Below are 55,350 nucleotides of genomic sequence, written 5' to 3' on the forward strand. Positions count from 1 at the left end.
GATATTAAATTGTTTCGGGACGCCTTCCGGTGGTCCATTATCGAGAAAGATCTAAGGGAGTATTGGAGAGATAATCCAATTCACAGAACTCAGATTTCATGTGATTTTCAAAGGATTTGCTCATATCCAAATAATGGGGTGTTAATAGTGGTCAATTATTAAAAGTGATTATCCGAGGAAACTAGGGTGATTCGAGGGGATAATCGAGAATTGAGGGCAATTGCGGATGCCTAGACTACTAGAATTCCTAAAGTGAAAATTGAGATACTTAAGGAGCGAGGAAGACAAAGGCTCCTCGTGAGAAGCTTTAAACAGCTAAGAATCGACTTGTTAGGGTAGTGTCCGAAATTAAAGACAGGATGGATAAGTCGATGGCTGGGTGTGTAACCTTGGTTGAATAAATAGAGAATGACAAGATATTAGATAAGGGACATGAGATCTAAAACTCCTAGTGCTGGAAATGAAAATGATCCTACGGAGGTAGTGAAGACTTTTGGCCTGCCAATCACTAAGTTAGTGATTTAAACTATTTTAATAGTTCTGCCAAAGATAGACGGGGTGACGCTCGCTTAAAAGGCCATTGCATCTTGTATCTTGTTTCACTATGTTTTGAGGCAATTAAACGTTACTCATGACATGCTTGACTTTACTGCTTTATGTATTCAAATCCATGATTGGGTTGTACACGTTTGCAATAATTTCGGTGTCTTCTCTTTTACTCTTGTATTTGTTTGACGTGATAAAGGTGTCACTTTTCAAACTCTGTTTATGTGCACTCACTTTATGCCATGCCTTTAAACATGTTATATTTATGGGTGGCCAAAAGAGTGAAAAAAAGATCGTGGGCGAGAGGTTAAGCAATTCCAAACCCAAGGGGGCAATTATAGAGCTACTGCTAGACTGAACCAAAACCCTAGAAATGAAGGAAAAGAATCACGTGGTTATTGCTATTAACTAGATGATTGATGCCCTAGCACGATTAGTGGAGCACTAAAGCTCTAAACCAATCAACCACTCTGGGGACCAAGAGAGATGTGGAAATGGAATGATTCTTGATGTCCGCCTATCCAGGTTTTACGGAGAACCTAATCTCGAAATAATAAGATTGATTTGAAAGGATGCAATAAGGAACTAATGAGACTAAGAGATTATGATCTCTTCTCGAACAACTTCATAGACAAGTATTGGAGAGTGAAGTAAGACATGAAAACTCTATATCAAGGAATAGAGTCCCCGTATCTAGTTGTATTCGTGAATAATGGTAGTAATTTGATGGAGACTTAAGAGCTCACCCATATTTAGCAGAGAATAGCTAAGATTTATATTTCGAAACGACCTCTAAGCGAAAGAATGAAAGAGTAATATGACTCGAATTTCCATTATGAATAACTACACATTTTGATCCTTTGATTTGCCTGGTAGGCTAGCATCTGAGTTAAGCCAACTGGTGAGATGACAACTTTGGAAGAAATGCGTAAGGAAATGGATATTTTTCGAAATGAGATAGAATTTCAAAAGAAATTGGCTGACTACTGGGAAGGACGGTGGAAACCAGAATACGCAGAGAAAACTGAGCTGCTACGTAAAAATATAGAACTGGAGAATGAATACAAGGAAAATTCTCAGACTGGTCAAACCGTCACTTCTCACACAAAATGTGGATACTGTGGCAAGATGAACCACACTGAGGACAAGTGCTGGTTAAAGTAAGGAAAGTGTCTGTGGTGCGGTAGTATCAAGTATAAGATTTTGAATTGCCCCAGCGCATCTAAAATGAGGAAATACTCAGTGGTTAGTTAGATTCGTCACAAAGTAATCAAGTGTCAGAAAAGGTGTCTAAGTGCTGGAAGTTTCGAGTGGGGATAGATAACTCCACTCGAGGGATAGAGATTGTAGCGTTACCCTAAACTAGACTAGCACTTTTGGGGATTTAATATTTTGTATAAAGGAAAGTCTTTTGTTATTTTGTATCTTGGCAACTTGACACGTTTTGGTACAATCTTATTGTTTTCCTTTTCCTTTTGAATTGATTTAATAAACCTATCTCGAATTGATACAACTATTACGATTTTTCCATGACATATGGAGATGTACCTTGTTTTTAATTAATCTCATGGTTTATATATATATAGTTACATTTTGCCCTACACCTTTAGACTGCTAATAAGACATGAACAGTAGTAGACGTGATCGAGATTGTAAATAAGAGGGTAGGCAAACTTGAGATCTTGGAGATGACCAGGGACCGTGACCAAATTGAGAACTTGGTGTTGAAGTTGAAACCCAATGTTTGATTGTCAATTTAATATATTAATACTACGAGACTTGAGTTAGTGAAAAGAAATCCTTGGTAGATTTGATGAGCATAATGATTGAGGGATCGGATATCATATTTGGAATGAAAGTTTGAGACTATATATATATATATATATATTTATATATAGGTTAATCGAGATTTGAACGATGTGACCATTAAGAACAAATACTCCATTGTTTCACATAGCCAGGAATTTTGACCAATGGTAAGGAGCCGTGATATTATTCAAGTTGAATCTAAAGTCGAACTATTGCCGGTTGAGGATCCTAAAAACTGATGTGTTTAAAATCACTTCCAATTCAAGATAGGGACACTTTGAACCTTCAATTATGCCGTTGGGTTGACCAATGCACTAGCAACAACTATGACCTGAAAGCATCGGGGTTTAAATCGTAATTGGATTAACCTATGGTGGCATTTATTGATGATATATCGGTATACTCTAAAGTTTGAGGAGATCATGAAAGATACTTGGTGATGCTTTACAAACCTCAAGAATGCACCAACTTTCGTTAAGTTCGACAAATATGAGTTCTATTGAAAAGAAATAGCCTTTCTAGATTATACAATATCTAAAGAAGGAATTGTTGTTGATTCAACTACAGTGGAAGTTGTTTAAGAGGAAATGACTAGAAAATCCTACCGAAATTTGGAGTTTTTGGTGGTAGTCGAACCTTTCCTTTGGTTTGATCAAGGAATTTTCTAAGAGTGTAAGACTTGACAAGTTATTTGGGATTTTAAATGTGAGAAAGAATTTTAAAAGTGAAAAGTGTTTAATTGATGCACTTGTGTTAGCCCTACCGAGCGGAGGAGGTAAAGTTATAATTTATCCAGATGTTTTAAAGGGTAGATTAGAATGTATACTAACGATATAGGATGAAACGATTGTGTATGTCTCTAGAAAGTTAATGTATCACGAGAGGAAGTAGCCAACTCATGATTTGAAATTAGTGGCGGTAATAGTAACATTAAGAGTGAAGGCGTTACCTATGTGAGATATACATAAGGCCGATTATATTATCCTATGACTTGAAAATTAAAATATCTAATGAGAAAAAATTAAGGTTTGATTGCTAGTTGAATGAATAGAAATTGTGCAGCATGAGTTGGGAAATGTAAGTTAGTGATTGATCTGGTTGATTTAACCACTACGAGAATGATATTGCCTTAAGTGTGAATTTCGAGGACGAAATTCCTTTTAAGGAGGGGAGGATGCGAGGCCCAAAAAAATTCTTATTTATCGAATATTACAAGTTTACTTAAATATTTATTTACTCATTTTCTCCGAATTATTTATTTCGACCATTTTAAATCCATTTAGATGGAACAACGTCTCTTTTATAGTTTTAAAGCGTTTTGTTGGAAAATCTACTTTTGAAAATTCCTTTAGTTTGGAATAACAGTGCACGTTTTCGAGGCTACACTTGAATCGGGAGTGTATCAACATTGGAGAATTAAGAATGATCAATAGTAGATCAAGAAAGATTAATTGAGAAATTAATACTAGACTCATGTGAGGACTCGTAAAATTCTTATTTTTAAAAATCCTATTTTTGGCTCATTTAATTATTTATTTGGATATTAGCCCCGAATATTATTTTCTATTCTTATTAGACCTAAATACATGGAATTATAGGTTCATTATATTTTTAAACTGACTTGTTTCAAAAATTAATTTTTGGAAGCTCGTTTAATAAAAATAGTGAAAACATGTTTGAAAATTTTAACCGATTGAGAATACAATAAGTTTGAAAAATTAAAGACTTATACAATGGTTCTAAAATAGGTAATTTTAGGTTTAAGCACTCAATCGATAGTTAGTGGTACGATCGTTACAAGAATTTCTCGAAAGTTTCACTCTATCGCGCCTAAATTGGAAATACGCGTTTGCACGCGCGCGATTAATTGAGGGACTTTAGACCATTATTTTGGGACAATTAAGGGTGAATAATATTTATATGAATATAAGTGTATTGGAGATTTAGTGCACTAGTGAAATAAACTCGAGAGGAATCGAACCCAAAATACGCGCGTATACGCGCGGAGGAGAGTTGAATTTTGCACCAACTTGGTCCACACCTTAAAACTTCCTAAGGAAGCTACATTTTTTATCAACTATCTCTCTCTTCCTCACAAGAACAGCCGGCCAACAAGCTGCAAAAACAACTCAAAGTTTCTCAAAATTTCATCTCCAAATCTTGCACAAACCTTCACCAAATTCAACCAAAATTGAAGACCACTTAGCTCAACACTTGGAGTGTTCATTTAGTTACAAAAAAGAGGAGCTTTCCACGTTTTTTCTGAGCTGAGAAAAGGGCCAAAATTCTGCTAGGTTCATCAACCAAAGTAGGTAATGATCCACTCTCAAATTCTTGTCCTATGGAAGTTAATTTACACTTATGAGCTTGAATATTCATGTGGGTGGCTTGTATTGTTGGAAAATTTTGAAAGTGGGCTCTATGAACTCCCACCCTTGGATTGATGGCTGATGAGATCCTTGATGATGGATTTAATGTTAGTTTAGTGTTCAAATTGGTAGATTAATGGTGTATTATTGTATAAACTTCAAGGAGTGCATGGGGTAAAAAGTTTCGATTCTGCCCCTACTTTGAATGTACCTATTTCTGTGGAATTTTGGCGATTTAATGGCTGGTATATGATGTTTATATGTTGTATAGATGGTGTATAAAGTTTCATCGAAAAATATTGAGGTTTGGTTGGTCAAATGGATTAATTTCGTGAAGCTAGTAAATCTAAAAAACTGTTCCCGTAATGCTCAGATAGCTCGCTTGTTGCGTCCATAACTTTGTACTCTGAAGTCAAAATCGAGTGCCATTGGTGGCATTTGAAACTAAACATTCCCAGCTTTCCAATGGTATAAAATGCAGCCCCTAATTCCATCCGAGTATTCCGTACCAACCGTTTTATGATGACTGTCCTGTTTCTCTATTTTCTTGGAACGAAGTATAGAGACTGCAACTTGAGACTCGAATTTTAGCTAGTTGGGTGCCGAATTTCAAAACAATTTCTTCTGTGAAATTTTATTTTTATGAATTTATTTTCCAACGCCACCAACCATGCTTAATTCCGAGTTAAATTGAGTGATTTGTGATCAAAATACGAAACCTGCCCTGTTCTTGAAAACCCTAAATTCTGGGCAGATTTGATATTTGACTTGGTGTGAACTTATCAATTGAATTTATTGGAGATAAATACTTACCAAATGTACCATGAATGTTCCTTAGGTTTTTCCTACACAAACGAACCAAGATTGAAGGATTTTCTGGGCCAAATGTTGGAAATAAAGAACGAAAAATTCAAGGCAGTTCTGCCTTAGGATTTTCAAAACTTTGATTGTTTGGTTGACTACCTTCCCGAAGGTATTTTTCTATGAAATTTGATAGAGGGATACCCTTTATATAGGAGTGTTATACTGCCAAAGTTAGTACCAATGCAAGTCCGTTTCGATACCTAACCAAAGTCCCAAAGTTGGAAGCTCAAATCTGGAAATTTGTTCACCAGTTTTGAATTTTTCCCAAACTTTGAGCTACCGTATCTCGGTGTTCGAAACTCCGATTCTTGATCCACTTGTTCTGTTATAAACCTTACTTACAACTCTAATTGATTTACAAATTTCAGAGGTTAGCTCGTAACGTGTGAATTTTGCCGAATTTCCAAAGTTAGCGAAAAACCAACACCAACACAACCTTAAGTACTTTGAAATAGTAACTTTGAGCCCATTTTTTATTATCTTTCATTTAGAATCATGAAAAAGTGTCTTCTGAGAACTTTTAGTACTTTTAAAGAGGTTTCTAACGGTACCAAGTTTTCCAATTTTTGACATGTAGAATGTGAGATACGATTTTTCAAAATATTGTATCAAAAATTGAAAATTTTTCAAATTCCAAAGGAAGGGAGTTTTTAAGCACTCCTTATTTCTTCGATATTACTTGAACGTTTTATACTTGATTTTCCAAAATGAAAACTTGATTGCTCTTGTACTTTAAGAAACTCTAATTGAATCTCGATTTACGAGTAATTGAGGTTCATTTTTATGAAATTTCCTTAAATTGTACTAACACGCAATCTTCCTTGATAATTGGGGCACGTGAATGATAATACATTATTATTTGCTCAGGCGCACACGAGAACTTTCAAGAGGATCCTATAGTAAACACTTGAATTTTCAGAAAATATTTTATCTTGATTTGTTCGGTGAGTGTCAAGTGTATGGCTATTTGAACTCTATGGACTTGATTCATACTTGACTTACCTGATTACATGCTTAGCCTACTTGGTTTTGTAAAATGGAATCGAGTGTGTACTTTATCGCACTCATTCTCGTTTGAAACAAATGACTCATGTTTAACATGATTTGTCTGGTTTACATAACCTGAAATACATGCTTAAGCCTGTCAAATGTTTGAATACATGATATGGTATGCTATGGTTGCATACGTCATTGGAGTGCATCTCCTCGACACTTACATGATAATGGGGGGCGCCCAAACTCATAGGCCGACCTTGGGACTCGAGCCGGCATGGACTTGATCGGGAACCTTGGTGAGTCATGAGAATTACATGATAAATTTGATCTATTTGAGAGATCTTGCTTGGCATACTCATGGAGTATAGCCTTCTAAATGTCGTGCGGGCCCGGAACGGTGTATGGTGGACGGATGAGAAATAAGTGGTGATCTACGGATTAGAAATATCAACCCGGTTGACGGAGAGTCATCGCGGAGAGATATACGAATGACATCGGCAAAACAAGTGGAACTTAGCTCCTGAGAGCTACCATATCCTTGAATTGTTTCTGTTTACATTTTGTTGGCATTGTTAATTACTTACAAGTTATCACTTGAACTGTTATTTGGGCTTGTTACCTGAACTATGTGTCTGCATGTGTGTTCTTGGCCTCACGAGCGTTTTGCTCACCCTGTAGATTTGTTTTCCTTAACAGAATTGAACTCGGAGATGTATTGGAGAAACCCTCCTGATGTACTTTTGTTTAGGATTTCTATTTTATTTTGGCTATGCCCTTGGTTTTGGGGTGTACTTTTGGAATTGAAATGTAACTTTTGGGGCGTGATGTATATTTGAGATTTATGATGTATTTTGAACACCCGACGTGCGGGTTGGATAATGGATGACTATTGTTAAACTTGAACGCTTCCGCATTTACTATATTGAAGTTATTTACTTGTGTTGTGTAGACTGGTAATAAGCTTGAATAGAATTGCTTGAGTCCTGGCGAGAGTTGGGCAGGCGTCTCGCGGATACCCTTTGGTTCGCTTTAGGGAGAAGTGGGGCCGTCACATTTGACATACTTGTTGATTTCCACTATTTTTTTTCAAAAGCATTTTCCTAGACCTTGTTGAACAAAAATCCCCTTTACTCTTCTTTTACCAAAGAGTACAACTTGCATACACTTCAAATTTTGTTTATTGGATATTTCTACTGATCGATTTGATCTTAATAGTTTTTACCAGAATCCAACCAAACTTTGATACCAAATTTTAGGATCTTGAAGCAGAAAATAACAAATGAAAAATAAAAAAACAAAAATTTAATGAAAACAATCCAAAGCCACAAGCACTCAATTAAATAAACTTATGTCCATGGAAAGAAACTCATTTTTTATTATGAGATAAAAATTCCATAAAAATAGATTGTGAAAATGATTATTGGAACACTCTAGAATCCTTTTTGTGCTATGAAATAGCAAAATGGATAGTCATTGTTCAAAAATTTTGCTATGAGTAAATGATATTTTGTTTCTCGATTTAGTAGTTTAGTTTCCTATACTCATAAGCTTCTATGAAAACAAGTTTATTGTTTATTGTGCTACAAGACAAGTTTCACATAGGAATTGATATACCTTAAATGAATCAATTTTTTAAGATGCCTTCTTCCATTTATGTTCTTCATGTTGTGTATCTACATCTTTGGAAAAACATGATTGCAAATTTTGCACACAATTATGACATTTCAAAAGTTGAAACAAATACAATATCATATTTATTCAAATGGATCTACAGATCAGATCCATGGACTATGAGTTGCAAGTGTTTAAATTGCACAACTTGCACAATTTGTTCAAACTTTCACACCTTATCATGACAAATTGAAGGGACGTTTTTAATTCCCAAGTCCAACTCTTGTATAATTTATCTTGCCTACCAACAACACTCTCTTGTGTTACTCCTTGTGTGATCCACATATTTATGGTGTATGTTACGTGGCCACTATTCAAATAATAAAAAGATATAATTTAGATTAAAACATAAATCCATACAAATAGAAATAATCTTGGCTATTACTCCAAGTAAAAAGAAATAATTATGAAACTAGTTACTTCTTGCATAAAAGGAAAGAACTTTTCAAATAAAACTTTTCAACAAATATGTCTAAGCAGCAAATGAATTTCAGCTGCAACAAAGCACAAATATAATGCATAAATGAGTAATTATCTAAACTACTACAAAAAACAATAACTTCATTTCAGCAACAGAGATTGCTAACTTGTATTCTTTGTTTTTTTATTTATTATCTAATGATGTTTGGAAAAAGAAAATGCTAACTTAATGTTGAGAAAGAGAAAATGAAATATATCTAGCTCCCTTAAGTTCAAGTCAATATGCAAACAGCAAACATGATTTCATAAGTAAAGAATCCAATGGTATAAACAACATGGAAAAGATTTTCTACTCGATGCTTTAGCAAAAACTATAAGTTCCATGATTAATTAAAATTCTATAAAATTATCAAATTACTCTAATATGAGCATTATACATATTGAAATTAGTTAAAAGTAGCACTCGCATATATTGCTTATATAAAACGCATTGGTGTTTTTATATAGTTATAATTTTTTCAGTTAGTTATTAGAGATTCAATCAATATAAACAAAATAAAAGTAAAAGTAATAACTTAATTGTCACTACCCAAACTATGTTTAATTCTATACTATATAGAATAGATTGTTTAATATGATTTAAAAGCACTAATAAAATCATTGACAATATAAGCATGTGACAGCCCCGCTTTCCCTTAAGGCGAACCAAAGGGTTCGGCGGACCGCCTGCCCAACTCTTGCCAGGACTACGGAGTCAAATCACATAAAACCCCGCGATAGAACCCAAAGAAAACAAACAATTTGGAACCACAAAGCCATAACATGATTACTAAACCATACGGTGAAATGGGACTTCAATTAAACACTCTAACGAAAATGAAAACGAAATGAAAAACGGAACGAAACGTGGCCACGTCACAATCTGGCCAAGATTTGGCTGGATAGCTGGCCGGATTCAAGGCAGTAGCCATCTCCAATTTTTCAATTTGCCCTATCAATCCGGCCACCTATTCGACCAAGAACTGGCCGGATATACGGCCGGATTCCCTTGAATAGTTTCCAACCAATTTTTTTTTCTCGATCAAATCCCACTCTCACTCGAATCCCCACCAGATACAAGTAAAGTTCATATAAACCCATTGAACATACATTCACCAACAAATACACGAAGGAAACATGAACAAACACTTTTATACATATATTAAAACTTTACAAGTCAAAGTGTGATACTTGATCAAAATACAATTAGGGTTTTCTCATACAGAGGAGCTATACAAAAGAATAGCTACAGCTCACTCTACTCCTTTCTTCAAAATCATGGTTCAAAAGTGTTGTTCCCTAAAAGGAAAACAAAAGGTAACGAAAAGGGGGTGAACTTACGCTCAATGAGGTACCAAAAATACTAGTAGTCACGAATCATGGCATTTCACTTTTAAGGCACATATACACACATATAAGGAAATGAACAAATATCTCAACTGAAAAGGATACAGGTGGCTCTCAGGAGCCAAAATTCCCATTGCGGTACTTGATCCAAACCTGTTGATTCTCCATCAACGTATATAGAACAAACATGTCCGTAGACCCCACTTTACGCCAAATTCCATCCACTAAACATATCCCTTACCGGGCTCGAACACCTCAACAGAAATAGAAGTGGAAATACTCGAGTATATCGGAAACCAGAGTCTCTAATACCCAAAGATTTCCTAGAAACAGACTATCGTGACTCGTTTTCTAATCGACCAGACCCTTGCTGGCTCGACTTGAGTAACTAGTCATAGAATTTGAGCTCAGAGGTCATAAAAGGGTCGTTGGATACAAGCCTCCAAACGACGTCAGAACAGACATAGATAATAGATTCAGATTTTTTTTTCACAGTAAATAGGCATACAGACAGACAAGAGAACAAGTGTGATAAAGTATACTCTCGTCTCATTCAGAATAAATAGATAGTACAGATATTCTATTCATAGATTGCAATTACAGATAACCAAGTTAAGCAACAAATGAGTACACTCACCAATTCGAGCAAAGATAACTTCAAAAGTTTCTTCCCAAGTATGCTTTAATCACCAAAAAACCCTAAAATGAGCAAGAGAAAACAATTATGATTTCCATATCCACAAACCCAGTGAACAGATTACACAATTTAGGCTCGACTACAAGTCGTGTGCCTAACCAAGTTAACTACTAATACAAGGACACAAAATGTGATTTTTGAGCAAAAGGATAACAGTTAACTCAAGAGATATGAACAACCCCAAAACCCTCCATTTCTACCAAAATGCAATTCAAACTTAAAGGAAGCAAATGGCCTAGAAAATTGGACAGCATTTCCTCTAAATCTCCTTACTTTTTCATCCTACAATCAACACCAAACTCATCTCGAATCAACCACAATTTCACATACAAATCATAGGCTATAAAACACGCCTTTCGGCATGATAATCACAACTGAAGCTACAATTATCAGATTGAGACGAATCTTATGGTGTTTCGAAGTCAAGACATATACCTACATTTTTTATGAAGACCTCCAAAGCCAAATCATGCATTTTCATGGTCAAAAATCGAAATTTCAGAGAGAATAGAAAACTGTCCGTGAAACAAGACTTGTGGACAGTCAAGGGTATTTTAGTCATTTCATAAGCTACAGTACTCTGATTGAGTTGAAATTTTACCAGTAGCTAGGTAACTCAAATACCTACAACTTTCATGTTTTGAGCAAGGGCTGATTCGGTCTCTCTCAAGGACGAACATATAGTGCAAAAACAGGGCAGATTACTACCAAATGGAAACCTTAAGCTGGAATTTGTGCACATAAGCTGGAAATTTTCTTTAGGCAAAGTATTCTAGCCCACAAAACCTCAATAATTCATATAAAAACATAAACAACCCTCAAGCATCACATGAGATCAGAATTTTCACCATAAAACTGAAATTTATCATAAAACTACTTCAAACCATAAAATATTCTTACAATGTTACCTATGTAACATCTATAATCCACTACTTTACACATATATGAAGGAAAAGAAAGTTTCTTGTCCAAAGTACCTTGTATCCTCAATAAAGATGGTAACTTAGAGTTTGTCCCTCCAAAATCACTCCACTCAATCCTTTAATCCCCCTTAGTAAACAACTTTAATGGAGGGTTTTGCAAAAGTGATGGTTGGAATTCAAGATTGGGCAAGAAATTGAAGAACAAATGAAGTTTCTCTCTTGGTTTCTTTCTCTCAAATGGCCGGCCAAGGAAGACAAAGAAATGAAGGTAGTTTGGTCAAAATTAGAGTTTTAGGAAAGTAAAATACCTTGGTCAAAGTCCAACTTTCAATGGGGTGGTTACACTTGGCACCTAAGGGTTTCAATCTCATCCTTTAGTCTACCAATAGATAATCTCTCTAGTTAACCTCCAATTATCTCCTAGCACCTTGTACAGTAATATCCCTTTATACGAAACTTCAACTAATCATCAAAAATTTTTCACACTTAGCACACTAGTGGGTCCCACGTCCATAATACGCTTCAAACTTAATATGAACTAACTTAAACTAGGAAAAATGGTTTAAAACTCTACTCACTTATAAAATATCTGAAAAAAATCAATATAATAGGGTATAGTGAAAAAAATGCATGAGAGAAAATAAAATAATATAATATAAAATAAGAAAAATTTACGGGTCCTCACAAAGTACTTATTCAGTAAAGGAGTATAACACATAGGATTGGGTATCAATATTGATGATATCAGTTTTTAGTATTTAGGAGACCTCTATGATAATGATTCTATCAATTTCATTCACATACCTATGGATTTTGTGAACAATTACCAAATTGGGCATTTTCACAATGATTCTGCCTAAAAGTAGAGCTGTAAACGAACCGAAACGAACCGAGTATCTCATGTTTGAGCTCTGTTCGTTAAGCGATTCGAACTCCGTTCGTGTTCGTTCGTTAACTTTCGAACTCTAAATCTGTGTTCGTGTTCGGCTCGTTAAGTAAAGTTCATGTTCGTGTTCGTGTTCATGTTCGACTCGTTTAACATAAACGAGCCGTTCGCGAACACGCTCGAAAATTTCGAATCCAGATTATTCTAGGCCTTAAATATGCCACACAAATCATTAATCATCCTAAAAAATAATTAAAATACTAAATGACTAAATTCCATTATTCAATAACTGCATAACCAACATTAATATAAAAACAACAAATAAAACAAAGTAATTTGTCCTTCAAATATAAAAATTCAGCCATAAGACAAGTAAAAATTTTCAGCAGCGGCCAATGGGGAAGGAAAACAAAAGTAAGGTTGGAATTTAGAATTTCTTATGAGTAACCCTAAAATTTATCAAATGACAATTATGTCCTTGTTCGCGAACGCTCGTTAAAATTCGCGAACATGTTCGTGTTCGCTCGATTATTAAACGAACACAAAAATTCGTTCGTGTTCGTTCGTTTAAGGCTTTCGAACGAGCCTTTAACGAACACGAACGAGCCGAAACGAACCGAGCTAACGAACAGCTCGGTTCGTTTAACAGCTCTACCTAAAAGTGAAGAGGAAAAAAGCAAAAAAAAAAAAGAAAAAAGGTAGAGATCGATAATTTTGTACACCTTCCTCCTCTTACTCCATCTTTCTTTTTATAGTCTTTCCTTGTCATTTTCTCTGAGATCTTACAATTGTTCTCTTTCTTAGAAATCTTCTTTTTTATCTCAAATCTTTGAGATCTTTTACGTCATGCTTCTTTTGATCGTATTTTTTTTATGCTTAATGCTTACAATTGGAGTTGATCTTGATGTCAATTCTCTGTAGATTTTAGTTTGCAAGATGAGAAGACCGCTGAGATTTGAAAATTTTAGAGTTTAATCTTTATTCTAGTTGAAAAGTCTGGTGCCATTATAGTTGGTGGTCATGTTGGCCTTTCTTTATCAGATTTTATCAATTTTGACAAAATAATGAGATAAGCACTCAATTGGGATAGGACGATTGGTAGTTTGCCAAAATTAATCATCATTTAAGGTGATTATAGTTAAGGCTGTCACTCGAGTCACGTGAATAGGGGCTTTTGTAAGCTCAAACTCAACTTACAAAAGAAATAAGATTTTCTTTTGAGTTTTAGACTTATTATATTAAGTTCATACTTGACTCATATATATATTGGAGATTTAGGACTAGTTCGGGCTCAATCCAATTTCATAATTAAAATATAATTGTATATAATTTCTATTAATTTATATTAAATATTTATATTTTGTTGTATAATCATATATGAGTTATCAATTTTTTACATTTTAATACATTAATTATTATTATGTACATTATTGTAGATATACTATAAATGCCAATATATAAAATTAGTCAAGCTGTCTTTACTAGAGCCGAACTTGATGAAATTTGAGCTCGACTCACGATTAAATTGGGTCTTATATTTAGGCCCAAACTCTATTTAGTGTAATTAAACCTAAGATTTGACCGGAAAATTTGTCAGTTAATCAAGCAATCTTGAATTGACTCAATCCTATTAACAATCCTAGTTACGGTGGTGTTGAAGGTGGCAAAAAATTAGCATTAGTAGGGAAAGAAGAAGAAAAGGAAAGGAAAAGAAAAGAAAAGAAATGGAAGAAGAAAAAATTAGAAAAATGAAAAGCTTTACTCATTCTTGAATTTCTATATATCAAAACCTCTATGAGAACAAAAATCCATTATCATTAACTAGCTAATCATACTCACAATAATTGTGATTGAGAAACTTTAACCAAACGCCTACTAAGTTCGCAGAAGACTACATGATGTAGTTTATAAGCAATAATTTGGTTATTAGTAATGGAGGTTAGTAATCGTACAACCATTCATAAGATTGGCTCATATAATTAATAGTGAAACTTTCAAAACCATTTTTTTTTAAATATGACTCAAAAAGTCAAAAGTCTAAAAGATATAGTTTTAGTATAATTGCTCCTTAAGTTAAGGATATAAGTTCATTATTCACATTGTATTGTGCTTTAAGTTATAAAAACAATTTCTATGTGAAAATATATATCATCCATGTAATATCTTACGATAGCTTCACGGTTACTTTAATGATTACTTTCAAAATTTCATTGCTTTTTTTATATGAAAGTTGAAAAATATAACAACCTTTATATATATCTATTGTTTAATTATACTAATGAATAATGAATAAAAAACTGATGTAGAAAAAGTTGTATTTGAAAATTTATATACTATAAATATATTTTTAAAAAACCTTTCCATCTCCAAGTGTCAAACACAAGATTCAAACCCAAAACTTGGTTACTACGGGAGACTTTAAGAGCTCTACCCTAACCACTAGATCGACAATATATATTTATTACTTAAGTAAAGTTGATATTTATGCATACTATTTTCGAAAAGCAAAAGTGGTATGTTGGATCTATTTGGCAACTCGAGTTTTTGCGAGTTTTTAATGAATAAAGTTTTTCTTCAACTTTGTCTATAGTACCGTCTAAAAATTTCACAAAATTTTTAAAATACACACTCCAAAACCCCAAAAACACACACTTATCTCTCTTTTCTACCATTACCCTTCCACCTTAACCCAGCACTGCCGCCACTGTCTCACTGCTGCTACCACTACACTACTAGAGGTCGCAGGGGAGGGGAAGGGGCCTAGGGTAGGAGAAGAGGTGATGGGGAAAGAAGAAGGAGAAAGGGAGAGAAAAGGACAAAAGAGGAGGGGGAGGGAGGAAGGGAGAAGGGGAAAGTGGAAGGAGGAAAGAGAGGGAGAAAGAGAAAAAAAAAAGGAAGGGGAAGGCATCGCTGCAATTGGCGAATGTGCTAGCCAATGGTGGTTAGAGTGGGGGCGGTGGGAGAGAGGAAGAACAAGAAAGGAAAGAAATAAAAAAAACTAAAAGAAAGAAAAAGAAAAAGAAAAAAGTTTTTCAATTTCTTCACAAAAGTTTTTCTAAAAATTTTACGGTAAGCAACAATAAAATTTTATACAAATACTAAAAAAAAAAACTCACCATCTAAATGGACTCGTCATTTGGTTTAATCAATATGAGTTAGAATTTATAGTTTAACATAAGACTCCTTAAACTCAATACTTGTAAGTTGCACCTATTTACTTAAATTTTAGTTATACAAACTGTATATGTTTATTTGTAATATATAATTTGATATTATCTAAATTTCAGATAAATGATCAAAAAAAGAATATTTTGATTCCCTGAATTCTATCTTTGATTTTTTTAACCAAAAATGCTCATCTAAAATGCATATCTTATTAAATAGTTTCTCACATCATCTTATTTGTTCTTTCTAGTAAAAAGTGAGAATATTAGGAGTTTTGGTTGAAACTTTCAAGATTCTGAATTGTAGAATTAAGTTCAAGAAAAAAGCAATCACAACAACAAATTTTCTCTTACTTTATTAACTAACTTTTCTTTTAGAAAATTAACTAAAATTCCATAGGTAGTGATTCTTCTTTTTATCTTATGTGATTACTAAATTGTAGATTTATGAAAATTCTTATTTTATGAATAATGATTATTGCAGCATGCAAGTTGTTTTTACATGAGGTGTAAATCGATGTCTTTTAATAAATACTAGATTTAAACTCAAGCATTAATTTAGGAGATTATATTTGCTTAACAAATAGATGAGGAAGTGCCTTACATATTTTTGTTTACATCCTTGAATAAAATTATATAGTATAAGTTAAAATTTAAAAAACATGCCAGATTTGTATAATTTATTCATTCATTTTGAAGAGACATAACCTTAAAAATTGGAGAAACATTCTCGCAAAATTAGATAAAGAAATAAATTTATTCAATATTAATTATCCAACTTTGTAGAGAATTATTATATGTGCCAAAAACATCAATTGGAATCTTTACTAAGTCTTTTTTATAAACAAAATAATTTCATTGCTGGCACTTATGGCAAAAATACATAAAACATGCAACATATACAATCAGATTTGGAAAACAACATACAACAAATATGAAAAATAAACAAAAACAGCATTGTCAATGTCTAAAAAATTTTTCAACATTAAATGAATCTTTGCATGTTTTCAATAGCCAAATCTAATATGAATCTATTTTAGGCCCAATGAGAAAAGTTTAGATATGACAAAATAGGTTTAAGAATTTTCAGATTTGAGAAAACAAATCTACAAAATATCAAATCTAACAAAAAAAAAAACTTTCACAAGAAAAACTAAGGAGTGAAGAAAACTGTCACTAGTTGAATCTAAGAGAGAAAAAACTCTAACTCAAGAATCTTAAGAGAGAGGAAACTATCATTATGAAAATTTAAGAGAGGCATTTATTTAAACAAACAAGAACCTTATAGAAGTCCTCCTCCAATGGAGGAAGAAGAAATAGTTCTATAAAGAAGAAATTATAGAGAAGGCAAAGGATATAACTTGAGAGTGAAAACGTGTGTTTCTTTATTTTTGCAATATTTACTAAGCTTAGTTACCTTATATGATTAAAAATCAGTAATTCAAATGAAAGAAAAAAGTTGTTGCCTTAGGATTTATGGGTTATGCATTTTTTTGTATCTAACTCTCATCAAATTATTTTTTTTATAATTTCTATCTCTTCTAACAAACTTTATCTATTTTAATGTATTTGCAGATTTTTTGTATCCATGTGGGGTAACTTTGTTTAGTGTCAGTTTGATTGTTACATCAGTAAATTCATTAATTTTGCTACAATTAATGAGTATTCATTCATTAAAAACTAGATTGCTGCATCTTTTGTTTTTAATTGAAATAAGTATGTGAAGTTGTTTAGTTTTAGGTGTATACTCATTGTAAAAATCTAATTATTATCTCTTGTTACATGTGTTTTTGTGTGTGAATTGCACTTTTTCATGAATATTATCATTTTGTAGTAATATTGATATATTAAAATTTTTTCAAACTTAACATAGTAGTAGAACATTTAAATTAACCACTTTTTATGGAATAAATATGAATAAATACTGAAGAATATTATTGATATTAATATCCATATCATTCATCTTTCACAAGTTCAACACTAACTAAAAAGACCAAAAAAAAAAAAAAATCTCGTGCTAATGCACAGTTAAATGGAAGCCTTTCGATTAGTCTTTTGGACACATATGAGTCTTCTGATGGGTCAAAGTGAAAACCCCATATTACTATACTCATAACTTGATGGGCCTCAACATAATTAGTCCATTTTAACAATCAACTAAACCTTCCAGTCTTCAACCAAAGCCCTCTGCCCTCTTCCAATTTCTAAAACTTCTGAACCCCAGTAGCCATTTGAAAGTGGCTAGCTCTCCTCACCAATTGCGGCCCTCTTCCTTTTGTGTTCTTCTCCAGGTGTTTCACTACTAACTTTCTTGTTTATTTCTCCTCTTGCTATCGTTTATTTATATTGTATTTCATCTAGTAAATTTAGTGACTTGATTCTGGGATTTTTTATCAAGAACATCCTTAAAAATTGATTATTGTCAGTGTTGAATTTTTTACTTTAATCTCCTAAGTTGCATCTTACGCAGAGAATTAGAGATGGGTTTTTGAGGGTGTCAAGGATAAAGCACCGTTAAACTGTATAGAGGTTTTTGACGTCAGGGTTTTAGGGAAAAAAAATGTCAGAAACAGCTGAATCTTCAGCTCCACTATTGAAAATGGTAGAGCTAGAAGGGAAAGGGAGGGCTCTTGTGGCTTCTGTGCCATTAAGGGCTGGTCAAGTTGTCCTCAGCGATTCCCCTATTTTACTCTACTCTGCTCTTCCTTTGCTAGTAGCACCTCACGACGCTCAGCAAAATCATAACTTTGAGTATTGTTCCCAGTGTTTCAGATTAGTTGCCAAAGAACAGCCTTCTTCGTCTTGTCGTTGCCCTAGTTGTTCTTTGTCAATCTTCTGTAGTCAAAACTGCCAATCACTTGCTTTGTCATCTTCCCATACCCCTTGGGTCTGCCAAGCCCTCAAACAATTTGGAGAGGGCTCTTCGCCACTTCTCCGGTGCCAGCCTGACATCCAGGTTCAGGCCCGTTTTCTTGTTGTGGCCTACAACTTAGCAATGTTCTGCCCTTCGAGTTTTCAGACCCTTTTATCCCTCCAAGGTGATCCATCTACATTTATGAGCTCACCTGAGGCTAAGGACTCTGTGTTCTTTCTCCATTCCCTTGTTTCGTCTCTCCCTTCAGGACCGGTTAATCTAAGTACTTTTGGTTTGTCATTCTCTGTGGAACTGACAGCTGCTCTGCTGGCCAAGGACAAGCTTAATGCATTTGGTTTGATGGAACCCTTTGCCCCTGATAAAGAAAGGTCTGTTAGGGCCTATGGTATCTACCCGAGAACGTCTTTCTTTAATCATGATTGCCTCCCAAATGCCTGCAGGTTCGATTATGTCGATGCTGCCACTGCTGATGGCAGAAACCTTGACATGACTGTTAGAGTTATTCATGATGTTCCATGTGGCCGGGAGATTTCCTTGAGTTACTTCCCTGTGAACTTGAAATACTCTGAAAGGCAAAAGAGGCTCAAGGAAGACTACGGTTTCACTTGTGATTGTGATCGGTGCAGGGTTGAGGCTAATTGGTCTGACCAAGAAGATGAGGAGTTGGATGAAGACAACCTCGGTGATAATGAGGGGGCTGCCATGGATGAGGACGACGACGACGAAGAAATGGTGGCTGAGGATGGCGGCAGTGTGGGTCAAGACGAGAGCTATTTTCCTCACGCATATTTCTTTCTGCAATATATGTGTAATAAAGACAACTGCTGGGGCACATTGGCTCCCCTGCCCCCTTCTGACTCTAGTACATCTACTGTAATGGAATGCAATGTTTGCGGAAGCTTGCATCAATCTAAAGAAGTTTTAGATGGCAATGTGGCTGAACAATGATTCTGAGTGCTGCTTTGCCATCATTCCATCTTTAGCCACTTATTGATCTTCATTCAATTCTCGTGCTGCTCTTCTCTGCTATTGTATTAGACACCACACCAAGTGGAAGTTGATGTTTCCTTGAGTGATTACTGCTTCTTCGTCTATGCCATGAGTTGTGATGTCTATTAAATATTCAATATTGTGATGGCTTCAGAATTCTGGAGGCATGCTTTGCCTTACAAATGATTTTCCCTTTGATATTTTCTTTTCATTGGTCATTTCTCAATGATGTTGTGTGTGCTTTAACATCCTCTATGAGGAAAGCTTCTTTCTTTGTCAAGTTTGAACACAGATTTGGATTCATCACTTGGAAACTTATGAGACCTTTGTGTTAGAATTTGTTTTCTCGGCAAAGATAGGATCATTTGTATGAAAGTTTTTAAAGTTAATTTTCCAATCAACAAATGTTCATATGCATCCCGCTGGCTCTGTAAAAGCTTTAGTTGGTGCAATTTTTTTGAATTTCCTTCTGTATAAGTGGTTGGAAACAAATTTGACGTTTCAAGGCTGTAACTGAGAATTTGTATTCAGGCAACTTATGTATTCAGCCTCTCGAGCTGCCATAGTAAAGAAAATACAGTTTTCTCTAGACCTAGTGGTTACTTCATGCAGTCCGTTTGCTGTCTAGATATCTGGTTTGGTTTGTAAATAGTCTTTTCTAAAGTCAGATTCCATGAGGTTCATTTGCTTGGGAAAAAGTGAGAGATGAGAGACATGTTAAAGTTTTCTAATACGTTTCCTTTTCTTCAAGGAACTTGATGCCTTACAATGTTAAACATAACCAGTTTGATTTTGTTGTTTGTTCTCTTGAGAAACTGTTTAATTGTCATGAATTTGGTTTGTCCACTTCTCGGTGTCTGTGTTTCACCTATCCACTATACATTTGTTCTTCGTTTAATCAAAGACTTGACCAATCGCAATTTCAGCTTCTTGATATTCTGCAAAGGGGTTAAGGTTAGCTCCTTGGTGATATTCTTCATATGTCGCCTGGTTCTATGCTCTTTCTGATTAAAGGACCGGAAAGCATGAAGCTTCTCCACTCTAATAAAGTTTAAAGTAGCTGTGTTACGTTCTTGATGTTGGACTATTGTGCTTGGGGTAATCTTTTTGTAGTGGCTGCCAAGTGTTTTATCACCTGAGAGAAGATTGAAGTTGCAAAGGAAAGAAATCTGAACTGCAAGAAGATCATCCGAAATTATTCTTGGCCCAAAAAGAAGGAAGAACAAATGCAAGAGGGACCTTCAAAGCGACGAACATGTTCTGAACCCACCTCCTCACCCAATGAAAAAAAAATTGCAGAAAGCTGTTATGTGTGACATAGAACATTTTGTAAGGGGGATTGAAATAAACTGAAACTGACTCCATGGATGGTAGTCGAATAAGAAAAAAAAAAAAAAAAAAAGAGGACGAAGATATAGATATTTACTTTTGTAAGCTTGAAGACCAAGGGGTGTATTTTTTGAGGGTAGAAAGTGAATGAACAAGTTACGTTTTGTTTGAAGATGTTGAAGATGGTGAAGAAATAGATATTTTGTTTGCACAATTTATACTTAAGAGTGGTTATGAATTAGCAGCATTTCGTATGCTATCTTGCAGATTAATGTAGAGCGCTCTAAGTTAATCAATGGCCAAGCTGAAAATGAACAAAGGGTAGAGGTCGACAAAATTGCAATGCTGAAAGAAGAGAAATCGCAGTAAGTATTTGTTTATTGAATCAGCGCTGGCACAAAATGCTGGATAAATTGATTCTGCTCTAATTTTGTTTGCTAGTTTTTGGCCTCAAAGAAGGACTAATGGAGAGAAATATGCATCTTAATGCAGGAAGAGCTTGCAGACATAAAGAAATCACCTAGAGAATGGTTCACGAATGCAGTCGTCGCATCGAGAGAAGTTGGTAGACTTTGCATACGCTGCTGCTAATGTGTAACAAAGTCCGTAGACTATAGATAGGGAAAATGTGGCAGAAGATGATCGAACAAGAAGGATTTCTGAAGTCATGAGCCATACGCAAAATGAAATAGACAAGAGTGGCGGCAATGGAGAAAGAGGTTCGGATGAGAAAAACAAGACTGGAGAATCGGCAGAATGAGTTGAGGAATCTATGGATGAAGAAGTTGCAGAGACAACATCCAAGTTCATGCTTCCGTATGCTGTGCATCCTGAAAAAGACCGCAAGATTGGATAAACATGAAACCAGAGAGCGTGAAGCCGATTAAAATGTGCATGATATTGTTCCTGATGATAAGAATGCTGATATAACTGGCAGGAAGAGATCAAGCAACGAAGGTGAAGTTGCTGATCATCTTGGAGAGTCAAACGAGACGGTGATCAAGGTTGGTAAGGCAATTGAGAAAGACTTGACCCTATAATGTCCTGTGATAAGCAGCATGGTCGAACAACAGGCGGGGAGAAATTGGAAAAAGAAGAAGAGGAAGGTAAACATCTTTATAGCAGTGTTGGTTCAAACAAGAATGTGATCAGCTGCAGGTATAAAATGTGGAACAAATCAGTGCAATTTCCACACAGCAAGCAATGTGGTATTTTAGCTACGGATAATATAATTGCGGGTTTTATACTTTGAGAGGCAAGTGTTCGAAAGCGATGTTTAAGGAGTAAAGTAGGATGGATTTCTTATTTCAGAAGGTAAAATGTCCAAAAATGAAGTATAAAGATTAAAGTGAAAGTGCATCTAATGTTTAAGGGTCTAAACTCCAAGGTGCAATTTAGCCTTTCTTATAGTGTATGACAATATCAATTTCTTATAGTGGAATTTGCCTAGATCGAGCTGACCTGATTTGACTTGATTCGCGTCCAATGCAGTCTACAATTACACCTATCACTATAGTGGCCTGAATCCAGTCGTAATGTTGTCCGATCAGGAACCCTATAATGTTTGTGGATTGATGAAAGCTTTACTTTGTTGTTGTGTGTGGTCTATATATATATATATATATATATATATATATTGTATTTGCACTCTCTCCAAAGTGGGGTTACTACAACTGATTTAATAATACTTTCACTGTTCAAAATTGCACAACGAAGTATACATTTTTTACTTCATTCTACACAAACTCTTTCTAGTCTCTTGCCTATTCGGATTCTATCCCATGTAAGACATATAAACCTCTCTGGTCTCCACTTCATTTATTTAGGTATGTTAGGATCTGATTTATAATTGTCTGAAAGTATATGAATGGCAATCAAAAACCAAATCTACTCTAGACCAAAGTCCATTCAAGAATAGGATTGAAAGACAAATCAAACTTTTGAATGCTGAAATCAAGTTCGACTCAGTAATAACTCATTCAAATTTGGTTCGACAGATATTCGAATGAAGCTTGAACAGCAATTTGTATTTGATTAACGTTCAAGTTTCGCTTGAGCTCGACTCGATTAGTATATAAGCAAAATTTACAAGTAAAAAAAATTCAAACTAGTTGAGCTCAATTCGAGTTCGGCTCGGTAAGAACTCATTTAAGATTGATTCGTTGCTTGGCTCGAGAAACAAAAAGGTAAAGTTTGAACAAAATTGCAAACTCGTCAAAATAATTAAACAAGTTTGACTTATTTACACCCCTATCCAAGAACTTGAGTACTAGCAAACATAGTTATTAAAGTCAACTCAACCCGATGGTTCAACCAATCAACTTAGTAAACCCACTGATTTTGTAAGGAACCTGAGTAGCATGTTATTGGGGGAAAAATTTTGAGGAGATGCTAGAATGGTGAATCAAACACTGGGCCTCATGTGTGCAAGCAAAGTGCAATCACTGCTGGACCACCAACCCATGTGTTGGTTGTTAGTCCTTCTTATATTATATATTAGACTATTTATTCTTATTTTATTTCTCCAAAACAAAATTTATTTGAAATTTTTTAATAAAATTTTATTATTCCCCAAACTGTATAATTTATGAAATGGATTTCAAAAATAACATATTGCACAATTCATTTTAAAGGCAAATATCGTTCCTATTAACCTTTTGCACTTAAAATTCGTAAATAGGGTTGCAAACAAACTGAATTGAGTCAAGTTTTCACATGTTCGAACCAAGTCTCGACTTAATTTTATCGAACTCAAGTTTAATGAGCTCTCAATGTAAAGTTCGAGTTCGATCTCAAATTTAAACTGAATCAAACTCGAGCTCAAGTTTAAAAAATAAAAATAATTATTTTATTTTTAAAAAATGAATAAAATAGTAATTTTTCTTAAAAATAGTAAAATATTAGAGATATATGTGTAATTTCACTATTAAAATAATATATATATGTATATATATAATTAAGTTGGTTCGCGAGCTTGTTTGAGTTTGATTTCAAACTTGACTTGGTCATCTAGATCTCAACTCAAACTACTTACGAGTTGCTCAACTCGTATGTAGCCCTATTCATAAATAAACTAAATAATTACACTAAATATAGATAAAATTTTATACTTGAAATTTGGTGGATTACTAATTAAATTTAGGTTTTCTTGATTCTTATAAAAATTAATGATTCTATAATGAATTAGATTAAATGAGCACTTACTATGGTATAATTTATCATAGTTTCAACCATATCAAAAATTATGAAACATAATTTTTAAATATATTTAATGGGCCATCGGTTCAACCAGAGTGGTTCAACCACTCACCCACTGATTACATCGATAACTCGTTAATTCGCCTCTTTCGCTGGTTCCTCCTCGGGCTTGATTTAATAACTGTGCTAGCAGGCCAAATCCAGTCACCTCGTTTAGGCCCATAATCCGTATGGCGAACCCTGTTAACTATAAATTAACCAACATTTCAAAATTTTAACAAACTCTCTCTGGAAGCAAACGTTAAAACTTAAAACCTAGGTAATTCTCTCTTTCTTGTAATTCTGTGTCTTAATTTATATGAAATGCTCCTAATTTTGAAGAATTTCCTGTGTTTTTCCTCTTCCTCTGTACGAATTTCCGTTCTTTATTTACCCCGAGCTTCCTTTTGATTATATGTATACTTTTTTTTTTAATAACTTCAGTTGTTTTGAATCTATTGCAATTTTTTTTTTATTCTAGCACGAAAAGAAATTGAAATTCCCAATTTGAATTCTACTTCAGATTTTGTTAACGATCATTGTAATTTCAGGTTCAGTATTTAAGATCGGAAAGTTTTATGGGTTCAGAAGCATATCACTGTCTGTAGTTCTTTAAATTGCTTAAAATGGAAAAGTGCATGATAAAGTTTTCGAGAAATTTTACATATATGTTCCCTTATGGTTTTGTATGATATAAATGTCCAAAGTTGCTTTCGATAAGTTTCGTATTGAGAGATGGGGATAGGAGGAAGGATTGGTATAGATAGATTTTGAGCAATAAGCGAGCTTCAATTTTAAGCACAAAAAATAAGCAGGCAGTATTGATCTGAAGGTGTTATATTGTTGTTACTTGTAAAAAGGACTATTTTGTATCCAAGATTTTGTATTGTTCCTAACTGGACAAAAGGTTTGATTTTGATAACATGCTGAAAGGATGATCAATTTATGTAGTCATTGCGGATAAGCATTTAATGGATTTTTTCTAGGAAAATTAGGGAACTTTATAGATGGGCTTCAGCAGGAAAGAGAGTCTTTCTAGTCATATAGACTTTGGCAATATTGTAGGAACCATGTCATCATGTGATGTAAACTGATATGGATTTTACTTTCAGAACATTTGTTATGAAAGCCAGCTGATGAAAGATTTTTTTTTTTTTTCCTTAGGCCCTTATTTATGTGTCCAGACTGTGGTAGCATGATGAAGCATGGAATTTTATTAATAACTCTGGCAATAGCTAGCTACTTAATCCTTATTTTTTTTTCCCTCTTGGAGCTATGGCAGAAATGTTTATATTGAGAAGATTTGAATATAAAGTCTACATCCAATGAAATAGGCATGGGTCAATAGTTTGTCTTGACGAGTTATACATGTTATTCCTGTTAACCACTTGGCTCTTATCTGTCTTAATGAATAGTTTACTAAATGGGTCATGTTGGATATGACCTCAAACAGAATTTGGGTTCTGATTTTCATGGAGTCAACATGGATCACTTCAAATAAATTGCATACTATGATAGTAGGTTAATTGAAATCCACTTTTTGACTTGGACCCAGTTAAAGCTTAGAATTCTTCATTTTCTGCATGCTAAACAAGTTTTCTTGAAGGTGGCTTATATATTTTGAGATGTGTATCCTCTCATGCATAAGTGCATTGCATATACTTTCAATTTCTTTGTGTGGTATTACCCAGCTTACCGTGTCAATAAATAAAGTTGCACCAAGGTTACTTTATTTTGCATAAGGAGCAAAACTGCCTTTCCACAATCCTGAAGTTTCTTAACGTTTCTATTTTTTTAATGTTTAATTTTCAAAGAACTCTAGGTCACCTTCTAAAATTTGAATAAGCTGTTTAATTGGTCTGCTATCTTGTTGGGTGATTTATTGAACGCCCCTATTATGGCTGAAGCTTGACTGACTGCTCTAACAGCAACCTGATACTCCGCTGCCCAATTTCTCCTATGTTTACTTTTAGAGAACACAATGATGAAACTCTAATCTGATGGAAATCTTGTTGTTATGTTTCAATCATCTAGGAAATCTAGGCACTCTTTATTCTTGCCATCCATGGAAGATGGAGACTTGGGATAAAAAGATAATTCTGCTTTCATTTAATTGCTCCATGCATTTCTAGTCTTTCGACCTTTTCTGGTCAAGTTTAGCTTAGTCACTAGCTTCTGTTATTTGTTCCCTATGACTAGATTAGTAGAAGTATTTGGTGAACTATGGAGATAATTTAGGTTCAACGAAGTGTATGGGTGACTGGACTTCTTCTTTTTTTTTTTTTTTTTAACCTTGAAAGCATATATTTTCTGGACATTCTGTGTTAGTAGTGACAGTTAGCAGTAAATGGTGGATTAAAGTGCATCTTTGTCTGCTTAACATTTGTTGGTTAATGACTTCTTGTTCTTTAAATATGTGTTTTCCTAGTTTTGTTGAATAATGTTCTTTCTACTGGAAGTTTTACACTGTAATTTGTTTGCAGGAGCTTTGTTTTTGCTTTCAACACAATTTTTAGCACCAGCAAGATGGCTTATGAAATCAGTGAGCAAAAGAGTAAGTTTTGATTGTTGAATACGTTTAAATTTCATCTATTCTACATCTGGCTGCTTTTCTCATTTTGAACATTTGGCAGTCTAAACTTGGTATAAGCTTTGTGATTCCAGATAAAAGTATCTCTTAGCCTGTCTATTTTCTATGGTATTTTCCTTTTTTGTCCTCCTAATTTTGTTGCAAACTACATCCTTCTCTGCCTTCACAATATCAATAGACGTTTGAGTCTTCATGTTTTGTGACTAGAAGTAGTAGCCTAATTCCTAACTGAAGAGTCTTTATCAAGCTTTTTGATTCCAGATAAAAACATTGCTTAGCCTGTCTATTTTCTATGGTATTTTCTTTTTAGTACTTACAATTTTGTTGCAAAGTACATCCTTCTCTGCCTTAACAATATCAATAGATGGAAAAGTCTTCATGTTTTGTAACTAGAAGTAGAAGACTAATTCCTAACTGGAGAGTAGCATCTTTTTTGATCCACAATTAGATGCTGGTTTACTACACTGGAATTTTATCTTTCCTTTGAGCAAATCATGTGCAGATATTTGCTAAGTCAAGTTTTCAACTTTGGGTTTATGTGTAGTGTAGTTTTATAGGATTAGGGTGTACAATTATGGCCATAAAGTGGGTATGTTTTGGACTTACTAGCTAGCAGGTTTTGAAATATTTGATGATACTCTGCAGTCCATTTAGGTAATGTACATAATCTTTCAAACAGTTATTAAACTGGTTTGGACTCTATTCTGTCAATTAGAATGAGGCTTTGAACAGGGGTATAGTTGAGGTGACTTGTTTCACAAAGAAAGCGATGTAATAGTATTTTCTTTTCTTCTTCCTTCTTTATTTTTTTTCTGGGGGTTTTTGAGAGGTGGGGGGGGGGGAGATGTATTCATTACCATGACCTTTGCCCAAAACATATGGTGGTGGTACTAGCAACATGCACAAAGTTCGCATGTGTTTATTCATTTTATCAAAGAAAAACTTTTATTTATCCCAAAATTTGACAGTTGTCCATTAATTTTCTCGTATACAAAAGAGAAGAGACTGTCTTTACATGGTTTTATTTTTTTTTTTTGTAGCTCATAAATTTGGGGTGGGGTGGGTGCAGGGGCATTTCATTGGTCAGTTTCATTTGAGACACAGAGAGAGAGGAGAGAGAGGACTGCTGTAAGTTATTTGATTCTTTTGATTAGAAAACCTGGTTGGTGGTGAAAGATAGTAGAACCAAGTACATCTACAAGAAACAAAAATTTCTGTAAATAATGCATCTACTTGATTTGAAGGTGACTTTTTGCACAAGCTCCTTGAATTTAAGATAAACTGAACTCCCTTTGACGTATTTGAAGTGACTTTTAAGTGGTGAAGAGAGCTGTTAAATGTTCTCACTTAATGACAGAGCTTGGATGTGTTTTTAGTAACCTAATAAATCTTGTCGAAGCATGGGTAGATATGGACATCAAATATTTTCATGGACAAAAGCTCCTGAAAAGTTCATATTGTTATGGTAGTTGGCAGAAATATTGTGATAGTTTTAACTTTTGACATAAACGATCTCATTGAAAACTTCAAGGCATTTTGAGTGTGAAATTGAATTTCCATTAGGTTCACAATACCCTTTGGTAAAGCTTAAGTTTGACTGCAACTCTGTTAAAGTTCATTTTGCCTTATTGGTAGATGTTAAAGAGTTGAACTGTCAATAGTTGCATGTTCAAAATGGTAGTTCTATTTTTCTTTTGCAGTTATATGTATCTGAGGATAATTGCTTGTCATAAATAATCATTCTAGTTTTTTCTCCTTTTCCTGCCATGTATTACATTTTGCTCAATTCAAGTGGGCTTCTAATATCTCCATCATGGGATTTTCTTTGTGCAGAGGTTGGCATAGGTCTTGTTGGTTTTGGGATCCTCTTCTCATTTCTTGGCATCATTCTATTTTTTGACAGGGGTTTGCTTGCTCTGGGAAATGTAAGAGAATAGTTTGTAATTAAGATTTGATTATTAGATGATATCCAAGTATAGAATAAAAAATTACTTGAGTCTATAAAAAATTACTTGTGTCCATCTCATGCCTTTGTTAGTAGATATTATGGTTGGCAGGTGTTGCCCTTTTACTGGGTTGGCGGTCGACACTGCAACTTTTTACAGACAGAAGGAACTATAAGGTATTCATGAGGCACAACAGCCTTTGTCTTGATGAGAACGATGCAAAGATCTTACTTGAGTTTGCTTGATTACCTTCTCTGCATATTCTTTATTGGCATTATAAGTCTTGCATTTGTTTCAGTATGTAGATCTGTTTGGTGTTTCTTCTGACAATTAAATGAAATACTTTGCGCATGCTAGTCAGAAGCACAATAAAACTTACTAAAATGATTTCCTTGATTCTTCAAGATAGTAGCATACAAATACAGAAGAGAATTGGATGTTATTGCTTGTTTTCTCTTCATCTTTTGTTTCAGGGATCTGTTTCATTTCTTCTTGGGATGTTCCTCATATTTGTTCGTTGGCCAATAGCTGGTATAATCACAGAATTTTATGGCTGCGTTTTTCTCTTTGGGTCAGTTCATAATGATAATACCTGATTAAATTGTCGTACTTTGTTTTATTTCTGAGTCCTATTCTAAGAACTAGTACTAATACATTTATGTGTTGATATTTATCCTCTCAGTGGATTTTGGCCATCTATTAAGGTATTTCTCTATCAGATTCCGCTACTTGGATGGCTGCTGCAGTATATCCTACACTGGTGAGTGTATTTTGGCCTTCTTTCTCAACTGGCTATCCCTTGCTTGGGTGTTGTAATGCTATGGAAGCATCTCCAATAGTTATTTCATTTAATGGAAGGAATTATTGGGCATCATGCGGTAGTAAAGTATTCTGGGATAGAAGCCTCATTCATGATTGCCTGCCATGCTAAAGAAACATCCTCAGGCATATTTCACAACATATGTTGAGGAATGCCTTTTCCACCTAGGATTTTTTTTGGCAAGCCGGCAACGTTTTGGATATTGACCACCTAGCTCATGTGGGATATTCTTGAACTATTATCGTAGTTATAAAAATATGCCAAAATGAGAATAGTTTACTAATACAGAAAGGACTGCTTGTTCAAAATCACATCTACTTATTTAGCAACGTATATATTACTGCATGATTGCTGCAAATTTGGCCTCTCTCTCTCTCTCTCTCTCTCTCTCTCTCACACACATGCACACAGGTGCCCATTTTTTATGTTGTCACCTAACCAATAACTAACTAATGGTTTGCAATTTCAGATTCTTGATCGTCTATGAAGGAGCTGAGGTTAGTTTCCTGTTTGATCTTCTGCTTACGTTGCTCAGTTCAAAACTGCCTCCTGGTTGAAGGACTGAAAAGCATGAATTTTTTCCAGTTGAAGGACAGAAAGACTTTATCAAATTTGGAGAAGCAATCAAAGGACCTACTAACAAAGTGTTAAAGCAGATGATTTACGATTTTTATCTTCAGTTAATGTTTGGAATTATGTATTCTAATGGCTGTCAAATGTAATTATAATGTCTTCATTGTAATTATGTATTCTAAATGGAATTATGTATTCTAGTTGTCTTCATCCTACTACTTGTAGTTCCTTTTTCATACGAAGTTTATTGTTACCCTATGAGTAGCAAAAAGTAGATATTCAGAGAACATTGACAGTGAATTGACCACAAAACAGACCTCTTGCACCAGCCACTTTTTGGCTACACACTAGTGCCTCGCTATCGAGGCTTTTATATGCAGTCAATTTGTAATTGACAACTGAAAAGGGGCTTGCGTGACTAAAGATTACCAGCTCAAAGATAGGAGTACCAAAATTTGCCTGTAACATTGTGCTTTTCAATTTCAAAAGGATGTTCTGGTACAACAGTTTTATAAGCATTTTCAGATGAAGCTCAAATCTGAGAGAATATCAAATGGATTAATGAACTTCCAGATTAAATTTCAAGATCCCTTGATTGGTATACACATGATTATGCTCTAAAAGAAAAAAAGCAAACTGTATAATCTGCAATAAGTTGATAAAAAAGAACTTGTAATAGTGTGTTAGTTTTGAATCAGCTAGCACAATTGGGACCCCAAAATTTATTTTTTTAAAAAAAAAAGATGCATTCAGATAAAGTACTTTACCATCTGAACCTCTTTTTGTTTATACCCACACTTCTCATAAAAAGGTTTGTTCTCCAAGCTGCAGTCGAGGATCACTTTATAGCAACCCATTGAGCGAGCATGGTCAGTGAGGAACCCAACAATTTTCTTCCCTAATTGCATTCCTCTGATTGAGGAATCAACAACAACATCCTCAATGTGGCCAACTTTGCCACAGTTTCTTATAAACTTCCTTTCAATAAAAACACTTCCACTAGCAACAATCTTCCCACTATGTCGATCTTCAATTACACATATCACATGTTCATCACCAAGTTTAGCAAGCTCTTGATATCGTTCTTCAAAGTCCTTGTCAGATACAGATTCACAGGCAGTCAGTTGTTGTAGTAATTCAATAAAACCCTTTTTGTTATCGGAAATCTCAAGCCTTCGAAGTTGAAATCTCTCCTGTTCAATACAAACATTCCCTGGTTTATCTTCCATCGAGACTTTCTAGCTTCGTTCTGGATCTCCTAATAAACGAGCTATCAATAAAGACAAAAAAATTTATCATCAAATCCAACACCTGCCCTGAATGAAAGATATGAATTTGCAATACATGTACTAAATGACAATGACATAAGCTATACGATGGAGGATGAAATTGGAGATACTATTCTTATCATTTGATACAGTTTTCTGATCCTAGCTAAAACAAGAAAAATGATCTAGATCTCTTCCCATTGGCATTGGTAATTCAAACAAACAGGATAGAGACACGACTCAAGATCAAATAAGAATTCGACACCAAAAAAAACATGGAGACTAAGAGAAGATATATTTCTCTACCTTACCGAGGTATTTCTATAGCCAGCAGTTTTCATCTGAATGCGGAGTGGGAGGAAAGGAGGGGAAGAGAAGGAAGAGGAAAGATGCACATTTGACGCTTTGGGCGGTGGTGAGTGAGACGAGAGGAGAGAGAAAAGAAGAGAGAGAACAGAGGAAAGTCATACCCAATGACATCATCTTAGCCAATGAAAAAATCAGATGGTCACAACAAGAGACATGCAGCATTGAGGACTGTATCTTTGCCACGCGCCAGCAAGAAAAGTGTGCAAAGACCAAGAATGTGCACAAGAAAAGACAGAAAAGCCCACCAGTGCACCCAATATAACCTTGAAACTGGATGAAGATCACTGTTCCTTACAGTTTTGCTGCTTTTATTTACTCACACATTGCATGAGTTGTCCTATGTGGTTGTTATAATAGGGAAACCTGTAATGGGATATTGGGATTGTTGCATGAACAAAAGATAAGGTCCGCAATATTAACAGCATATTTGTATGTAATATGGTAATCACGAGGTCATCTTACTGCATTGCAAGTAGCATATAGATTGTACTATATACATTAATGCATAGATAGGTTGTCAGCAATATTTCTAGGTAGATACTTACATATAGCTAAGCAGATGTAATAGTAGTAACTCAATAAGTAGAAATCATAGGATTGGACCAGTTTTTGTAATTACAGTATTGACATAAGGACTGAGATTGAGCCTGAAAAGGATCGCGGCTTGTGCTTTGGATAGTGGCAATTGCAGCGGGCAGTGGTAGGAAAATGTAGACTATGTGAAATTGTACAAGTATGCTTTGTAAAGCATGAATCAAAAGCAAAGAGTCGCAAAATTCAGTGATGGATCAGGTGCTAAGAAACTTTGAAGAACATCAGACACATTTAAACAATTTAATCAAGTAAACAATGAAAAATGAGAATTGAGAACCAACGGATGCACCTCTTTTTACTCCACTAAACTGTTGCAGAAGCTTTTCAAAGTTTTACTCCAGAAGATTTACCAATCCATGAGAATTAATTCCACATAATCTCACAGGTAGAACTGAACGAAAGATTTAGATCAGCGCTAACTTTCGCATCAGAGGAGCAGTGAATGACATAGGAAGGAATTATTTTCTCTATTAGACACTTAAGTATCTTTTGACTTGAATTAATCAGTTACTTAATTAATTAAAAGGAAATTTATTTAACCTGAAAGGACCATCTTCTCTAGATTCCTTTATGATGATGCTTCTATCGATACCTTATTGGCAAAAAACATTATTTTGTTTGGGAACAAAAAACCACCATGGTTTAGGGATGTAGTACATGTCAAGGTCTAAACTATCTTCAAAGAATAATATTTAAGAACAAATTGCTGTCCAAGAATTTTGTCCATACTATTTAGATATTGAATGTTGTATTAAGAAGTGCAACTGAAATACAACTATAATTTTTCACTTACACTAAAATTACAGCTCCTCTGTTTAGAATCTAGAGGAGCATAAATGGATCATTACTAATCTGAAATGCTTATGCAGCCATTTAATTCTGAAGACCAAAGAACAAAAAGTTCAGTATATGTTTGATATCAGAAACAAACACAACAATATCCAGCATATGAAACGGTGTACTTTGGAGCATGCAATTACCTTTTCGTCACAGATATTATTTCACTGAATTTTTTATTAGGTTGCACTTGATTGCCCCTCTATGTATATCTGACTTTTCAGTTACCAGCCCATCTCCTGACCAAAATATACTATTTGGAGTTATTTCAGCCTTGTACATATATCCATGGCTATCTAAAAGGATTGAACAACTCAGAAATTTATGCACTAGTACATGAAGCTAAAAAAATAACAATAATAATTCAGAAGCAAGCCTATATGAAAAGCAAAACTCTCCTCATATGTCCAAGCATTTTTGAGAACTAACAGGAGAGAGGAAGAATTCCCAAACACTAACCAAAAATACCAAGAACATTTAAAATCCAGAAATAACAAAAGGTAAAATCAATGGAAAACATAAAAGAGAAACATCAGCAAAATGAAGGAAAAAACAAAGCCATGGTTGTTGGAACCTGCTTACAAACGATATCATAGGACATGGAAAGAATTCTTGTTCCATTAGGCACTTGGATTTAGATTTTCATTAAGGCTTTTCACAAACATCTTATATGCACGAAAACAACTATCCTTTATTTGATTAATTTCAAATTAAAGCTAAACCAAAAATTGTCACCAATGCATTTACAATACTAATAAAGACTAACAGGAAAAAGGGGAAAAAAAATCAGCAGTGAAATTAAAATACACAGAAAGGTTAAAAAAGTGAAAGCAAAAGCTGCCTGAATAAGAATATTCCACGAGTAAATGAGGGGAAAGAACGAAGAAAAAATAGGGAAAATTGGCAGTGAAATGCCTCTGAGCCTTTTCTTGTTTGAAGAAGCAGAGAATTAACGGAAAATCTGAGAAAGGGCGGCAAGAGATAAGAAACAATATCCCACTACACCACAGCCCACAGGCATAATGATGTAAGAAAGACTATAATGTATCCCCGCGCAATAGAGTTCGACAGGAAAATCAGTGTTTTCTACAGAAATGCTCTTCTAACTTGCTACTAGACCAGAAACTCAGTTCATTTGCGAGACCCAACCCATCCCCTGCAACCCACACAATCATGCGCAAGCTGCTGCAACTTCAACGATCAGTAAGCAAGAAATATTAGCATTACAACCAAAAGACCTACAACTCCTAGTCTTCACAGAAGCTAGCCACAGGCAAATGAAATGCGATAACCCCAATAATTCAAGTTAATTAGCCAGCCCAAAAGCTTTGATTTAACGAATATTGATTGGAAACTCAAAAACCTAGAACCAGAAACAGACACAGACCCGTTCCCTCCTAATTATCAAAGAATTTAAGCGCACAAGGAAACAAAGACGAAGATATCAGCAAGAAAAAGATGAAGATTTACCTCCGATCACTTGCCGGCTAAATTCATCCTCGCTCGATCTGGGATTCTGGGTTGGGTAAATTTTTAGGAGGATTTAGACAGAGAGGATTGGTTTAGTTGACTAGAACTGACGGGAATGGGAGCGACGGCGGTGGCTGCGAAGGAGGGAACGAAATCGGTGAAAACGAGGGAGCAAATTGCACTAATGGGTTGTGGACCTGTGGTAAATTTCCCAGTTCCTCGCAAAATCCATCCTGGTTGAGAGAAACAAAAAGTAGTCGTTATAGCACCAATGTTTTTAAACTCGGACCGGCCAGCGAACCGGAGAGGGCCCGGTTCACTGTCCGACCGATCCAACCAGCCGATTCACCTGTTTTCTGTTTTTTTTTTTTTTCAACTTTAGTGTTAAGTACTTCACATGTCTTTATTCTACACTTGAACTTGACGGCTAATGTATAATTTAACATAGTTATTGATAATTTAAGTTTCTAAAATGCATTCACCAACATATCTAAATTTAAGTTGAGATAATAACAAATTTCCTAAAAGTTATACATAAAACCTGGAATGATAAACATAATTAAAATATCATAATTCACTATAAGTTTTCATAAATTCATTATAAACATAAATAGATACAATCCAAATGTTCACCAATTATCACAAATAAAAACACAAAAATAAATAAAATAAATATTGAAATTCTTTTACAATCCTTAAAAAAGTCCATAAAAGAGTCCAACTTATATTCAAGACAAACCATTTGAATAACAAACTTTCATCAGTGGCATGACAAGCAACAATACCACCTTCACAATTTCATCAACTTAACTTGAAAAAGTTAAAATTTTATTATGAAAATATAACTCTAATTGATCAAACTAAAAAAAAACCAAAATTTTGAAAAACAAAGATACAACTAAATACATATAATAAGCTGTGAGCTAAAAAAGAAAAAAAAATCTAATATACAGACTAAATGAAACTTTCGAGTAAGAAAAACTCTAACTAGCTTTAAATGAAACAAACATCAATTGAGATACAATCGGTTTAGTGCCAATAAATTTAATGGTTATAATAACCCTAGCGGCAAGTGTAAGTAAATGATCAATTGATGGGATCCTAAGGTTACCATTTATGGATTTACCGAGACATACAAACATGTGGTCCGATTTGCACTTTTTTTTTAAGCTTCTGTTTGACAACTTTAACATGTCTTTAATTTTGTTGCTTCAGTGAAACCTTTAAAATTCAAGATGAATGAGCATTCGGTAGACTAATTACTTCAGCATAGAAAAAGCAATAAAAACACAATAAACAGCATAGAAAAAACAGAACAATCATTGATACAAAATTTATTAATTTGATACTTCATCCATGTCTAATTTTATTAATTTGATACTTCATCCAAAAAATAGCTTCTCCAAATATGATTGCAAAATAATTAATGATTCATAATTTCATCCTTAATTAATCAAATAAAAATAAAACAAAAACTAGGGGAAATGGATGAAAATTGGGGGAAAAAAGAAGAAAATGCAAAAAAATTGGCTAAAGATAATAACATAGAAAACAAAAACCTTGAAAAGGGAAAAATTAAGCTTACTAAGATGATGGAAAACAGGAAAATTTCTTGAGTCTCAAATATCTTGTGAAAGTTGAAATTTCCAACTTGTCTACAATCTGCTAAAGATGATAGCTTTGATAATAATGGTGAAGGTTTGAGAAAATCTTGTTGTGGATATTTGGGTTTAAAAGGGTTAAGAAGAAAAAATTGAAAAAAAAAATTCAATAGGAGAACTGCAGGAGCGGTTGGCCTAGAAGTAGAAGCCTGAATTCGAGAAAGTGATGGATTGAAAGAAAAGTGTGTCAGCTATTTCTTTTCTTAATGTCAATGTTTTGAAAATCGGACCGGACCGGCCGGTTCGACCGGTTGAACTGTGAACCGACCATGATACCGGTCCGGTTCAATGTCATAGTTGACTTTGTCAGAAAACCGGTCAAGAACCGGTCGAACCGTAAAAACTGCGGTCGAACCGCTATTGAACCGGTTTTCAACCTTCCTTTTTTTTTTTTGGCAAAATGCAGCTATTAAGATTTGAACTCAAGACCTTTGTAATAGAAGACCAATGTATTAACCATTGCACCATCACATCCTATTAGTTTTTTTTGATAACTTATTTATATAAAACAAACACTCATATTTCTTTTTTCCATTTTTCTTACAAAATCTCATCCTCTCATGACTCTTTCTTTTTAATTTTCAACTCTCTCTCTCTATCCTCTTTTTTTTTTGTCACTCTCTTTTTAATCAAACCTCTTTATTTTTAATTTATTGATGTTTTCTTCCATCTTTTAATTTTGTTTTTGTCCATTAAATTGAAATAAGTTCAAAAAGAATTATTTTTTTAACCTAAATTATTTAATGCTACAACCACTCACTTTTATCTCATTTTTTGTTTCTTATCAAGTTTACATTTCTATTTTCGATTTTCTTGACTTCCTTCGAACTCCAAACTTCCTTTTTTAAATTGCAATATCTAAAACGTAAATTAAAATTTAAGTTCACAATATCTAAATTCTCATAGACGTGAATTTTGTATAATTTCAAAATATTGTGATATTTTTGGGTTGGATTTAGATATAATTGAAATTGAGATGAAATTTATTTGTTTTAAATTATAATTTAAAAATTTTATTTTTAAAAAATCCAAGTTATTAAAAAATAGTAAACCTTTCATCATATAAAGTATTAAATTAATCCATTACATGTCTTATTTTGTACATATATATATTTATATAAATAATTTTTTAAAAAATTCATTGAACCGAGGTTGAATTGGTCCGACCGATTGAACCTCGACCCTTTCACTTCACCGGTTCAATGAACGGTCCGATTTTTAAAACATTACTTAATGTTAGGGTTTCATTTTTTTAATCTATTTTTTAGTCAAGTTAAGTAGAATTCTCAGGACAAACTGAACTTCTCCTATGATTGTGGTCTAGTGGTAAGATTGTATAATGTGAACATGGAGACCCGGTTCGAATTTGAGCAGCTTCATTCTTGACAATTTTTTTGAAAATTTAAAAACCGCCGGGTTACGGTTTTTAGCAGTTCATACGGTTCGACCGATTTCTAGCAATTTATCATTAACTTTCGGGTTTGATACTAGATCGGACCAGTGGTATGTCTGGCTCGTAGTCCAACCAGTTGAACCGGCCGGTTCAATCTGATTCTGAAAACATTGTGTAGCACTCTTGCAAAAATGGTACTTATCCATTTCTATCCACCTAATTAAATGGGTACAATTGAGTTGACTCACTTATATATATTTTTTATTTTAATTCACTCAAATATATTCAAATCACCCATTTTGAAACCTTTAAATATGGCAAACCAAATATCATATGCGGTGCCCTGCATATGATAGTAAATTATTAATTATTTAAACTTAAGGGAAATTCGTCAAATTAATCATGAACATTTACACTAGAATCAATTTAGTTCTTATGAATTTTTTTAAATCAATGTAGTCCTTGAACTATTTTTTGTTTTTCAATGTTTGACTTTTGTGGCGGTGCCACCAAATTTTACATCTGTTGCGCGACTAGTCACAAGTATTTTTGTGTTGTTGGATCACATATTTCAATTAAGGGATTAGAACTAAAACAACACGTGATTAAACTCAAAACATTTGGAGGAAATGGTCTCAGCCATCTCTAGGGGTTTAGTAGAAATTTTAATGGCAGCCAAAATTCATATGAATCTGATCGATAGATCAGGATCTTTGATGATGGAGAATGTTGACAGGGATAAGGATGGCAATGATCAGACGAGCTCATCACCAATATCAAGTAAGCTTCATTGAGACCTGCTATGCCTTATGTTATCTTTTAGCTATCTGATGTTGGTATTAAGTGTGTTGAATGGTTTAAAAAATTGAAGGATTTGGTGGGGTGACTGATTTTTATGTAAAATATTAATCTCATGAGACATGAATAGATTTGAGGATGGTGAATTTTTTTTTTACTTTTGATTTTGACCACTTATGTCGTATTATGTGGTCCCTTTCTTTTAAATTGTAATGTCTTATTGCTTTCTTGCTCCTCAAAAGTGAGACATATTAGAAGCCAAAGTTTTGGATATAATTAATTAAACCAAGTCTGTATTTTTTTTTAAAAAAAAAAGGAAATTTTTTAGCCTAAAAGTCTTTTATGGTGGTTTATATATCAGAGATCTACAAGAGAAATATGTGGAGGATAGTATGGAAACATTCAAAGAAGTTATTGCCATGAGGTTGAACAAATCAATTTTGCCTGATTTCTGCAGTCTTGTTGGATGATGTACTGAATTCCACATGAAGATAATAAACTTAGGCCCTGTTTGATGATCTAATTCATCACTTAAATTTAATATATTCAGATCTTAATATATTCAGATCATTTGATAATAAAAAATTGAACATCTGAATTAATTAAGTTGCATTGAATTTTCTAGGCAAAATTTGCTCCCAAAATTAAGTGATAAGCTATTCACTTATCACTGAATGTGATATGTATTCAAATGTATTAGATTTAATATTTAACAATTCAATAACTTAATGGATTCAGACTTCAGATTCAAGATTTCAAACTTCAGTTTTATCAAATGCATCCTTAGTCTCCGGCAAATTGATACTGATGATACAATTGGTATGGTTAGTATTGGTAAACAGAATGGCGAAGTTGAATTGTATGTGGTTGATGGCATCCATGTAGATTTGTAGATCATTAATATGAGAGTTCAAGTGTAACAAATTGTGACACTAATGTTGCAGAAGAAGATGATTTCTTTGTCAATATAACCTTTGAAGATATTGAACTCGCATTCATGTAGAGAAAATCATAGAGCATTTGAAGAAGAAAAGGGAAAATCAGAAGCTGTTTTACATGAAGAAAATGACCCTAATGAAGTTACACATTCAGAATCGTCTGAAGGTGATAGCTTCCATGACTGTGACTATGATTTTAGTAAAGATGATGATGATGAGATATTCCAAACTTGTGTTGTGGGTCCTAAGAAAGAGCTGGATGCGCATTGGTAATTTGCAAGCTGGCAATGGAGGTAGCACTTTAAAAGGGTAGAGCCAAGGCAACTGCTATGAATGAGCTACACCTTGATGATAGAGACTAGATTCTAGTCTAAGAAGAATCTGATTCAATGGTCTCAGATGAGTTGAAAAGTGTGTATTCTTTTTTTGATGAAGATAGCACAAGGAGGAGGCCTAAACTTGCGAGATTCAAACCTAAAATTGACATGGAAGATCCAAAATTCCATGTTAACAGTTGTTCAAGAGAGTAGTTGACAACTATGTAGTCAAATGGGCAAGGACATTTAAGTGCGTGAAGCAAGATGCTGCAAGAATGAGAGTCAAATACAAGGCTGAAAACTGTAAATGGATGTTGTTTGCTTCTGAAGTTGAAGAGGGTGATGAAGACAATAGGTCTAGAACATAAATGTGGTAGGACCTTCTACCACAAGAGAGCAACCTCAAGAATCTTGGCAAGAAAGTATGTAGACCATTTAAGATGAACAAGAGAGTGACTCTAGTTTAAAAGACATTCATGAAGGGAAAAGTGTTAATCCATGGAAGCTATAAAAAGACCAATATGAAAGGTTATGAGATTATTGTAAAGAGTTGCTGAAAGGGTAATTTGGATTCTACAGTCTACATGGAGACAATATCAGATGAAGACCTTAGGAAAGAAATATTTCAGATGCTATATATTTGTTTTGATGCACTAAAGAGAGGATTTGAAACTGGGTGCAAGCGTGTACTTGGTGTAGATGGCTACTACCACTTGAGAAGTTCACATCTAGGGGTGCTCTTAACCTCCATGGGGAAAGGTCCCAATGGCTGCATTTATCCAGTTGCTTGTGCAATAGTGAAGACTGAGAATAAGAGGTCGTGGAAGTGGTTCCTTCAATTCCTAAAATATGATTTGGGAACCCATGATCAAAGAAGCTGGACATTCATCAGTGATAGATATATAAAAGGTTAATCATTTTTAATATGAATTAATTTTTTGTCACATTCTATTACATGGTTGCCTACTGATAAATTTGTGTTTGTACTTGACTTATTTACAAGGCCTAGGATCTACTCAAGAACTAATTTCAGGTGTTGAGCACAGGCATTATGTTAGACATCTTCATAATAATAAAAAGTTAAATCCTAGTGAAGCATTAAGAGAGAGTTTCTGGACATGTGCAAGGTCATCTTACATGACAATGTTGCAGAATCAAATAGACTCTTTAAGGGAGAATGATGGAGCTGCCTAGAAGTGATTGATGGACAACACATCACCTCACCATTGGTCATGGTCACACTTCTGTACCGCTCCCAAGCGTGATTTTCTACTCAACAACCTTTGCTAGACTTTAATTCAGTGATAACAGATGCAAGTGAGAAGCCAATTCTTGGCATGTTTGAGGCAATTAGAATTTATCTAATGGAAAGACTATGAACCAAAAGGGAATGATGAAGAAGAAAATTGACAAAATCTGCCCAAAAAATACAAAAAAAAAAAAAGGCTTGAGAAAGCAAAAAAAAAAAAAAAAAAACCTACTCCCAACGTTGCAAATGATCAAAGGAGGACTTGTTTGAAGTTAAACACACATATGAGGGCATATACGTCATTGACATTCCAAACAAAACTTGCACTTGTAGAAGATGGGAGCTAACTGGTGTGCTATAGCTCCATTTGATTAACTGTTTTTAGAAATATTTTTGAAATATTTTACTATAGTAGTGTATATAAAAAACTTTTACTGTAAATTTTTTTTGTGATGTTTTTGGAATATATTTTGGAGTACCTTTTAAAATTAAAATATTTTTAGACTATTTTTTAAAAATTAATACGACCACCTACACCCACAACCCCCACCCACCACTGCTACCACCCATCCCTCCTCCTTTCTCCTTTCCTCCCCTTTCCTACCACCCCCAGCCCTTCCTCTACCCCTCGATCTAATCTCGATTGTGGTTATGAGTGAGGGAAGGAGGGGTAGGAGGAAGAGAGAGGGGGAGAAGGACCCTCGATCTAATCTTGATTGTGGTTATGGGTGAAGGAAGTAGGGAGGGGGGGAGGGTAGGCGGAAGGGCTAAAGGGAGAAGGACCAAGAGGGAGGGGGAGGAAAAAGGAGGAGAGAGGAGGTGGCAGCGATGGTGGGTGGGGGTGGGGGATGGGCAGGGGGTGGAGGTGGATGGTGTTGGTAATAGGTAGAAAATGTTATAAAATATAATTTTTAATTTTTTTATATATATTTGTGAGTTGTTTTGAATATATTTTATGGATGAGATTTTTTTTTTTGAATTATTTATATTTATGTATTAGTATAACATTGCATTTGAAAATTTTACTTTTGAAAAATAGGTCGATCCAAACGGTTCTTTGACAGGTGTGTCTACACTCTACACAGAGTTTGGTTCATCCATACTACTCAAAAGAGAGCTACTTGAAGGTGCATGAACCAATTATAGGTCCAATGAGTGGGCCTAATGCTTGGGTCAAATTAAACAGAGAACCTATCCTGCCACCTAAGAAGTTGATGCTGCCGGGTAAGCTGAAGACATTAAGGAGAAGGGAGCCAGATGGACCAAGGACAAATTCAAGTGATGGAACCACATTTCCAAGAACTGGACTTGTCACAATGACATGCTCGAAACGCCATCAAATAGGCCACATGGTGAGGAAATGCCCAGTGATTGTACAACCCGATGTAATTGCTGGATCTGGTAATAGAAGGCCTTCTCTAACACTAACAAGTGTACCTAGTGCAAAGTGAAGGGTCATAACAAAAGAACCTGTCCAAACAAAATTGATGCGAATGGAAGACCTCATTTAGATATAAGAGCTGGTAAAGTCCAAGTTTGAACAATTCTTGGCTTTTTATTACATGATTATGAGCTTAAGACTAAAGGTGCGTTTAATAAAACGGAAGTCTGAAAATTGAAATCTGAAGTCTGAATCAATTAGATTATTAAATTGTTAAGTATTAAATCTAATACATTTGAGTGTACATCATATTAGGTGATAAGTGAATAGGTCATCACTTATTTTTGAAAGCAAGTTTTACCTAAAAAATTCAATGTTACTTAATTAATTCAGATATCCAATTTTTTGTTATCAAACGCATTTCAACATGTTAAAATTTGAATCTATTAAATTTAAGTGTTGAATTGAATTATCAAACAGGGTCTAATTCTTTTTTTCCTAGACGAAGGATGCGACAATGAGAGAAATCAAAGACCCCCACAAGACAATTCTTTTCTTTTATAATGGCTAGTTAGATTTTTACTCATGATCTACTTTACACTTTAGCTAAATTTAATATTATATTGATTGATTAAGAGATTACTTTTCATGCTATCGGGTGAAGATGTACATGCTGCGAGTGAGGAGCCTGAAGTCATTGATGTCCAGCTTTCAGCTTCGAACCAAATTCCTCAAAGACCAAACTAAGATCAGTAAGTGTTCTATATGCCATGGCATAGGTAAAAAACCAACATGTTCAAGTTGGCAGGCTCAAGCATGGCGAAAGAGAAGAGCTGATATGAGGATTTATGGTCCATTTCCTGAATCAAAGGAAAAGTAAACTAGGAAAAAGGAAACAGTGAGTTTACTTATGTCATTGTTTAAAAAAAAAAAAAAAAAAGTCCTATTGTATATATAGTTTGCTGAAGTATTCATCTGTTCAATGCAGGCGCATAGGCTGTTAGATGAAGAACATACGAGCAAGTTCATAACTCAGGCTGGCATTTGTTTGAAGATCAAAATTAGAACCAAACTTGCTGGGGCAGATGTTTTGGGACTATATTCTCCTTTGCTCAGTCTCTGCAAAGATTTTGTGCTGAATGTCCCCTTTTTGGTTCGGAACTTAATGTAAACTTTTGGTCCACAACTGAGTGTACTCTTGGCATTCGCTAATGTAGTGGGGCCAATCCCCGGAGTCACGTGTCAGTTCGAACATGATGATCTGTCAGCTCGGCCAGATCAGCTCAGACAAGAAGGGATACCAGTTTGTGCATGGCCACCGCCTTCCAGCTGGATGGGCCTGGTGGGCCGCAGCTCCCGAACCTTTCAGAGCTAACAGACGGAGCCCTAAGAAGAATCCCTCTCTAGTAGGGCTTCTAATCCTATAAGAAAACTACTACCAAGAGTTCTATAAATACAACACCATGAGACTAAGCAAGGTACGCTATTTACAGTAATCAATACTGTTACTCTACTCTTAGGTATTACTGATTTGACCGTTGGAGTCACAACGGGGAACTAGTCCCGTTGTTCATCCTTTCACAGGTCAATTCGGTCACCTCGCTCGTGTACCGGTTCGTTCCCTCTCAGTTCACTCAACCCGTGGTTGCTTAGTTCGGATCGTGCTCTCGGCAGTCTGCATCAGCTACATTTTGCAAAATTGAAAAAATTGCTAAGTAATGGAAGTGGCTTTGTTACCAACATCATGTCTTGTGATTGTCATTCCATTGTTTTGTGATTCTTGGTACAGGTCCAAATTAGCAGATATCAAAATTTAAGGCAAAATTCTGCCAAATTTTTTTCAACCCCAAATGCCACAACCAAGTTTAACTACTATGTTAACATTTTTGAAATTCAACTTCCCCTTGCATGTATTACATAAACAGATATTACATGAATGGATTTAAATTTTCTTACAACCAAATCAAAAATACAAACACAACCATGCTTTGGGTCCATCTTTATACCATCTCTATTGCAACATTTTTAGCTTCAAATCCATGAAACTTTGTCCTTCCTGGCCACTGCCAAGAACTACAGCAAACAACCAAAAACAAGAGCAAATCACTATCACCGCTAACAATTTGGTTGTTGCTTTCAACTTCGCAATTTCGATCTTCATCATCTTGTTCTCTTTTTCAAGCCTTCCAATTTCAATCTTCACCAATGTGTTCTCCACCTCGGCCGTCCTCAGATTCTTCAAAATTTTGGCCACCATATTCTTTGTCATCAATGGCATAATGTGGATCCTACCACAAAAAGTAGTTGCAAGCTTTTGGTGCCTAAATAAAATTTCCTACCATCATTATTCTAAATTAATTAATAACTACATCACATTTTATTGGCAAAAATTAATTTAAAAATTACCCCATAATTTGAGCAGCCATGAAATCTTTTGCCTAGGTTCAACAATATCCACGAAATCAGTATTCGACATGCGTCACGTCAGTGATAGAAACCAACCTCATCCCTATTGTAAAACTTTACCTTTCCTCTGTCTATTCGCCCGTGATAGAAACCAACTTCATTCCCACTATAGAACTCTACCTTTCCTCTCTATTCACCCTTGATGATTGCCCACTTTCTTTCCTATCATGGTTTGACTGTTGACTGCTTTTTGAACTTGATGCCCCATGGTCGACGTTCCTCCTCTAATATATTTCTTTGGAGAGAATTTGCACAAGGAGGTGCGAATTTGGCGACTTGCCCTCGGGCCAAAGTGAGTTGATGTTCCCCATTTCCCCCTAAATGTTCATATTTAATCGCGTGCTGTGTTTGTTCTAATCACTATATTGAAAAATTTGATCCACATGATAAAAATACCCCTAAGTAGTACAAGAGATGCAAAATTGGTGGCGACGCCACAGAAGTCCTGCGTTAAAAAAACAAAAAGTAGTTCCAAGATTAAATTGGTTAAAAAAAATTTATAAAGGGCTAAATTGGTTTTAGTGTAAATGTTCAGGGACCAATTTAGCTAATTAATAGTAAATTATTAATTAAAAGAGTTATTCACCATTGCATTTGCATGGCACTTTTTATTATTAAGAACTTTTTCTTTTTTTTTTCTTTTTGAACAATTATAGATATAAAATAACTTGAATACCAAGGTTTGTATAATTTAAGATACTAAATGCAAGAGAAAATTTGAAATTAAATAGAATACAAATAATAAATTCATCAATAGCTTAATTATTAGTTTCAACTAAATTTTACCCTATGATTCATTTTTGTATTACTCAAATTAATATTAATAAGTTAATATATGAAAGAAAGAGATATATTAGGAAATGTTAAATGTCATCACTTTTTTTGAATGTATTAATACAAAATCTTTACATGTAAGAAAATAATAATAGAACATAAATGCGCTTAAAATTTGATTCTTGGATGATTAAAAACTCTAATGGATAGAGAAATTTTTTATATATACATGCACACAACCAATTATATATATATATTTATATATGTATGTATTGCATATAATTTTAGAGGCCAAATTTTTTTTGTTAAGATGCAAAAGTTTGGTGAAAGAATTGAGAAAAAACTAATAATATGCTCGGACAGCTGTTGACAAATGAGTTTCTTCTAACTATCTGTTACTATTCATTTCACCATTTATAGATATTTGTAATATTGTTGAATTGTAATTTATTTGCACTAATCCTATTACCATAGGTTTTTCATAATCTTATACAATATATAAAGACCAACTATATTTTTATTCATTTTACATTGTGTAATATTGTTGTACTGTAATTTGTTTGCATTTTTTAAAATCTTTTTTAAGTAGAGAATGGGTGGGATTTAAGAAGCGGGGAGGGGAGGGCAAGGGAAAAGAGGATCTAAGAATCGAACACTAATTTAAGATTTAAAAAGTTAAATATAGGTAATGTAACAACTAAAAGAGATATTTATCTAACAATTCAATCTTCAAATTCAACATATGGAAGTTCAAAGGGTAAGGTCTCGTTTCATTGGGATTAGCAATTGGATTAAAAAAAAAAGTAAATTTAAGATATCTATATTCCTATGTTTTCCTTTTGGTTAAGGAAGACAATTACAATGCTAAATTTTTTGTATAAGAAAAATTTTGAAAACGTACCCTATGCATGGCTTTACATGTTAAAGTGGCGAAATTATTCTTGGAAGCTTCGCTATGCAGCCACTGGGATTGGCTCATTGACCTGACATGACAATTGAGGGCGGGAAGATTATACAAAAACAAAAAACTGAAATTCCTCTCAAGACAAAAAAAAATTACTAAAAAGCGGCTTCACTACGGAAGAAGCTTGCTTAGTTCATGCATTTCATAAAGCCGGCACAGGTAACAACCCAGAAAAACTTTTTTAAAAGAGACCAGCGAAAGCCCCTCAGGTTCGGCTCCGTGGTTGTAGTCCCAGTTGGAGAGAGCCACGTCCAGGGATCGAGTCCCCGTTCTATCATGGCTGGTGATGCTTGGGGCGGGCCGCTCCCAGCCCGTACTTGGATTAGTTGGGTCGTACGGTAACCAGTCCACAGGCCCAGATACTCACTGTGATCAAAATAAAAAAAAAAAAAAAAAAAGAGACCAGCGAAATTATTTTTTGAATATTTCTAAACTGTACATTAATGATTCCTGATTTCGCCACAGCTCAGAACCCAAAATCCTGATTTCTTAGTGAGATATGTATTTTGACCAAATAATATCTGAACTAATCAATAAAACACAAGTAGATTAACATTAACCCAATTAAGGTCACCCCTAATTATACCCTCATCATCAATAAAATCCAAAGGGTGCCCTCATTGTTGTTAACTTGAAGTAAATTAAAACAAGATGTCCAATCATCTTTACCTAATCTAGTAATATGACATAATTCAAGCAATTATAAACAATTTGAATCTTGTTGTAAAGGAACTATAAATAAACTTTTGAGTACACTATCTAGCCTAGATGAGTACTAATTAATATAACCTTAACTAATACCATCAAACCATCAATAATTTTAAGGAAAACTCCCATAAGGGTTTTGTCCAAAAGTGCCCCTTGATGATGTTGGGGGGATTGTCGAGGTAGGGCCTCCAATTTGTTAAGGAATTTGTTTGTATTGGGGTGAAGGGATATTGGATTAGTGGGAGGGGAGGGGGGTCCCAAAGTGCTTGTTTTTCAAGAAAAGAGTTGTAATCTCAGTGACAATAATTGGCAAAGCAAATTAGAAATCCCAACATGGAACTATTAATTAGGAAAAGAATACATGGGACAAGTAGCTAAAGGTTATAGAGGCTTTAGCAGCCATGTGGAGACAACTAATAGTTAGAACAACTAGAGACCTACCAATCTACCATACACTATCATGAGATTTTCATACATCACAATATATCCTCTTTTTGGTCACTTATTTCAAAAGCAATATTCTCTTTTCCAAAGTCCCAACAAAATCATTAGGTATTGATGGTTACAACAATTGTGCTTTTTACGATATACAAAAGAATAATGCAAAAGTTGTAATTGAAGGGATTCTTGAGTATAGATCCCACCTCATGTAAGTGTCTATAAAAATACCATATAAATACATAAATAGATACATATTTTCATTTACGCACACCACATGCATGCTAATGATGTATCTAAATTGAAAATTTCTGATGTAGTTCAAACTAATTTAGAACATTAAACATCCAATTTAATCCACTAATCCAAATTCTTCCCCTTTCATGCAGTTAATATTGTTGTTTTTCAAAGTCCCAACAAAATAATCAGGTATTGTTGGCTATAATAATGTGCATTTCATTATATACAAAAGAATGATGAAAAATTAAACTCGTAAATAAAGGTCCAGCGTATAAATTAATATACCACACTCATGCATGCATCTACACATATACCAGTTGTAAGAAATATATGAACCCACAACATGCAAATGATGTTTCTCAACTGATTACTTTCTTCTTAATTCAAATTACTTTAGAACATTAAGGGCAAATTCCACTTACCCCCTGTGGTTTAGCATTTTTTTACATAACCCCCTATGGTTTCCAAAACTATATATAACCCTTTCATGATTTGAATTAAAGTGTCAAAGTGATGGGAATGATCATTCTTAATGGAGTCACCTAAAATGTTAAAAATACTCTTATGTAAAGTTGAAAATTATTTATTAACTAAGGGGGGTTATATGTATATTTTGAAAATCATAAAGGGGTTATATGGTAAAGTATTAAACCATAAGGGGGTTATATGGTAAAATATAAAAATCATATGGGGTTAATGTGTCATGTATTTATAAGGGTAATTTCGATATTTTTAGAAATTCCGTTATGAATAACTATTTTCGTTACTTTGACACTTTAATCCAAATCATGAAGGGGTTATGTATAACTTTTGAAACCATAAGGGGGTTCTGTAAAAAAAAGGCTAAACCATAGGGGGATAAAATGTAATTTGCCCGAACATTAATCATCCAGTTTAATTCACTACATCCAAATTCTACCCCTTCCATGCCGTGAATATTAGTTTCTTGTGTACTGCAATTTGATAAGAACTACATCATCACATTGGCTAAATTCAAAAAACATTAATCAATTTGTTAGCTAGCTTAAATCAAAATAACATCCTTAATTTCATTAAGTTTGAATCACTAGTTTTCCATCATGTTGATACTGACCTCTGATTATTGATGTCTAGTCTTATTCTGCATACATAGACAAATATGTCAATCGGAAGGGAAATACAATTTGAAAGAATTGAAATAAATAAATGACATTGGATCAACAGGATCAATGTGATAGACATTAAAATGTCAATTCCACTTGAGTTTTTTATAGATGGCATGGGGATTATTTGTCAAAGAAGACAGATATGGTCCAACATACAGTAAATGTTGTAAGCATGATATTTGTAGATCGGTTCGAAAGAGACACTCTAACTATTGGGGATCCAATGTTTTATGTCAAAATTATAGCCTATAGTTTTTCACATGCTCCTGCCGTGTCGGTGACAAATTAAGCCACTTGGAAACATATTCTGAAATGCTTGTGAAGCAGTACAGGAAGATCCTAGGGTTCGCTTAAGTCATAGAAATTCATTCATAAGTGCTATTTTAAGATTAATGAAAAGTTAGAGGTATTTTAACTTTTTGAATCATGACATATTGATGTACTCCAAATAATTATCAAAGACTCTAAATTTAGACACTAAAATGGTAAAATAAATATCCAAGTGCTTCCAAGTAATATGCATGGCATCTAAGTTATGGAAAGAAAAAAGAAAGAGGAAGATGTATTGCGAGTTTATCTAATTAAAAAAAAAACCGGCGAATTCGTGTTAAATTTCACATAAAGTACATAATCTTAAGACAATTAGTTTAAATTCCACATGACTTAAGTCAAAAGAACTCATGTAATGAAACGGAAGACTAGATTGAACTAGTTGAATTAAATAGAGTAACTCAAGAAAAGCTCTGGTGGTCAATGACAATTAACAAGCCATATTAATAATCAAACACTTGGTGGCATGAAAACCCTAATGCATAGCCTATTCTAAAAGCAAGGTCAGTTAGAGAATGAATTATTTGGGAACATTGTGGAAAGAACCATTTGTGATTGCACAGTTGAAATTGATGTGTCACCGACTCAATGGCACAATATATTAGTTAAAAGGTGGATGATAGGTACACGTTCGAAACACTACAACTACTTGGAATAAAAAAAAATGAACAACTATTTGGACCATGATGGAGAAAACAAGCATTATTGAACAAGTGAGACTGCAGGATACAAGTTGACTATAGGCAGTTATTTACGAAGAATAACAAGCCATGTGGCCGTGATTTGAAGATGCTCTTTCTAATCATATCTAACTTAATCTTTGGCAATAGTGGCATGTATATGAATAAATTGGACAACTTACATGCACCGCCTCTCTTATAGTCAATGCTGCATTTGTAACTTCTCCTTCTGATCATTCAAATTAGGGTATTCTTTGATGAGTATATTTGCAAGAATACTATAAATTTTTTTATACAACCAAAAAAAAAAAAGATAGAGCAAAATAAAAAAATAGGATTTAATTGCAAACTTAGTCATCTTACAGACAATGTGCATATTTTAGACCACAATACTTATGTAGACCTGATTACAAGTTCAGCTGTGAATCACAAAATTCACATTAGATAATATCACTTACGTTTTGCTTAATGGAGAAATGCCCAAATGACAAAACTAATGGTCATGTACGTGTTTAGTGTCAAAATGAGTTGTTCTTTTGACGTGGGATTTCATGAACCCTAAATTTCGTTATTGTAGTTAAAAAGGCTAAAAGGCTCCGCTCCCTTGAAACAATAGGGTTTTTTCCCATCTTGCTTGTCGTCCTAGCAATGGCCAAATTATAAAGAGTCCTTGTAAATTAGACTGGGCAGTATTGGATTTGGGTTGAAGATCCAATGTGTAAAGCTACAATGAAATTCAAAGTTGACACCACCTTAAATTGGAGGCTTAAATCTAATGAATTAACCTTTTGGCAACGCAACTGACAAAATTGGCATTTGAACAGCAAAATTAGAACCAAAAAAAAAAAAAAAGGGAACCTAAAATGAAACCAAGAATCTTAAATACAAAGCCCAACGCGTGGCTAAAAGAGGAAAGACAAGAAATGTTGTACGCCTAGCTAACAACAGGCGGCGAAGGGTGACGAAACTAAAGAAAAGGGTTCCAAGATCAATAATTTGGAAATGAACAAAGTGAGATTGACGCCTTAACTATCTGATTTCTTTCTTAGGATGCGTTTGATAAAATTAAAATCTAAAATTTAAAATTTGAATTCGTTAAGTTTTGTTTTGGTAAGTGAGAGAACTTGAATTCAAAACATTTTAAATCCAACCCTCCACCACCCAACCCAGCTCTCTCCCTTAAATCCATTAAGTTATTGAATTATTAAGCATTGAAATCCCAACATTTGAGCGTAGTTTGTATTAAGTGATAAGTGAACAGTTTATCACTTATTTTTTAAAATAAGTTTTACCTAGATAATTCAGAACCACTTAATTAATTAAAATGTTCTATTTTTTACTATCAAATATATATTAATATATTAAAATCTGAATCCATTAATTATAAGTGTTAAATTGGATTATCAAATAGAGCCTTAATATTTGAATTTGTTTTATTCCTTTAAAACTTACTTTTCGTATCATCCCTCTGATCTTTTAACTTACGCCAAATTGCGTCCCATCACTTTTTTTTCCCCTTTCAATATATCATCAAGAAAGTGACCTAGTATTCCTTTTTCGAAGTATTAACACCATCAATAACAGAATTAGTTTTATCAGCGGTAGTAGAGTTGATCAAAGATCTATGAGTACACTTTACGAACTCCTCATCTCACCCTATTCTCTTTTACCTTAATATAATGTAAAGGATAATTACCTTCTCGGCCTTTCTAATGTATGTTCACTGGGCAGATGTTTATAGCAACGACGTATATTAGCATTTGAGAAAGTAATTACTAGATATTTAGACCAAAATATATGACGTTTAAGGGATGGGATTGATAAAAATATTCAAGTATTGCATATACATTTAAATTATTGTGCCACTTTATGACAAAAGAAACAAATATTACTAAGATTAAGCTGTAAATTAAGTGAAAACAATAAGGATAAATCAGTTTCCATTAAATACTTTGCACAGTGCAAGAAATTTATGTGTTAAGGCATATCATTTTTTTTCCTGAATGATTTTTTAGCATGATCCACATGCAAAATAATGATAAAAGAAAACAGCTATAGATCTTGGAATGTATCTTGATGATATGGCATGAGAAGAGTGCTAGTTAGAATAACCTAAAAGACTAGGATCGACAAAAAATAGTAGGCATACTATAGGTGGTACAAAATAGGTATTCTCAAAGAATTGAGATGCAGTTTGATTTCTAACCTAATTGTGTTTCTAACCTAATTGTATGTTACTTATTCTGTGTATGGAAGAAAGATGCAGTCTGATTTCAAAGTTGTCATTGAAAGAATCCAAAAGGGATGCAAGGAGGAATCACCGACAGCAACCATAATGGAAGAATTAGGACAGCTGGGTGGCATGTTCCAATACTGTACGTTTTCTTTTGTATATAGAACTAGAAATAGGTGTGCACGTGAAATGGCACAATTTCCTACTGAACTTGTTTCCAATATTACATGGAAACAAAGGGTTTGTTTGGAAAAACTTGATTTCAAATAAAAAAATTTACTTCACAAATTTCAACCACCTTTTTATCTTTTCAATCACTTTTTTATTTCACATACATCACATCACAAAAGGTGTTACAGTAATTATCTCAAATAAATCATCCAAATAAACTCTTAAAGAAAGTATACAGGAGTATAATAGGTCAACTGTCTCTTTTATAACTGACATCTTGTATTTTCAAGTTCAATATATAAACAGAGATAATTTCAGATGCCCCCTCAAGGTTTCTAACAATTATACTTAAATAACCTCTAAAATTAAAAATTACACTTATCTCTCTTCTGTGATGGACGTGACAACATGTTAGCACCAAAAGCCTCCTAATGACTAACTTGCCGTCAAAATGTTGTGGCTAATATTATTGCAAAAATGTGAGAAAAAAATTGCCTACAACAATAATATTTTTTTATTTACTTCTTGGTACGAGCATCTGCAAATGAAAAATTGATTTTGTCATTTCTCAACTGTTATGCTGGGAAGTAAAATTAATTTTATTATTCCTCAAATGCCATAGAGAGGAAGAATGCCAAGAGTTGAAAATAGCATTCAATTTTTACATTTTATCCAACTTATATGTTGTCAAAATATAGTTGTTGCAACTTGTCCAACTCTTCTTGCTTCTAACTATCAAAAGTGCAAAATTGTAAATGTACTCTTTGTTGTACTGAGAAGATCCCTACTACTTTTGTATCTTTTTTCTCTTTTTAAATTAATTTATATAAACAAAGTGGCAAATGTTTTGTTCAAAATATAAAGAGAGTAAAGTTGGCAAAAAATTATATGTCAGTATCTTTTCCCACTTTTTCAACTTTCTTTTAGTGACAGGGCCTGCAATATTTATCAAATGTGTCTACCAAAGGGAACCAAGTGTAATTTTTAATTTTAGAGAATATTCAAGTACAATTATTAGAAACATCAAGGGAGGTATCTGAAATTATCCCATATAAATATGTTATCATTTGATAAAAATAAAAAAAATAAAAAAAAAAGGTGACCTCTCTATTTCTTTATCTCTTTTGATAGAAAAGGGTCAACGACTTTAAATATAACTTTTTTGAAAGGGCATACAAAATGGTGAAATTTGGCTAAGTTCATCAACCATGTTGATTGGAGTAATGGTAAGCGAGCACACTCAATCGTCATCCTCACTCCACCTCGGCGTTGCATCCCCTTTATCTCCTTGTTCGGTGCACGATCGTTTAGATATTTAAGTTAAATAATCAAATAAAATAGAATTTTGGAAACTAACACTTAAACTTCAATATGAGATTGAAAACTACTAAAACTTTTATATACCAACAATGTATATACCAGCAAGTTTAAGGCCTCGTTTGGAATTGCAGCGCTTTTAGTAAAAAAACACTTTTGAGTACTTTTTGAAGCGTTTGATGAACACCATCTCATAAAATTAAGAGCAAAATTTTTTGTATTAAAAGCACTTTTGACAAAACTCAAATTTGATACTTTTAAAATAGATTTTATATTTAAAAAATAAAGTATTAAATTTAATCATTTTACCCCATATTATGAACTAAATAAAGAGATAATACATTAAAATTTTCAAATTATACATTATCCAATACAATAAGTATTTATTGAACTATATATCCAAACAATATACTTAAAAAGACTTAAGCACTTAATAAGTGCTTTTATTAAAAGTTTTATTGGTAAAGTACTTTTCAATAAACCATTGCAATGCCAAGTGGGCCCTAAATGCATATCACATATGTAAAGTTTGGTGTTCAAATTTAAATTGAGATGACATAGCATACATCCAAACTTTTCAATGTATATATTGACAATGTAAGAAAGATTAATTCAAATAATATTACTAAGTATAAAACAACAATACAAGAAAACTCTGTTAAAAGTTCAAACTACTTAAAAAAAATAGTGATGAAACTTTAGTAAGTTAATAAAGTTTGTAACAGGCACTTTACATATTTGTGTTACAAAGTAAATAAGAACATTTCACTCATCTACATACATAAATACACGTAACGTCAGTGGCGAAGTTAGGACCTATGGATTAGAGGGAGGCAATAGTCAATATATAAATTTGTAGTAGGACTAAATCTTCAATATGAACGACTATATACCCTTATATTCACTTTGTTGCTTGAGATTTACAAGTAACATCATAACTGTGTTTAAACTTTAAAAAAAAAAGTTAATTTTTTCTCAAAAAAAGTCAAATTTTTTCTATAAAGCAAACCTATGTATCATTTTTATGTAAAGAGAGAATTTTAGAAATTTGAATAAGACATAAATAAACGTTCAAGCTTTGTAAAGGGTCTAATATAAAGAACTTTACAAAATTACAGGGATAGAGGGGACAAATTGGTGTTTTTAGAAAATTGAGGGAGGTCCAAATAACGTGTAAAAGCGAAAACACTATAAACTGTCAAGCCTATTTTATAATTTCATAAAACTTAAAGGGGACAAACAGGTATTTTTAGAGAATTGAGGGGGTGCAAATTAGGTGCAAAAGTTTACAATTTCACAAATCTTGAGGTGAGCACCCTCGCTCTCCTCAAAAGCACGTGGCTTTGCTACAGCATAACATGAGCATTAATATATAAGAGTAAATGCATATTATATATCAAATTTTATGCAGTTTATGCAGGGCACTGAGCAGGGGTGGATGGGCTTCCACCATCCCTCGCCCCATTTAAAGCGAGAGGAGATTTTGTGCCGGCATCTCTGACAGCGTCGCTCGTGCCC

At 34.0% G+C, this 55,350-nt stretch overlaps 3 protein-coding genes across 7 annotated transcripts; 2 read left to right on the top strand and 1 right to left on the bottom strand.

Moving 5' to 3' along the window:
• The first annotated feature begins 17,875 nt into the window (after positions 1–17,875).
• Positions 17,876–19,592, top strand: LOC113734754 (histone-lysine N-methyltransferase ASHR2-like). Its single transcript, XM_027261408.2, has 2 exons — positions 17,876–18,022; positions 18,202–19,592. The coding sequence occupies exon 2, from the start codon at positions 18,292–18,294 to the stop codon at positions 19,552–19,554; it is 1,263 nt and encodes a 420-aa protein (XP_027117209.1). The 5' UTR covers positions 17,876–18,022; positions 18,202–18,291; the 3' UTR covers positions 19,555–19,592.
• A 4,700-nt stretch (positions 19,593–24,292) lies between these two features.
• Positions 24,293–30,306, top strand: LOC113734756 (vesicle transport protein GOT1-like). 2 transcript variants are annotated; one of them, XM_027261411.2, is made up of 8 exons: positions 24,293–24,442; positions 26,646–26,716; positions 28,586–28,677; positions 28,794–28,874; positions 29,172–29,269; positions 29,381–29,458; positions 29,988–30,015; positions 30,104–30,306. In XM_027261411.2, coding segments are annotated over exons 2-7 (378 nt in total). In that variant the 5' UTR covers positions 24,293–24,442; positions 26,646–26,688; the 3' UTR covers positions 29,989–30,015; positions 30,104–30,306. The 2 variants fall into 2 exon arrangements, with proteins under 2 accessions (XP_027117212.1, XP_027117213.1); XM_027261412.2 differs by having other exon boundaries at positions 29,172–29,229.
• A 324-nt stretch (positions 30,307–30,630) lies between these two features.
• LOC113734755 (glucosamine 6-phosphate N-acetyltransferase-like) lies at positions 30,631–36,445 on the bottom strand. Of its 4 annotated transcripts, none has more exons than XM_072082348.1 (4): positions 36,215–36,445; positions 34,630–34,862; positions 33,303–33,398; positions 30,631–31,340 (listed from the first exon to the last, which is right to left on the bottom strand). In XM_072082348.1, the coding sequence occupies exon 4, from the start codon at positions 31,318–31,320 to the stop codon at positions 30,841–30,843; it is 480 nt and encodes a 159-aa protein (XP_071938449.1). In that variant the 5' UTR covers positions 31,321–31,340; positions 33,303–33,398; positions 34,630–34,862; positions 36,215–36,445; the 3' UTR covers positions 30,631–30,840. The 4 variants fall into 4 exon arrangements, with proteins under 4 accessions (XP_071938449.1, XP_027117211.1, XP_071938451.1 ...); XM_027261410.2 differs by having other exon boundaries at positions 30,631–31,361; XM_072082350.1 differs by lacking the exon at positions 33,303–33,398.
• Positions 36,446–55,350: the final 18,905 nt, after the last annotated feature.

This window comes from Coffea arabica, chromosome 3c, assembly GCF_036785885.1.
Source record: "Coffea arabica cultivar ET-39 chromosome 3c, Coffea Arabica ET-39 HiFi, whole genome shotgun sequence".
Taxonomy (NCBI): domain Eukaryota; kingdom Viridiplantae; phylum Streptophyta; class Magnoliopsida; order Gentianales; family Rubiaceae; genus Coffea; species Coffea arabica.

Excerpts from the sequence above, each read along its gene's own strand:
- LOC113734754 (XM_027261408.2), top strand. The coding sequence starts at position 18,292 with ATGTCAGAAACAGCTGAATCTTCAGCTCCACTATTGAAAATGGTAGAG.
- LOC113734756 (XM_027261411.2), top strand. The coding sequence starts at position 26,689 with ATGGCTTATGAAATCAGTGAGCAAAAGA. Across the intron at positions 26,717-28,585 it reads TGAAATCAGTGAGCAAAAGA|AGGTTGGCATAGGTCTTGTT; the intron begins GTAAGTTTTGAT and ends TTCTTTGTGCAG. Across the intron at positions 29,270-29,380 it reads GGCTGCGTTTTTCTCTTTGG|TGGATTTTGGCCATCTATTA; the intron begins GTCAGTTCATAA and ends TTATCCTCTCAG.
- LOC113734755 (XM_072082350.1), bottom strand. The coding sequence starts at position 31,320 with ATGGAAGATAAACCAGGGAATGTTTGTATTGAACAGGAGAGATTTCAA.